The 69321-nt window shown below is 36.8% G+C and overlaps 9 protein-coding genes across 11 annotated transcripts; 6 read left to right on the forward strand and 3 right to left on the reverse strand.

The window, feature by feature from the left end:
- Nucleotides 1-2032: 2032 nt before the first annotated feature.
- Nucleotides 2033-3464, forward strand: LOC129235839 (holocytochrome c-type synthase). Its single transcript, XM_054869887.1, has 3 exons — nt 2033-2187; nt 2313-2927; nt 2991-3464. The coding sequence occupies exons 2-3, from the start codon at nt 2320-2322 to the stop codon at nt 3244-3246; spliced, it is 864 nt and encodes a 287-aa protein (XP_054725862.1). The 5' UTR covers nt 2033-2187; nt 2313-2319; the 3' UTR covers nt 3247-3464.
- A 247-nt stretch (nt 3465-3711) lies between these two features.
- LOC129235837 (MICOS complex subunit Mic60) lies at nt 3712-7219 on the reverse strand. 2 transcript variants are annotated; one of them, XM_054869883.1, is made up of 12 exons: nt 7015-7219; nt 6464-6597; nt 6195-6409; nt 6095-6132; nt 5834-6015; nt 5626-5774; nt 5393-5559; nt 4794-5322; nt 4700-4720; nt 4439-4597; nt 4086-4374; nt 3712-4022 (listed from the first exon to the last, which is right to left on the reverse strand). In XM_054869883.1, the coding sequence occupies exons 1-12, from the start codon at nt 7057-7059 to the stop codon at nt 3845-3847; spliced, it is 2106 nt and encodes a 701-aa protein (XP_054725858.1). In that variant the 5' UTR covers nt 7060-7219; the 3' UTR covers nt 3712-3844. The 2 variants fall into 2 exon arrangements, with proteins under 2 accessions (XP_054725858.1, XP_054725859.1); XM_054869884.1 differs by lacking the exon at nt 4700-4720.
- Nucleotides 7220-7284: 65 nt separating this feature from the next.
- Nucleotides 7285-8174, forward strand: LOC129235840 (39S ribosomal protein L35, mitochondrial). Its single transcript, XM_054869888.1, has 2 exons — nt 7285-7445; nt 7502-8174. The coding sequence occupies exons 1-2, from the start codon at nt 7421-7423 to the stop codon at nt 8011-8013; spliced, it is 537 nt and encodes a 178-aa protein (XP_054725863.1). The 5' UTR covers nt 7285-7420; the 3' UTR covers nt 8014-8174.
- A 340-nt stretch (nt 8175-8514) lies between these two features.
- On the reverse strand, nt 8515-10290 carry LOC129235838 (fumarylacetoacetate hydrolase domain-containing protein 2). 2 transcript variants are annotated; one of them, XM_054869885.1, is made up of 3 exons: nt 10064-10290; nt 9539-9935; nt 8515-9166 (listed from the first exon to the last, which is right to left on the reverse strand). In XM_054869885.1, the coding sequence occupies exons 1-3, from the start codon at nt 10159-10161 to the stop codon at nt 8675-8677; spliced, it is 987 nt and encodes a 328-aa protein (XP_054725860.1). In that variant the 5' UTR covers nt 10162-10290; the 3' UTR covers nt 8515-8674. The 2 variants fall into 2 exon arrangements, with proteins under 2 accessions (XP_054725860.1, XP_054725861.1); XM_054869886.1 differs by having other exon boundaries at nt 10032-10178.
- A 1269-nt stretch (nt 10291-11559) lies between these two features.
- Nucleotides 11560-13988, forward strand: LOC129235841 (isocitrate dehydrogenase [NAD] subunit beta, mitochondrial). Its single transcript, XM_054869889.1, has 7 exons — nt 11560-11741; nt 11920-11964; nt 12024-12122; nt 12195-12311; nt 12374-12829; nt 12913-13038; nt 13098-13988. The coding sequence occupies exons 1-7, from the start codon at nt 11700-11702 to the stop codon at nt 13326-13328; spliced, it is 1116 nt and encodes a 371-aa protein (XP_054725864.1). The 5' UTR covers nt 11560-11699; the 3' UTR covers nt 13329-13988.
- A 91-nt stretch (nt 13989-14079) lies between these two features.
- LOC129235842 (testicular haploid expressed gene protein-like) lies at nt 14080-17321 on the forward strand. The gene is made up of 5 exons (XM_054869890.1): nt 14080-14669; nt 14733-14870; nt 14947-15106; nt 16397-16625; nt 16812-17321. The coding sequence occupies exons 1-5, from the start codon at nt 14368-14370 to the stop codon at nt 17084-17086; spliced, it is 1104 nt and encodes a 367-aa protein (XP_054725865.1). The 5' UTR covers nt 14080-14367; the 3' UTR covers nt 17087-17321.
- Nucleotides 17322-19042: 1721 nt separating this feature from the next.
- On the forward strand, nt 19043-20478 carry LOC129235844 (testicular haploid expressed gene protein-like). Its single transcript, XM_054869892.1, has 5 exons — nt 19043-19407; nt 19486-19620; nt 19675-19774; nt 19834-20059; nt 20126-20478. Exons 1-5 carry the CDS (start codon nt 19121-19123, stop codon nt 20380-20382), a joined length of 1005 nt encoding a protein of 334 aa, XP_054725867.1. The 5' UTR covers nt 19043-19120; the 3' UTR covers nt 20383-20478.
- On the reverse strand, nt 20471-23212 carry LOC129235843 (kanadaptin). Its single transcript, XM_054869891.1, has 5 exons — nt 23123-23212; nt 21861-23038; nt 21629-21765; nt 21342-21524; nt 20471-21267 (listed from the first exon to the last, which is right to left on the reverse strand). Exons 2-5 carry the CDS (start codon nt 22909-22911, stop codon nt 20566-20568), a joined length of 2073 nt encoding a protein of 690 aa, XP_054725866.1. The 5' UTR covers nt 22912-23038; nt 23123-23212; the 3' UTR covers nt 20471-20565.
- Nucleotides 23213-30147: 6935 nt separating this feature from the next.
- LOC129252362 (high-affinity choline transporter 1) lies at nt 30148-42918 on the forward strand. The gene is made up of 9 exons (XM_054890922.1): nt 30148-30287; nt 36071-36424; nt 36515-36622; nt 36714-36869; nt 36935-37363; nt 38211-38532; nt 38602-38874; nt 38965-39076; nt 42137-42918. The coding sequence occupies exons 2-9, from the start codon at nt 36259-36261 to the stop codon at nt 42449-42451; spliced, it is 1881 nt and encodes a 626-aa protein (XP_054746897.1). The 5' UTR covers nt 30148-30287; nt 36071-36258; the 3' UTR covers nt 42452-42918.
- The last annotated feature ends 26403 nt before the right edge of the window (nt 42919-69321 follow it).

Consider the following 69321-nt stretch of genomic DNA (forward strand, 5'->3'; position numbering starts at 1 on the left):
TGTAATAAACTATAGTAAATGGTACAAAGGGGTTTATTTACTTCCGTCAAATATATATTACAATTAAATCCAATAAACACTAAATTCAAGCTCGTCATACCAGTTCTTGTTTTTGTCGTATACAAGCATTATGATTGAGCTCAAAATATCACGTGATTAAATAGCATAGCATGCACAAAGCAATGGGATACTCAACACAGTGAAAACTTGTTTTGAATCACGTGGCGTATGTGTAACATTATTTGTAGAAGTAAATATGTGCACGCAACACATACATATGTATGATATGTATGTATGTCAATGAAGAAAAATAAAAAGTTATGTATGAGACATAGAGTGTCTCATGATGCCCCACCTAAGCACATAAAAGGTGTGTATGAAAACAAGTGAATAAAAATAATCCTACACACGGATACTCTCCACACCGCCATATTTACTGTTTCTGCGAATTACATTGCTTTTTAGTTGTTACTTGTAACAGTTTGTTACTGTCTGTTGTATCTTTTGTTGTTGTCATTCATATTCTGCTTACAAACAATATTTACGTCATCAGTAGCCGCCATCTTGTTTTTCAGATTAGCGCTTTATTTATCTATACTCATACACGCACACACTGTAATAATTTACAGTACAAATATTAAGTAAAAAAAATTTTTAAGCTTTTTAAACTACACAGTTGCTACTCCCGGCTATGCCTACAAAGTGTTTTTCATTTAGCATCATAATCGGAAATAGCGAATTTTTGGTCTGACTAAAATTATCCTTATATGTCAAAGTAACGTGAATTCAATTATTCTTCTATAAATTTTATATTAATATTATAATTAGTATAAAAATTTGTTAAAATTAAATAATTTTACCGTGAAACCCACGAATAGAATGAGAATTTAGAGTTTTCAATCACAACGACCAGAATCGTTATAATCAAAATGCTTTTAACAAAGTGTCATTTAAAGATAAGGAAAATATTGGAATATCAAATCGTAAAAAATATTTACCCATTTTAAGTTATTTGTTTATATTTTTTGACATTATAGTTCCTTAAAGAAGAGTTATACGCATTATTTAAGGGGTTAGGGTCAGAATTTTGAAGAAATTGGATTTTTTTGCATTTTCTTAAAGTGTAATATCTTAAAAATATTCTGTGAATATTTGAAGAGAATCCGACAAATACTTTTCGAGTTATTCAACAATTAACAAAGGGCGCTCGGGCACTTTGGAGCGCTACGTAGGCAACAGCAAATCGATATTTTGGAATCTACTATAACGGCTGAAGAACTATTACATGGCCCAGGAATAGATGACACAGTGTAAGTAATTAAATAATTCGTATAACTCTACATAAATCAATAGCAAAACTTTAAATGCATTTTTCTTTCGAAACATGGTGTATTAATGCTCTGTTTTTATTTTTGTAAAATAAAGCTGCCAAACTAACGACTTAACCCAAAACGAACAGTACGGATCATAAATTTAACTAGACCTCTGTCAGGATCACATCGTTACATTGTTGCATTTGCATGCGGATCCCGATTCTTGGCCATTGGAACACTGATATCATGTTCAAGATAGAACTAAATCGAGAGATCTTGCACGTAAATATTTTCAGGAACATTTCTTTATGTTCTGATAGGTGTATTAAAGTTTTTCAGTGTGACATCCAGGCGGGAGGTGTTAAAATAAACAGAATTATATAATATTTTTAGCGATATGTGGTGCGTAGCAGAACGCTTGTCTTTATGTGTATCAAGTTGTGACTAATTTTAAATCAGTGCGAAATGCTTTAAAAAAAGTTTATCCTATTTATAGTAAAGTTTTATGCTTCTATAGTTCTCTATTTTAATTATAATTGGGGAAATGTTTTTCGAATTATCCAATTTTTCGAAGATTATAGAGTTGCTCTTTGCATTTAGATTCTTTGCAAAAAGTATTAAAATAAACTTAACATATTTCATATTTGTGGCAACGTTAGAGATATCTCATCCCCCAATTGCAGATGTCAAATTGAGCTGTCAAATGCTTACACCATAACCTTCAAGTTTTAAATAGCATTGTTGGTACAAACACAACTACCCCTCGTGGGGAAATAATTTATATTAACAAATTACATAAATTGCGGGCTGAATAGTTGGGTCGTGTTTGATAAATTACATAGCATTCATTCATAAATTACAAATTTCTACAAGTGTAAGTGTTGACAACTTTTATAACCAGTCTGCAACTGCATTTAATTATGCAATAATAGCAACCCACATTCAGAGGGGTTGTAAAATCGTGTGACCTACATTGTATTTATCTCCACGTTATTGTAGAATAAAAATGGGTAATACTATCCCCAGCGTGAATATGGAAGCGGCATCCCAAATGCCAAGAGATCATGTGCACCTAGCAGCCACTAGCGCCGTGCCTCCACCAGAATGTCCAATGCATCAGAAAGGTGGGGCTGCTGTAGCAACATCAGCACCATCACCACCACAACAACAACAAATGACAACTACTAACACTGCCTCAGCGTCTGAATGTCCTGTTCAACATGATAAAAATGACATCAATCCACTTAATATGATGCCACCAGCCAACCAACAGCCAGCACCAGATCAACCATTTCCCCTATCTACGGAACGTCAAACATCAAGCATACCAAAAGTGACAGAAGATGGCAGTCAGCAGTTCTGGCAATATCCAAGTCAACAAATGTTCTGGAACGCAATGTTACGCAAAGGTTGGCGGTGGAAGAACGAAGATGTTTCACAGAAAGATATGGGTGACATTATTTTCATACATAATGCTAACAATGAGCAGGCATGGAAGGAGGTACTTAAGTGGGAGGCACTACATGCAAAGGAATGTGGCAATCCACGCTTGAAGAGTTTTGGAGGTAAAGCTGCTGATTATAGTCCACGTGCGCGCATACGCAGCTGGTTAGGGTAGGCTCTTTGTGTTAAAAATCCCTATTTTCTGGTTATAACAGTAATTTTTCACATTGACAGCTATGAATTGCCTTTCGATCGTCATGACTGGATTGTGGATCGCTGTGGTAAAGATGTGCGGTATGTCATTGACTACTATGATGGCGGTATTGTAGACAAGGATTATAAGTTCGCAATTCTGGACGTACGTCCTGCAATGGACTCTGTCGACAATGTTTGGGATCGTATGCGAGTCGCTTATATGCGATGGAAGTTTGCGGCATTAGACACGCTGGGCAACCGAACTGAATCTGGCAGCGGCAAAGTAGATCACTAAACAGAGTTGCCAATTTTACTATTTGTAAATGAAAACTGGCAATAATTTAATTTATTTTACACATACCTATTACATTTACCTCCCTAATGTATATTGTAACTGATAGGCTAATAATAGACAATGTTTGAGTTAATGCTTCATTGAAGCATCAACGAATTGGCGATTACTTTCAAAATATTTATGAGTTTCAAAATAAAGATCGTATGAGCCCAATGAAATGCCCGTTATTGTTAATCAAAATTCAAGGGTAATAGAAATAACAAAACTGTTTGAAATCGTGGGAATGATCATTATTCATCTTTTTATCTTTTTTAGTCTTGTAAATATTTCTTTTTTATTTCTTTATCAACATTGCAACAATTCTTTCAATTCTTTACAATCGGAATGCGCAACTAAATAAACAGAGATAAATTAATACAATTTGCAAATAAAACTATGGGGAGAGATAAAACAAATATAAAAGCGTTGATTTGATTAGCCGATTTAGTAGAATATAAATTATTTATTTATTTTTTGGGTTCCATAATAGCCGTCTTTCAAATTTTCAATGTCCTCATTTAACTGTTTTTTATAATTTAAGTTTTTCGTTTATTGTAATTTACAAATATAAGAGGCCGCTAGCAGCAGCGTGGGCCATTAGCGTATTGGCAGCTTGTTTGGTTTCTAGCGTCAGGCGCGTCTCATTTAACCAATCGCATGCAACACGACGTGCTCCACCTTGCAGTAAGTTCATGTACTTTAAGGCTTGCAGCAAATCCCCACGATCAACGAAGTACCTAGGTGAGAAGGTAAAGTATTTTATGTGTAATGCCCAGTTCAAACGTATTAATTTTACTTGCCTTGCCCTGTTCAAAATATCGTAGGTATCCAATTTACTGTAATCAAATGGTTTATTTTGTAATTCATCCTGTGAAATGGGATCATCAGGCTTGAGTATAAACAGGGACTGTAAGTAGGAAAGGAAATAAATTGGGAGACTAGCACCACCTTCGGGAACGAGCGCCAATTTTCGTGCGACGCGTTCTACATTAATGAAGCGTTCGCGCAAAGCATCCTCAGTGAACACGCCACGTTCACTAGCGGCTGATGGCAAGTTCTGAAGCACAACAGAAACAAGCTCGTCGCCCTCTAAAAGAGTAGAGAAACTACTTTTTAGAATCTGTTAGCTCTTAAGATCAAATACGATACTTACCACTAACTTTAGAGATAGCCTTAATTTCGCTCTTTAGAGGACGCAGCTTATTTCGCCAATGTACACCTGGTTCGCCAGTGCTAACTGTAGCCCATAAGGCCTGACACGCAGCCCAAAGCGCTTGAGCTTGGTGAGCCGAGCGTTCGGACTCAGCGCGCGCTGTAAAGGAAAATGCAATTTCGTTTAACTCCTTGACATAGAAATATAGGACATTTCACAGAAAAATAAGATAGAGATCAAATTTATAGGGTACTCTTATACCTTTAAGTTCATCATTAATTTCTGATAGGTAGCATTTATAAAGAAATATTTATTATAAACTTGCACACAGTGTAAGCACCAGCACCGTACTTACCCTGCAATGCAGCATCCATGCCACGCATTTTACCAACCATCGCTGCCAATTGTAGTTTATAATTAGCTTTCTCCGTTGCCAATTTGTCTTCCAGTTCACGAGTGAAGCTACGTTTCATTTCACTTTCCTTCATGGCTAATGCATCATTCAAGTGATCAACATGCGCTTCTGCCTGTTTCTTTAATTGCTGCCGCAACTGCTTTTCGGAATCAGCGCGAATTTGGAATATTTTTTTCTGATTCTCAAGCGCTAACTTGCGCTTCTCTGCTTCCAAATGATAATCCAGTTGGGCTTTAACTGCTTCCGAATCGTTATCCGCACGGAACGCGTCAATGGCACGCTTTAGTCTCAACTCACCATCTGTTTGCAATCGCTGGAGTTCTTTCTGGTATGCTAAAACATGTGAGTAAGCGTGCATGATGAATAAATCCAAATCTTCCTTTGAAAGATTAAGTTTCTGGTCGGACAAATTTAGACCGGGGAAGATAGATTCAATTTCTTCAATGAAATAATTACGAGCTTTCTCAACCTATGAAGAAATTTCATTGATCATATGGGTAAAAGATGCGCTATTGTTATTAATAACTATTTCCACATACATTTCTCCAGTACTTTTCGGACACAGTAGCAAGATCCTTATGTTCATATAGTTCGTTTTTGACATGGTTGATGTGTTCCATCAAGGATTTTATTTTTTTGCGAATGGTCACTATCTGATCATGATTGTCCGAAGTAGCAGCTTTACTTAGCGCAATCTCACATTTTTCTAAACACAATACAAGATGAGTTAGCACAATATACATACATATTTCTAATGCTGATGTATGCTTACCAATTTTATCAATAGCTTCACGTGCCGATTTTTCAGCTGTGGCAACGGAAGTATCACGAGCACTGGTCTTATTTCTCAAGGAAGTCCACATTGTGGTGTCAACATTTTCAATGGCATCATCCACTACTTTACGCACGTCATTGTTAAAGCTGAGACATGAAGCAAAATAAATTAGCTGATTGACTCAAAATAATGCAAATAAAAGTACCTCTTCAGAATGCCAATTGCTTTGTTATACTCCTTAACAGCCAATGCAGCAGCAACCTCAACGGCACTTTCCAAATCTGTCACATCTCGTGGCAAAGGTTGTGGCTGTTTTTCTATTTTCACAGGCTCACTGGGTTTGGCAGTAACAGGCTTTGCAGCAGAAGGCGCTTCCTTGACAGCAACCTTGAAATATTAAGCAATTACGTTACTAATTGATCAACTAGCAAAACCAGCCTTGTATATATTTATATAGATAGCTTACAGATTTCGCCGGTGTTTTCGGTTGAGCAACTTCCTCCTCTGCAAAGTGTGAAAAAAAATTTTTAATATACCATTTCACTAGTCAATTGCTAAAAACTTACGCTTTACAGCTGGCTTTTCTGATCCGCTGAACCAACCAGTTACAGTAGAAGTGGCACTTTCAACTGTTTTTGAGACGTTATCGTATTGCTTTCTCACCCCATCAAACTGCTTGTTGATGTCTGCAATGGGGTCTTTGGAATCTAAAGCAACTTTGAGGACATAATCTGCACCAGGAACATTTTGTTCGACTTGTTTTCGAAATTTCGGGTCGTATCTAAATAAGACTAAATTAATAGACAATAAAATATTTATAATTCAACTGGCTTACTTCGCATAACCAATTACTCCGCCAACAGCAGCCACAGGTGATAGAAATAACAAGATCTTGCCGAATCCGGCTTCTCGTACATTTGGTGGTATACCCTTACTATAATTTTTGCGGCTGTATTGGCTCAACGTGATCTAATATTGTCATTAACATTTTACATCATTTATCTTTTATAGGTAAACTTATAGAAATTAAATTTAAAAGTACCCCATCTACTGTAAACAATGTGGTATAGTAATTGAGTATGAAATGTTTTAGAATTTAGAAGTATGAATATTTGTGATGCTACAATAAAATTGCGATACTATGTGATATAACAAAAATTTGACTTTTTGTTAAATTACACTAGATTTCTGGTGGATTTTAAGCTAAAATGATTGAATATTGCATTAGTAGATGACATAACAATCAGATTGCCCATACGTGTGGCGGGGCGTACGGATCGCTGAGCATTTGCTGTGCGTTTTTTAAGTGTCAGTGGTCGTAATACCTCCCGCACCGATGTCACGATGGCATGGCAGCCAAATTTTACCTTCTTGCACGTCACTCACCTGTATGGTATCTCTGCATGACCTTTTCAATGCTAAACGATACATTTTTGTTTAAATTTTGGAACACTCAATATCGTGGGTACAATTCCAATTCGTTTACGAACCGGCGCTCAACGTCCTCCTGCAATCAAGACAAAACCGAAAACTTTTTTCTGTAGTGCTCCAAACAGAATCACTATTTTGCATAGAGAATAAATGACAGATAACGAAAGTCGGATAAAAGAAAGCCCAACTAAAATGTGACACTGTGTGACATTTGGAAAGTCGTTAAAGCAGTGTTCAAATGTCAAAATCATATGTGTTTTTTGCATTATTTAAGCTTTTTGGTTATTCTTCATTCACGTTATGGAATCTAAATGAATAAAATTGTTGGCATTTGAGAGGATAAAAGTAAATAAGTGAAAACATGTTACGCGCAGTTCTTTCTAGTGGTAAATACAATAATTTATTTCTAATGAGCGCATCTCATTGACAATTTGTTTTTTAGCGATACGCACAGCTACGCGATTTACCAATACGTGCCCAGTAGTCGTACCAACCCTGCGAACGCTTTCTTATAAAATGTCCAATCCTTTACCATCCTCAAGTTCAACGCTGCTATCAAAATTCTCACCGGTTTCAGGACAACAAATAAATACCAGCGACGTCACAGCTCTCACTTTATTTCAACAACAACCATCGCGTTCTTTAACGAAGTTCTCACTTAATAAAGGGAAACGTAAATCTGTAAAGGCTGTCCTTAAACGTTTCAAACGACTAGATTGGGGCATATGGATACGTACTCACACAGGTCGCAATAAAAAGATGTTCAAAAAGTCGAAAGAGCTACGAAGAAGACTGCGACAACATATTTTCACAAATTCAACGCAAAGTTATTTGTTGGACAAAATGGTCACTAGTTTTTGGCGTCGCCCGAAACATTACATAGATGATCCATACGCACCATACCATAAGCGGGACGAATTCTTTGCAACAAAAAGCAAAACATTTAAAGTATGAAAAGAGAAAAAGATACCGAGTACCGTGTGTTGCCCAACCCATTTATGAGGTATTGATGTAACCGATTAGTTTATTTACAGTGTTTTCATTAAAATTGGCTTGAATATGTTATTGTAGACATTTTTGACCGAATGTAAAATAATCTAATTATTTAAATCAGAGCAATATTTGTGTATTTTATTGGAGCAGCATAAACATTCCCAATACGTACGAGAAATGTTGCTGGAGTGATATAAGTCCGGGTCGTTCCGATAACGTAGAACCGACTGTCGTGGGAACGGTTGTTATTGTAACAGCATTTATTTGTGCATGCTTTTATATGGTTAGGGTCAATACTACCTGGACGACTAGGAAGTATTGGATTGTAACGGGAAGACTTTATTCTCTTAAACCAAATTTGTTTTCCGCATTTTTTGAATGGTGTACGGGGTAACCAAAATACTAAACATGTGTATGATTGCATAAGTTATAGTCACATAGATACACGCGTGTGCATACCAATTACATTGCGAATACATTTTCTTTATTTTTTAAAGTACTACAATTTCAATAATGTTCAAGTTCTACAAAAATTTAACAATCACAACGTTACCATTTAAATGCAAGACCATTTTAAACTTAATTTGTATATAAGGATACCTTTTTACATATTTAAAGCTCTTTAAGAATCTGCGACGACGTTATTAACCATTTTACCCAAGCATTGTATTTCGGTCTCAATGACATCACCCACTTTTAAATATTCTGGTGGATTTCGATACATGCCGACACCTTTCGGTGTGCCTGTTAAAATTAGATCGCCAGGCTTCAGGGTGATACTTTGTGATAATCTGTGTATGACGTCGTCAATTTTGTAAATCATATCACCAGTGAAGTTGTTCTGTTTTTCGACTCCGTTGATAAGAGTGCGCATCTTTAGATCATAAACATCCTTAATAAGACTTTTATGCACAATTGCTGGCCCCAAAGGAAGAAAGGAATCCATTGATTTGCCGATCAAAAATTGGCCTCCGTTACGCGACTTTTGCCAATCTCTAGCAGATATATCCTGAGCTATGGTGTAGCCAAATACATAGTCCATAGCTTTTTCTTTCGGCACTTTTTTTGCTTCTTTTCCAATAACGACTCCTAGCTCTACTTCCCAATCAATTTTCTAAAAAAAAGAGAAAACATTTTATGAAGAAGTTTACGTGCATACAGATATGTACATATGTATGTAATTCAATCACGGTGCATTATGTCCAACAGAAAATATGAGAATTAGTTGAATGTGACTTTATGAAGTAGGTACATTGTAAGTATTTTTTTTTGTTTTTATTAACATAACTTCTTTTACATATTCTAATATAAAATTTATCTGAAAGATCGTATAATTAAATAAATACATACATACATATCGCATGCATAATTGCAAATGTGAAACCTGCTTCTGATAAGAGTTTTATCAATTGTTGCCTTATCGCTTACGGGTATATGTTTAAATACGTCATCCATAATATATTTGTATATACATATATATACTCACCGTAGTAATTTTATGCGCGATCACATCTCCAGTAGGTCCTGTAATTGCTGTGTTAAACTTGCTGAAAAACATGGGCTCCGATGGAGCGGGCTTATTTTGCTCTGCGCAGTGATCTTTGTAATTCAATCCGATGCATATTATCTTCTCAGGATTCGACAATGGCGGTAGAATAATGTGTGAATCTGTCATTTCCTCACTCTGAAGACCACTTAATTTGCGTTGAATCTCTTCTAATGAAATGTTCTGGGAAATGAATGAAACCATGTCATTCGAAATGCAAGCTCCACCAGATAATTCAACTAGCTTGGTACCATCTTCAGACACTACACCGAGTCGTCTACGATTATCATTTTTACGCAAAAACTGTACAAAACGCATTTTTGGAGTAGAACTTCGGCTAGAAGATTAAGATTAAACAAAATAGTGAAATCAAACAACGGACAGTACGTGTTAGTATCGAGAACAAATGATTTGCTACGTAGCGAGAACACACTTATATAGTCCAAAACCCGCTCTCCAGCTCACCTCGAGCATATAAAACGAACGGAGTGAAGTGGAGAACTGCCACTAAAATTCAAATTTGCACAATTTCTACGCAAAAGTAATCCGATTTTTAAAGCCATCTGAAAATATGATTTTCTACTTAATTCAGAAATCAGGCCTTGCAATTTTTAAACCATGAATTTAATTGCAAATTTTGAGATAAATTTAGTTCCTCAACTGTTTTGTTAATAAAAAAGGTCAATTATGTCATTTGATGGGAAGTGGGAAAAACGATAATAACTGAATGAAAATTAGCAGAGAATGTTGATTATATTTGAGAAGATCTAGGGACGAAAGCGAATGTGAATTGTCAAAAATCATATAAATTGACGGAAATTATTCACCGCACTCAACCCTAGGGGGGGGGGGGCGAACTCATAGACCGCGTTCACACAGGCCTTGAAGGGACTTTTAGCTTGTGAAAGAAGGGAAGACGAGGAAAGGAGAGTAGCTTGGAGTTTTCATTCTTCTCAATGTGGTTGTCGACTGTAGACTAAAAACTAAAGTAAGTGCAAGCAAAGTAGGTGCTCTGTGCGAACAACACGGACAACAATCAAGGCGAATCGAGTAATTTAGATGACGCCATTAAAAGCAATTACTTTATTTTTATTCGATTTTGACAAGTCCGACATACATTTTCTTACCACAGCATCATCCACATAAAACATGTAATTTCCCTTCCGTTTGTTTGTTTTGTACTATAAGGTGCCTGACTTCACAGTTGTCAATATTGCAAAAAAATAAAGTGATAATTTTCGAAAGACGCCACCTTCTGCATTCAATCCGGACAAATTTTTCTCAGCAAAAATCAGAAAAAAAGAGTTGTTTAGTATATGACTGCATTTTTGTTAACATAATTGCAGAATACAAAAAAATATTTGAAATTTACATATATGTATATAAGAATGGGAGAATTAGATTTAAGTTAGTATATTTTTGTTCGAATTATTTTGTTAATTGAAGATATTTAAAAAAGATAAAATTACGTAAAAAATTTTTACATGCAACCGTAATAATTAGCTGTCATTGAAACCTTCAAGTTTTTGCAAATTAAGCGTTCACGTAAAAAATCACAAGCAGTTCTTTTAGGAGAAGAACACTTCAAAATTCTTAGGAATTTCGTAGCTGAATAATTTAAACGTCGTGGTTATACTGCCGGACGTTTGTTCGTTGAACATATAAATGTGTGTGCTCTTTTTGGTGTAAGGTGCTCACGGTAGGTGCTAAATGACAGGGTTAACTGTAACGTCAGAGATTTGACAGAGAGAGACGATTGAAATAGAAACAAAATGTGTTAACAAGGCTAATTCTGTTTTCCTCTTTGTTTATTTTCTGTACAGACGTCAGAGAACGTAAATTGAGCCTTCTTTATCAATTTACGTTCTTTGCAGACGTCACAGTTCTGGGAGGACATAATCTTGTTTGCATTCTATTATTCTTCTTATCATTATTGTCTGGCAGCACTGGACGTTTGTTTTACTATCAGCTGTCAAGTGGTGTATTTCCTTTGGAAGGGCCAAATCGATTTACTGATCGTTTGATTTTTTAATATTGAGGCTGAGCGGAATTCCCGAATTTTACAAGGTTTTCGGAACTAGTGACGGTTACAAACAAAAACATGGCTATGCTGACAAGAATCTTTGGGCGCACTTTGATGCAGGTGGGTCTTCTTTAGCCCATTTAAGAACTCTGCTATTCGCAAATTCTTACATAAACACTCGTAATGCGAAATTTTTGCATTCAATTTGAGGTTATAATCCTTAAGGAGATAATACTGCAAACAGATTTATTGTTGTCGCACTTTATAAAATAAATTGAAAAAAATATTGCTTTTTCAGGCTACTGCCGCTCGCTCCATACACACTACTTCAGCGGTCAATCAGGTAATTAAGCCATTTTGTGTATTCGCTAAAATGTTTGGTTTCAATTGGATATCTTTCAGGATTCAGGCGCTCTTGGAGGAAACCGTGTGACATGCACTCTCATTCCAGGCGACGGTGTTGGACCCGAGTTGGTATATGCGCTGCAGGAAGTGTTCAAGGTTTTGAAGCAATAACATATTTTTATGTACATGTATTTTAATTCAACAAATTTACTTGACTACTTTATTTAGGCCACAAACGCACCAGTAGACTTTGAAAACTATTTTTTGTCTGAGGTCAACCCGATTTTGAGTGCCAAATTGGAAGATGTAGTTGCTTCAATTCAGAAGAATAAAGTTTGTATAAAGGTGGGGACATGATTGAAATTTTGTTGATATTAAAAATATTAACAACTCCTGTCTGATTTCAGGGAATTTTGGCCACGCCTGATTATAGCGTTGCTGGAGAACTTGAAACGCTAAATATGAAATTGCGTAGACATCTCGATTTGTATGCGAACGTCGTGCACGTTCGTAGTTTGCCCAATGTGAAAACTCGCCATAAGAACATCGACACGGTTATCATCCGTGAGCAAACTGAAGGCGAATATTCGGCACTCGAGCATGAGTCTGTGACAGGTATCGTGGAATGCTTGAAAATCATTACATCCAAAAAGTCGATGCGTATCGCCAAGTTTGCTTTCGACTATGCTACCAAAAACAACCGCAAGAAGGTTACCGCTGTACACAAGGCCAACATCATGAAGTTAGGAGATGGTCTATTCCTTAAATCGTGCGAGCAAATGGCCAATCTTTATCCACGCATCCAGTTTGAAAAAATGATCGTAGACAATACTACTATGCAAATGGTTCAAAGGCCAAATCAGGTAAAGATATTAAGCTTTGGCGTGGTAAATTATATACGTGCACATATACGAGTATCTATGTAATTAATATGCTAATTTTCAAGTTCGACGTTATGGTCACTCCTAACTTGTACGGCAATATTCTTGACAATATTGGCTCTGGCTTGGTTGGTGGTGCCGGTGTGGTGGCTGGTGCATCATACTCAGCTGAAACTGTAGTCTTTGAACCCGTAAGAAACATTAAATTTAAGTTTAAAATTTAGTTTAATTTAAATATCGTTTATTCAAGGGTGCACGTCACACTTTCGCCGAAGCTGTTGGCAAAAATGTTGCAAACCCTACTGCTATGCTGCTCTGTGGTGCAAAAATGTTGCGCCACGTTAACTTGCCAACATACAGTGAAATGATAACTAACGCTGTCAACAAAGTTTTAAATGACGGCAAAGTACGAACCAAGGATTTGGGTGGCCAGTCAACTACTCAAGATTTCACACGAGCTGTCATATTCAACATCCACTAGATTTCGTCTCAACTGTCGGCAACCATTAAAACCAAGTAAAAAAGGTGAAATACGATCAGTCTCTAAAAATATACAACAACGGCTGTAAAAATAAATTGTCAACCCAAACGTTAATGTGTAGAATTGACTAACAACTATCATCGAGTCCTGATAAATTTTACGCACCTAATGTAGTTTTTATTTTTTTTATTATCCATTAAGTATTAATTTGGCCAATATGTACTTCACAAAATTTTATGTTAGACATTTTATGTAAAGCTGTGTTATCAAAATAACTATTATGGTGGAAGCCCACAACATATTCAGATATAAGTTTTGTATGAAAAGCACTGAAAACGTGCAAAGCGTTGAATTGTGGTCGGATTTTAAGCTTCTTCTGATAAACATGTACTAGTTCAAATTTTTAAGATCCCTTATATAACATATTCAGTTGTTGCACTTTAGCGCTTGGGATTTTTCCCTTCATATAATCTAAATTGTACTTTTCACACTGCATGCTACCCAAAATATCTTAACAACTAAATTCATAGCACAGTTCAATTAATTATGTTCGCCATGCCATATAAATGTGTATGTTTGTAGCGAACATCGCTTCTGTACTCTTAATTGACGAAAATATAAACTTTAATACAAAATAAAATCAATTCTACAAACACATAATTTTAAGAGATTTATTCAATACCCATTAAATAAGCCACGCTGATTAGCTGCTTACTTTAAAATTATTATTTGTTTCTCCTAAAGTGCCAAGGATGAGTAGATAAAGTTGTCATTGAGCGATAATGAATTGTAATTCAAAATTTTAGGTATATAATAATTGATCGAGAAAGTTTTGGTTGAAAGGGCAAAAAATATAAAAAAATAGTCGATACGTTTTTACGAGAGAAGCGATTATCTTGATTTCCTTCATACACGTCTGAGTGTTAATTTGCAGATAAGAAGACCGCGTCAATTATTCCGGATATTCTGGCGCGTTAAAATCACTTATAGGCGGAGTTCTGCCAAACATTCATTTAATAATACCCGGGCACACTTGAAAATGCTGATGCAAAGACTGCCAGCTTACAGACCACAATGCTGTATTACGCCATTGGCGGTGGCCGCGGAGCAAATGTGTTTCTTTCCTGAGCTTCGGCAACAATATTCCAAACTGCTTCAACGTTACCATTGCATGGTAACTAATAATAGACGTATATGGGCATTGGCGGAGCCAAAACATCAAACTGGAAAGTATCGGGCGCCTTGTTTTTGTCCAGAGATTGGAAATCGTAAAGTAGAAATTGTGCGTGAAGATACCCCATCACGCACGCGTACTGAGCAATTGTCTTTTCCGGCGGTGACGTAAGTACATATTTAAAACTTTAATTTCGAATGCACGCAATTAACCCGGACGTTACCTCATAGGCGCCTTATGGATCTAAAAGCGAGTGACTACTTCAAAGGTTTTAGCAATCAGCGTAAATCCATCGTCAATAGAATGCTACGCAAGAGTATGCTATCCTTGTATAGTCGCTTATCGAACAAGCAGTCACAACCAAAGAAGTTCGTACATCACCTCAGTGTGATCGTTTTTAAATACGCTTCCAATTTAAATATTATAGCAACAATTTTTTCACAGAGAGGAATCTAAAAAACTAACTGTAGCCGAAAACATAGAAAGGCAAGAACGCATGAAAAGGCTAGCAAAACCCAAGCCGGATAGGAGCAAACCAGAAGAGAAGAAGGATAGGTCGAAAAAAGAAAAGGGGAAACCAGTGAAACAACAAATACAAACGAAGGTACCTAATTTAGATACGTTGTTCTTGTTTTAGCAGCATAAGCATTCCCCATACATGTACGGTGAATGCTGCTGGAGTGACAGTCGTCGGCCGGATATAAATCTGGGTCGTACCGGTAACGTAGGATCGACTGACGTGGGAACATTATTGTGGTAGCTGCATAAGACGACCTCGATATATTTTTTTGGAAACTGCTGATAGTTTGGCCAGGTATACATGCTGTAAAGTCGACTTCCTTGGGAAACAATTAAGATATGTATTGGGGGACACTGTATCCGAATGGGTTGGTACGTCACTATCATTCGGAAGACGTATGTAGGTTCGAATGTCTGTGAACACCAAAATGAAAAAAATAGTTTTTTCTAATAGAGGCGCCACCCGGCAGGCAATGGCAAACCTCCGACTGCATTGCTGCCATGAGAAAACTCTTCATAAAAAATATATCTGCCGTTCGGAGTCGGCTTAAAACTGTAGGCCCCTCCATTTGAGAAACAACATCAAGATGCACGTCACAAATAGGAGGAGGAGCTCGGCCAAATTCCCAAAAAGGGTGTAAGCGCGAATTCTATATATACATATATATAAGGCCCCAATGCCATTCCCAAGTCATCGAGCAAACTGCGGACGAAAAATTGTTTGCGTAGATTTTATGCTATTACAAAAGCAACAACAATAGGTCTGTTCATGGAGCAAATAATTTGTAACAATTGTTCCAAATTATCACGTTTTGGTGTTAACGTGCCCAAAAAACTTGCAAAGTAGGGGGAAGTGAGAGAGCAAAATGACATTTCATATTGAGGGGAAGTTGCAGGTTTTTACTGGATACATTTTTACTTGTAAGAATTTGCAAATAAGAAAAATAGCTGATCGCAAAATAAAAATAAACAGGAATTGAAATTTGCGAATTGCAATGGCTAATGGAATATTCTGATAGCGATGATGAAATGGAACAAATTATTGTGGACAAAATGCAATCATGTGATTGCAAAGCATTACTTTGCATTTTATTTGCATAATTTTTTTTTTTATTTAATTGAGGTAGCGTAAGTGAACAAATTTTTAATTTTTGTGTTTTTTCTGCCAACAATTTAATCAGCTGTTTTGTTACTGGTTTTGCGTTCATGTACATTTTTTGATATTTTTCTTTGTGAGAGAGAATTCTCGGAAATTAAGTTACTAGCAAGCTACTGGATAACTTTTGCACGAACAGACCTAGCCTAATCTGATACTCGTATATTATTTTATAAAATTTGATATTTTTTAACGTCTTGAACGATTTCAAACGTATAGGGGTTTGGATTTATGGGAAAGGATAAGGGATCACCTTCGCGGCGTTATAAAAAATTGGCTACGCCAAAGCAATACGAATACGATGAACCCAAAGAATGGACACTCACAAACAATCTGAAATTTTACACACCTTCGGAGAGGATTTTAAACATTTCAAAGCCGCGTATTTATGAAGCCTTTGACGCGGAAGGGGCATTTCGAGTTAAGGAAAGTGCGCTTAGCTACCAAGGTTAGTAAATATTTAGAAAGAAAATATTCTATAAAAAAAATAATTCTAATAAAATGAGGTGAGCCTAAACCAAAGTAAAATAAAACAGATTATGGAAGTAACGTATTAGAATAATTAATTAAAATAAAATAAAGCAGAAGGAAACATGAAAAATTGTTAATGACTGTCTCCATTTGTCATTTCTAGCCTCTGAACGCATTAAAGAACTGGCTTTGCCACCAATTTATCATCAATATAAGGCAGAAGTTAAGGAGGATCCATTTAAGATAAATCCAAATGCACTTAAAGCAAAAACATCACAAAGAATAATTGAGTTAGCGGAGCCAAAGGAGTTCTTTGACAAACACACCCGTCCTAATGCCTACCGGGTATCACCAAGAGCGCTCCGAGCTAGAATGACGCCCCGCCTGAGGGAATTGGCTAAACCAAAAGAATACGCAGTTGGCTTTTATCGGAGTTAATTTGTTTTTAAATGAAAGTGTGAATCTATGTTTGCCAAGTGTTTGAGATAAATTTTAAGTTTACACTTTTATTAAATAAAAACAGTTAAATGCGAGCTCATATTCCAAATAGTGCATCTTGGCCGAAGGTCACTACATTTATCTCATCGAATAATTGCGATTTGAAATGCAGTGACCGATTGCCAAATGTAAGTATGGAATTTGACCGCCGTATAAAACAAATTAGGACACTGTTGCAAAATATCTTCTTCTTCTTGATTGAGGTGATAACCGCTTTAAGCGATTTTGGCCGAGTTTAACAAAGCGCGCCAGTCGTTTCTTTCCCCAGATAACCGGCGCCAGTTGAACACACGCCAAGTGAAGCCAAGTCCTTCTCCACCTGATCTTTTCAACGCGAAGGAGGTCTTCCTCTTCCTCTGCTACCACCAGCTAGTACCGCATCGAATACTTTCAGAGCCGGAGCGTTTGTTTCCATTCGCACGACATGACCCATCCAACGAAGCCGCTGGATCTCTATTCATAAAACTCATTGTTACATCGCCTACGATACTCGCCGTCGTAGCTACCGGTCGTCTTCGCCTAGCTCATCTAAAGCCAGAGAAAATTGCTGTTTCGACGGATTGGGTCCAGAAAGAAAGAGGTGTTAGATGAGTAGGTTTGATGGGGTATGTGAAAAGGTGGTTAGTGTCGTGCGGTGTGCCTTCATATGCTGAGCATATGTTTAGTATGTCGGGGTCGATTCTGGATAGGTAGTAGTTTAACCTGCTACAGTATCTATAACATAATTGTGCCAAGGTTACGCGGGATTCTCGGTGAAGTTGGAGCTTTTCATCTGCAATGGGTGGTGGTTGGACTCCGATGACGGCATTCGGGGGTCGGGAGCTTAAGAAGGCGGTAGCAGTCTCCCGATGAATGTCGTTAATTGTCTGTCTGTACACTTCCGATCCAGTAATTGTCGGTTTGTTTCGTCCTGGATCTCGTCCGAGTAGTTACAGAGGTGCCTCCTGACATGTCTGGGAGGTGGCTCCTGCTCAAACAGGTGTCTGCATGGGCCGGACCTGCGGTAACACCCTAACAGGAACTGCTTGCTGAGCAGTTTATTATGCTCCTTCACAGGAAGCATATGGGCCTCGTTATGTATATGTTGTTTTGGGGCATAGTAGACATCCTTTCGCAGTCTTAATGGCAGTGTTTTGACAAGTCTGTAGCTTCGTCCACTGCGAATCACTGGTTCCAGGCCACCAGACAGATGCAGCATAGTTTAAACGCGGGTTGTTGTATAGGTAGCCCTGCCTGTGTAGGCATATCATCGGTCGTCTTCGTCTAGCTCATCTAGGGGTAGGCCCAGGAAACATGCTGTTTCGACAGGTTGGGTCCAGAGGGAGAGGGGGGTTAGATGAGTCGGTTTGAGTTTAAACGCGGGTCTTTCGGGTTAGCTGAAGTTCTTCATCTGCAATATGTGGTGGTTGGACTTTGATGACGGCTTTCAGAGGTGGGAGTTTAGGAAGGTGGTAAGTGTCTCCCGATCAATGTCGTTTGGTGTCATTTAGGTAACACACAAAATTTTGGGGTTGTTTACTGTCGGTATTGGTGTGTCGTAGACTTTGACCTTTAGCTGTAGTTTGATCTCATTCGACTAGGTGGTAAGAAGGATCGCCATGGATTTACTGCTGGCTTGTTATGTTGTTGTTGTTGTTGTAGCAGGAAAAACATTCCCCATACATGTACGGGAAGTGCTGCTGGAGTGACAGTCCTTGGCCGGATATATAGTAAATCCGGGTCGTTCCGGTAACGTAGAACCGACTGTCGGGGGAACGCGACATGTTATCGTTAATGCTGGTTCCCTGCGTTTTTAAGGTCCAACCAGATGAAACTCATTTCACTTGAATAACTTTTCACTTGTTTCCTTTCGTTTGATAATCCATATTTTTAAATTTTGTTTTCAAATTGAAATTGTTGTATGTGTACATAAATACTGAAATTCAAAACAAAATTATTGGTGCACATAAAAATTAATATAAAAAAAACATAAAAATGAATAATGCTGCAAGAAGTTCAAAATGCTGTCCAAAATTTGATAACCTGCCGAAAAATATGAGCTGTTTCCTGCCTGACATAAGCAAAAGTTGGCAACGGTTGATGGAACGCCATAAATATATATTTACGAAACGTAAGCGATTACTGAAAATAGCTCAGGGAACTAGACCCATCAGAAGGAAATTCGTACCTCAATGCCCATGTAAATATAAAAAACCAATTGAATTTGTGCGTGAAACTCCAATGCGAACGCGCACCGAACAACTCGCCCTACCAGCGGTTCGGTAAGTGATAAAATATCTATAATAACTTATTATATTTTGAATGCATACTAAAAAATAGTTCTATGAGCGCTTTTACAGAAAGTTACTTCTGTTCAAAAACAGAATAAAGGAGTTATTTGAACCTTTACGAGTAGTGGGTATAAATCGCTTGATACGCCTCAGCTTATTCTCAGTTTATAGCCGTTTGAATAATATACAACCGCCGGAGAAACAGTATGATTTATAAATAAATGCTCTTAAGACCAAACTGAATAAAAATTATTATAGAATTCCAATACACAAATGGGATGATGCTGAGTGGAAAAAACATACGAAATATCTTAAGAAATTGGCGAAACCTAAAAAAGAACCTAAACAACCGAAATTGGTAAAATGCATTTAATTTGTTTTTAAAATATTTTATTATGTACGTATTTCCTTTCAAAGCCAGTCAAAAAGATGAAACTTCAGAATATGAAAAGATTTCATACGCTGGCTTTTCCGAAAACGCATGAAGAACCAACGAAGGGGCCCTGGACGCTTACACCGGGAATGAAGTCGTATGAGCCATCGGAACGCATAAGGAAAATATCACAACCGAGAATGTATGACGAGTCAGCGCTTATTCAAAACTTTCCCATACCGGTTAGTCCTGCTGCTTTAGCGTACAAAGGTAGATATAATTTACTTTTTAATTGTAAATTTTAAATCAAATATAAATAAAAAAAATGAATTTTAGCTACGACCCGTACAAAGGAGTTGGCCACAGCGCGCGTGAAAGGTGTCGGAGAATCAGATCTGAAGGAGAATCCATTTTCTATATCGCCAAATGCGCTTAAAGCACGCACCACCAATCGCATTAAAGAGTTAGCAGAACCAAAGGAATATGAGAATGCTCATATACGTGAAAATCCCTGCGCAATCTCCCCGGCTGCACTGAAAGCTAAAGCATCACCGAGAATTATTGAACTTGCGCAACCAAAGGGGAAAAGTTAAAATATTGTCCAGTTTCTTATAAAATTATTTGGAAATGTAAATCTGTTGTGACACGCATGTGAAGTGTTGAAATATAAATGCAAAGAAAGATTTTTATATGGTGTCTTTTTTGTAAAGTTAATGGAATAACAGAAACTAATATACATATGGTATGTATACATAAATGCAAAAGACAAACATAATTTAGTATCCATATTTCGCATTCAATTCTGTGTAACCATCACCACTTTGGTTAGATGGTGGTACCCACTTGGCATACTTCTCACTGGACTCGTGTTCCTCGAGTTCGTTCATATCCGCATCTTGTCGTTTTTGGCGTTGTCGTTGACGCTGTCTACGTTTTTTTCTTGCAGACTCCATTTCAGTATCTCCATTGATAGACGTGCATTCTGTTGGCAGCTTTGTATCTTGGGGTTCTTCTAACATATCTTGCACATTGCTCTCTAAGATTTCTTGCGGCACTACAGCTGGGCCATATATCTTTTTTGTACTGTTCGGTGAATTAGAAGTTGCTTCTAATGGTTCTTCATTCGTAGTTTCTGACTTAATTTGATCTTCCGCTACAGAAATAGGAGACTCTTGCGCAACATTACTTTTAGTAACTTTTGCATGATGTAAGGTGATTTCGTCCTCTTCTTCTAATTCTTCTTCATCGGAGGCTAAATTTGTGTGTTTTTCGATTTCCGCAATTTTATCGGTTTTAACAATCTTTGCTATTTTAAATTTGCTAAACTGATTACGCTTTCCAATTATTGGCAGCTGTCTCTTCGTATTGGGGCTTATCTTTGCTGATGCAATTGACTCAAATTTGAAATCGATCGGTTTAGCGATCTTTATCAATCGTTGAACCTTTTGTTTTTCCGCATTTAGTCGTTGTTGTTCCAACTACGAGAAATCGGAAAAATTATATATTGTATAAAATATTTCAAAAACATAATAGGACGAATGAGACAATATACCCTTAATTTGCGGATTTCCGTCTTATCCAGTTGAGTAGCATCTGCTAGGTTTTCCATAAAGTGGTCTAAATCGTCACTATTATTCGATTCAAAAGCCTTAAGACGGCGTTGTGTGTCTTGATATCGTAATATATCGTCTTCTATTTCTTTCAGTTGTCCAACGATTTCAGAATCTTTTTTTAGCTGAAAAGGTAAATGAAAAAAAAAAACATACATGATGACGGTAAGATGTAATCAGATATGGATGAAGTAGAGGTAGATACATTTATGGTTACATTAATTCTTACCAAATCTTCGTATGTTAGAGCACAATTGGTTGAAGGATTTGACTTTCGTTGTTTTTTTCGTTCAACGTCGCCCGTTCGGTCAAGAAAGTCGTCTTCTTCAGAATCGGATTGAGATTTTACTTTCCGTCTCAAAGGCTCTGCAAATTGCAAAAAATAGAGTATTCAATTTTGCTAAAATTGCAAATATATTTTTTTACAATTAAAACAACCGTAAGCTTTTTAACATGTTTACCTTGATTTGCTTGGCGTAAAACGCCGTGCCGATCGAGGATTCGACACGCTTCCAGTGCGCATTGCACAACACATTCTTTTTTTCGCCCTTTGTGCACAACTTCAGCTACTATAGGTCGGCCAAATGCATCGCTTAATGGCAATTCTACTCGGCACACAAACGATCCAGCAGACATTTCGTCGCACTTGTACTCTAATTCCATACCTTCACGTTCAAAATAACCTCGTAATGTTTTTTTAGGATCATCGAGAAATAGTTCTTCATTGTTTGTGCTCGCAAATGGATTGTGGGTTAAATCAGTTTCCTCATCTGCATCCTCTCCCATACCCCAGTTAATCCCCTCATTGCGCTCGCGTTCTTCGGCTTCTGCCGCTTTGCGAATTGCTTCAGCTTCAGCTGCAATTAGTTTTTCCTTATGTTGTTCACGCAACTCAGTCACTGTTAAATCTGACTCAGGCTCCGCATCTTCCTCTGGACCTTGAAGAATATAGGAACGGGTGCTAGCGCCCAAACGCAACATATGACCAACACGTATTCGTATGAAGACGTGAGGTGGTATACGTTGTTTGTTCAAAAATGTTCCATGGGTGCTATTTAAGTCGTATATATACCAACCCTCTGGCGGTTCATCTTTAAGCTTATTAGAAACATTTTCACCACCGGATTGTGTACTATTTTTTGGCCTATATTGCAAAATTGCATGAAAGCGAGAAATTGTTGGGTGTGCTAGTTCGAGATCATTTGCAGGAGGAGGTAGCCGGCCGAACTTCCAAAAAGCTTTTGCTTGTAAATTCTTTATTTCATCTATGATTTGGCCTGATTTTAATATCTCAAATTTGTAGTTGATGGATGTTGGAGGTGGCTGTGACCATGGCGGTACTTTATAAGGACAGGCTGGCTTTGCTGTGCAGTCGTTGTCAGTTGTTGAAGTTGTATCCTTTTTTGATTGTTGTTTGTCTTCTTCTTTAGGTTCATTTGTTATGGGATCAGAATCTTTGTTTGTTTTGCTCGTTGCTGTGGTGGGCAACAGCGGAATTTTAAATTCGTCCATAATTCTTCTTTTCAAGGATACTTAGAAGAAGTATTTTATGTCTTTGGAATGACCACAACACACTAAGATCCCTCTTTTTACGCAGAAAATGTTTGGAAATGCAGAAGTTGTAATGTTTTGTAAACGTCTGATGAATGAAAAGCAAAGCAAATGAAAAAATCCAAGGCGAATCCATATGAGGTGACTTTGCTAGAGCATCACTAACATTTACCTGTGTTCGGTTTCATTGAATTGTCGAAATTTCAATGATAATGTAAACAAAGAAATATGACACCAATACAGAAATAAAGCATTTAAACAAGCAAATCGCAAGAAAAAACTAATCAACTACTATTACAAACTCACCTTGTGTGGATTCGCCTTGCAAAATTCATTGTAACAGCTGATCATAAGATTTTAGAAAGATGCTGCCAGATCAGAAGGAAAACATCAACAGTTTTTTTGTACTTATATAGGCTGGCTGCAATGCGGCCAAGTTGCGAAAATTTTGACATCATAAAAGTTGATTAGCCTGTTTTCTATTCAATATGAGCTTAAAAGCTCAAAGTGCTGACAAACATTTCAAAATTTATGTTGAGGATAAAACTGCATTTACATGAAAAGATTTTCATAGTAAATCAACATCAATATATTGTACTACATTTGGTTAGATATCTACCTCAGTTTTTATTTATTTGGTTTCAGAAAAGATTAACATTTTTAGGTATAAGTACCATTATGGTTGTAATATACATATTTCCCGAGGTTCCTAGCAGGAACAAACGGCCTTTTATTTCAAATCCCAAAAATAAAGGCAGATATTTTTTATTAGGATCACACCAGAAACACACCAGAAGGTTTGCCATTGCCTGCCGAGGGGCGACCGCTATTAAAACAAACTTTCTTCATTTTGGTGTTTCACGGAGATTCGAACTAACGTACTCCGAATATCGAAGGGTAGCCACGCACCAACTCATTCGATTACGGCGGCCGCCAATACATATACATACATATACTAAGCATAAGCCAGATTTGCACATATTTTAAGTGTTATTAGTTGCTTATGGGGAGTTTAGATACAGCGTGTTTTTTTTTAGAGGTTAGGTTTTCAAATTGGCACTACTTTTTTCGTAGCTGGTCTTTTTGACAGCTGCCACTTGATTTATGCTCAGTTTGGTTTGCCATTTCATAATGAATAGACTTACACCTGAACAACGTTTGCAAATCGTGCAAATTTATTACGAAAATAATGGTTCGGTTCGCGCGACGCATCGCGCGCTGCGTCCAATATTCGGTCGACATAATCGTCCATCAGAGTCACTAATTCGATTAACCATGGATCGGTTTCGCACCACGTTTGCTCTAGTGGATAATACGCATCCTCAGAGACGTCGTACAGTGCGCACCGAAGACGCTATTGCTGCTGTGGAGCAGAGTATCGAAGAAGACCCGAATGAGTCCATCCGCCATCGCGCGCAGCCATTGGAGATGTGCCCATCCACTTTATGGAAGATTTTGCGGAAGGATCTTGGTTTGCGGGCTTACAAAATCCAACTCGTGCAAGAATTGAAGCCGAACGACCATCAAGCGCGTCGCACGTTCGGTGAATGGTCCCAAAACGAGATGGCCACCGATCCCGATTTTCACAAGAAAATTTTGTTCAGCGATGAAGCTCACTTTTGGTTGAATGGGTATGTCAATAAGCAAAATTGTCGCATTTGGAGTGAACATAATCCACAAGCCATTGCTGAGACGCCGTTACATCCTCAAAAAGTCACTGTTTGGTGTGCTCTATGGGCAGAGGGAATCATTGGTCCATATTTCTTTAAAAATGAAGCCGGCCATAATGTTACAGCCAATGGAGAGCGCTATAGAGCCATGATTAATGACTTTTTCGGACGACCTTTGGTTCCAACAAGACGGCGCTACATGCCATACAGTCAACGCAACAATCGATTTATTGAAGGAAACTTTTGGTGAGCGCATTATCTCGCGCCGTGGACCTGTGGCGTGGCCTCCAAGATCGTGCGATATAACACCGCTGGACTATTTCTTGTGGGGCTATGTGCAGTCGCTTGTCTACGCAGATAAGCCCGAGACGATTGACGTCTTGGAAGAGAATATTTGGCGCGTTATTGCTGACATACGGCCCCAATTGCTGCAAAAAGTGGTCGAAAATTGGGCCTCTCGGCTGGAATTTATTCGAGCCAGCCGCGGCGGCCACTTGCCCGAAATCATTTTTAAAACATAATGGCAAACCCTTATCTTTATAATAAAGCTAAATTCTTGGCCATAACAATAAATTTTATACGTTTTATTTCATCTTGAAAACCTAACCTCTAAAAAAACCACCCTTTACTTTCATAAAAGCTGCTTTGGATTCACCAACCACCTAGCGAATAAATGAGAAAAATTCCTTTGAATCCAACGTTCCTTATAATTTGGCAAACTTTTAAAATCATTCCGCCTGAAAGTATGCAAAATTGTTTGAATCAGTGGTCCTGCTGCTCATTACACGTCGCTCAAACAGTTGTGTAAGTTATGTTAAGCCGAGCAGATATACACAAAGTCGCCAGATCATCGAAAAATTATGGTTGCGAGCAAAGAAGTACTGAATCGAAAGCGAATTTGACACAATCTGCTTATGGGCTGACGTAACAACAGACGTGTTTACAAAAAAAAACTGATCAACAAAATCTTCGCTCATGTTACTTCGTTGCTGTCTGAGCAAAGGCTTATTGGACGAGTGTGTGAGAACGTGTGAAAAGAGCGGGTAGAAATCGGGAGCCTGAGCAGAATTTTTATGTTCACCATAGCTAATGACAAAACCTGCTAGATGCTTGATTTCTTCATCAGCTTCAAATAACAGAATAGATCTTCTTGACAGCTAAAACTCAAACAGCTGCAATTACTCTTAGGCTACTTCGGTGTCGAAAGACTTAATAAAGACCCTAGGTGATTCAAGCGTGATGCAGGTCTTTGACAACAACTATTGATTTTTTTTTTTTTTCTTCTAATAATTGGTACTGCAGACTTTAGCGAACTCAGTCATGGAACGATTCTTAGTTGAACAATGCATTAGGATGATCCAACTTTTTATGAAAATGGATACGTTGACAATTAAAAATCCATATGGTATTCCAGAAAAAACTATACACTCGCAGCGAGTCACTGTTGTGGTGGTGGTATTTGGGCTGGCAGAGCCCTTGGACTGTACTTCTTCGAAAATGACACCGGTAACGCTGTTCCGCTGAACGGTGAATGTTGACGTGGTATGATAACCAATTTTTTAGATGGCATGGACTTTGATATTACTATGTGGCTTCGACAGGACGGTGACACTTGCTATATAGAGCATGGAAGAACGGTTCTATTGCGAATGAAGTTCCCAAGGCGAATTATTTCACGAACCAACGAGGTCACATGGTTGACGAGATCTTGCGAATTGGTACCATTAGGCTTTTTTCTCTAGGACTACGTGAAAAGTCTTGTCTATGCCAATAAGCCCGAAAGGATTTCAGAGATGAGGAACGAAATCATACGGATTATAAATGATATGCAGCCCGAACTATGCCAAAAAATTAAGGGAAATTTTGATATACATACATAAATATTTGACGGATATTGTGTTTCATACATAAACACTGAGATGAAATAACGGGTGATCAGATTGGAGGTACTTTTTTGACTACTGTCAAACTAAATACATAATTTTTTTCAGTATTCATTGACATTTCATCAAGGAAAGACTTTTACAAATCGTAAAATTGTATTACGAGGCTCTGTGAAAAGTGTTCAGCGCGCGCTCAGGCCAACTTACGGTGTACATAACCGTCCTACCGAATGCACTATTCGGCCACTATCGGCAAAATTGAGAATAAATTTGCATTACTGGATGATACTCGACCGAGTAGACCACGCACAGCCTGAAATGAAGAGGATGTATTGCGGGTGCAAATGAGAATTTCGCCGAAGATTCGGAATAATCGATTCGGCGCCAATCTCAACAACTTGGCCACTCTCATGGCACTACTTGCCTCTATCGTGTGGCACCACTTGGGCGATTTTACGCAAAAATCTTCGTTTAAAAGCGCATAAAATACAGCTAGTCCAAGATTTGAAGTCGACTAATTTTCCAAAGCGTCATAGATTCAGTCAGTTGGCTCTTGAAAAACTCGCCGAAGATCCGTATTTCGGGACCCGAATTTTATTCGGCGATGAAGCTCATTTTTGGCTTAATGGCTACGTCAATAAGCAAAATTGCCGTATTTGGGCTGATGGTCTCGGGTTGCCATTCAAGAAGAGCCATTCTATTCATTGAAAACAACCAATGGGTTGGAGGAATCATCGGCCCATATTTTTTCAAAGACGAGGCTGGCGCCAAACTAACAGTGAATGGCGAACGCTATTGCACCTTGATAAACAATTTTTTGATGCCGGAAATTGAAGCCCGTGATCTCCATAACAATAAGACGGCGCCACTTGGCATACAGCTCGTGAAACAATGGATTTACTGCGGGGTCCGTCTTCGTTTCGGCGAGTAATTTATCTCTCGTTTCGGGCCAGTGGATTGGCCACAAAGATTGTGGAGGTATGTAAAGTCAACCATCTTCGATTGAGGCATTGGAAGCCAACATTATTAAACTTATTTACGAGATACCGACCGAAGTCGTCCCGCGATTCATTCAAAATTTGTATTTACGGATGGTCGAATTACGGCGTCGTTGCATTCTATATTTAAAAGGAACTATCTTTAAAAAATAAATTTTATTAATGGTTCTACAAAAAAATAACAAATATTGCAAAATTAATTTGAATTTTCGTTGTTTTATTTCAATATAAAATCCAATACCTCCAAACTGATCACCCTTTATTTAAAGTTCACAATATTTTTTACAAATAAAAAAAAAATGTTTAAACAAATAAATAAAGAATATACGGCAATGGCCTTAAAAGTCGTCTGCTGGAATATCGGATAAACTCTTAGCGTTTCACGTAAATTCATTTACAATTAATTCTCTGCACTTTAAAGCACGAGTTTTCTACGAAACTAGATTTTCCCAACATTTCATCATTTTTCGAAGCAAATAGTTTGTAAAAATTGCCATAAATTATCACGTTTTGGTGTTCATGTACCCAAAAAACTTGCAAAGTAGGGGAAAGTGAGAGAGCAAAATGACATTTCATTTTGAGGGGAAGTTGCAAGTTTTTACCGGATACATTTTTACTTATAAGAATTTGAAAGTGAGAAAAATAGCTGATCGCAAAGTAAAAATAAACACGACTTTAAATTTGCAAATTGCAATGGCTAACGGAGTGTTCTTCATCTGACAGCGATGATGATTTGCTGCTTTATTTATTTGAGGTAGTTCAAGTGAACATTTTTTTAATTTTTGTGATTTTTCTGCCAACAATTTAATGAGCTGTTCGTAAAATTTGTAAATTGTAACTGATTTTGCATTCATGTACATTTTTTTATATTCTCCTCTTTGAGAGAGATTTCTCGGAAATTAAGCTCCTGGCAAGTTATTGGGTAATCTTTACATGAACAGACTTATTCACTACACCATAATGTGTCAAATTTGTTTTTTGGAAATTTGCAACACGGAATTGTGAAAGTATTTGGTCAAGACAAATAAAATGTTCAAAAGTTCTCTTTTTCATTTAGGTTGCTGAGGGTATAATTATTTTTTTCTCTTTCCTTGGTCACTCCACTCGGAACCATAGGTCCTCGACAAGTCTTGCGTTGGTTTTGTTAATCTATTCGCCTGCCGCTACCAGTCCTAAGTAGTGGGAATGCCCAGCTGTCGTTGCTTAGGAACAACGCCTTCTAACTGTTTAGAGCGCCATCTGCGTTTTATAGTTTTTTGTCAGAAGGATCGCACAGATGCTTGAGGACTTCGCAAAATTTGGTGTGTCTGCGCTATTACCGCGATTGCCCGCTTCCTCTTGCTGGCGCCACTGATGCAATGTGTAACTGTGTCTTTTTCTTTCTCTTTTTGTTTTTTGCGTGTTTTACCAGCCACAATACAAGTAATGCGCTTAAGGATTGGAAGGATAACGTTTGTATTATTATATATACCACTATTAACTATTATTATTATAAATACCTTTTAAGTTCAAAAAACTGCATCTGGCTTTAAATATTATGCATATTTCGTACCTAACAATTTTATCAGTGGGTAAGTTTTTCCTATGTTGAAATATAAATGTTTATATATTCTTTCTGCACTTTGTTCTATATTCGCTTTTACATTGTGCTTGTGGCCATACATGTATATGCAAGTGCCTATGTAATAAGTAATAGTAAAAGAGTAACGTGATGGATTTTGTTTTCAACACAGTTCCCCTCCACAGTAACAATTTCCACTTGTACATCCATTATAAGTTCCACATGGATGTACTTCCCCGTCAATTCCAATTGCTCAAAATGTCGTACCACTTCCAAAATGAATCATGAACTCTGTCACCAATACACGCACCAAGGATGTACGGTTTATTTGAAATGCCATCACAGGAACTATTCCAGGCGTAAGCAATCAGTTACAAAATTGCCACCGACACGTTAGCACGAACTTGGGCGCCGTGATGACTGCTACAAAATAAAAATACATAAATTTCCAAAACAAATATTCATTCAACTATTCAAAATAATAATTTTGTAAAATAAATTGCAAAAGTTCCATAAAAAATTTGTTAAAATCGTTGCAATAAAACGCCACTACATCAATTAGACGACTTGAGCAATTGAAGTATACATTCAGGCGCACTTTCCTTTTCACGCACACCCACTCACCTGCCAGTGCTTGTGGCCAGCCAAGGTGGACACCGAAAAGATTGCCACATATTCTGAGGCGTGCGGCTGTATATTGAATCGTCTGTGCTAGTGCAGTTTTTATATGTCAACGATGTTTTTCGTTTGCGATCGTTTATTCGGTTGGCAATGAATACGCGCCTTAGCACTTAAGTGGAAGTTGAACCGCAAGTTTCGTGCAAGAACAACCTTAAACTGTAACCGAACGTTATATAACGCGGACGAAAATTGAAAAGAACTTATACTCGACTTAAAGACAACGAACGAATGCCTACCGTTTTGATGCGAGCGTTTCGTGAATCGAGAACTGTTCGAGCACATGTGCGGGCTACATTTTAAAACGCGAAATAGTCCGTCTCAAAAGACGTCCCTGCGCTGGGGCGATAGCTGCGGTTTTCAGTAAAAGAAATATTTGTGAGCATTTTTTGTTAACAAAAAACAAAAAAAAAAAAAAAATCACGCTTCAAGCGTATCAAAGCACTAATTATATAAGTAGTAAAAGCATTCCAAAAAATAAAAAAAGTTTCGAAATTAAAAGTAAGCAGTCATCAAACTATAAATTTGAAGCGTTTCAACTAGAAAGGTGTGATATAGTTTTACAAATATTTATTAAAAATGTGTGTTGCATAATTTTTGATTAGAACGCAAATTCATTCGAATCAGTTGTTATCTGTAGAAGTCGCTTGAATCATTAATCAAAAAGCAAACAACATGCACGAAAGAACTTCCTACTCTTTTGCATAGCTTTTCTTGTTTTTTTGAATTTGTTTGCCTTTGTTTGCAATAGAGAAATGCAAATGCTCATTTTCTCTCTATTATTGGCGCTCACGCACTTCGACTCATTTCGATTACCACTTTCCAATTGTATCTAGCTGCCTAGAAGTATGCTTCGATAAAATGGAATTGTGTTGTGCGCTTATTTAGTTGTGTTTGTGAGCGCCTTTCGCTACGAGTTCCAATAAAAACATTTGTGAATGAATTTATTTGCTTATTTGAGTCTGCGTATTCTCTTTATTCTCTCACTCTATCTTTCTTTCTTTCTCTTTTGTGTACTTGTAACTCAATTTTCGCATACATTTTATGGACGACACTTTTCCAAAAGCGATTGTCGGCAAGAACGGAGTCACTAGATATTGAAAAACACATAATTATTGTAACAAATTATACTCATGCTTTACTTCTTTGCTAGAAATTTATTCACTCAAGCGGTGATTAATAAAATATTTTGTGCACATTAATTTCCATAGAGAACACATAAATATCCATTGTGCTGACCCTTAATTAAAATATAGCTTTAACCTTAAGTTGTTCGGAAAATTAAGCAACCTTGGACCCTATCGATTGAGTTTGGTAGACTCGTCGGGAAGAATTTATGAATCTCTTTTACGATTTTTCTCAATTTGATTACTGTCAATGGGCAGCAAACTGAGATGCCCCCCAAGTTCTTCTTCATTTGGTAATGTATCCATGTCCTTCAGAGGGCATCTGGACCATCTAGGCGCCATAGGGCGTCACGTTTTTTCGGATGAAAGGCAACTAGGAACTCTTACATGCCTTCAAAATTGATTCAAAAATGTCTTTCAGTCATCCACAAGCATCGCTGCCATCTAAATGAGCCTTAAGCCTCAAATACAGCCTGACTATCTGTTATAATTTCTATTTATTATGGATCTATTTTTACGTTTTTGAAAATATTCGTATGAAAGGTTTAATTTATGAAACTTCCGGTTGGATATTTTCTCAGCGGACACCGTAGCTGAATGGGTTAGTGTGTGACTACCATTCGGAAGTGCACAGGTTCCAAATCCCGGGAACGAAACACGAGTGATAGAAATAGTTTCTTTCAAATAGCATCCGCTCCTCGGCAGACAATGGCAAACCTCCGAGTGTAATTATGCTTTTTCATGGCTCCTTATAAAAACTAACAAGCAAACTGCAAACTGTAGGTCCCTCCATTTATGGAACAATATCAAGACACATACCACAAATATTACAAGGAGCTTGTCCAAGCATCCAGAAAGGATTTAAGCGCTAATTATATAAATATGTGATCTTGGCACACTTTTCTAGATACTAGGTACTGTTTGAATCTATGAAGATCCTTTTTCCGAATCTACGGTCCTTCGCCATTTTTGGTCTGTTTTTATCATCCTGCCCTCTCAAAAATATCTTACAGAAAGATAATTTTAAAAGCATAATATCTGAAACTGATCTAGGCACAATGAGCTATGGAACCACCTTAGTCGAATGTGGATATTCGTAGAATATCGGTAGAAATTCAGAGTTTATGGGTTCAATCTCATATTTGGCAATAATTTTTTCCCCAAAACACCAGCTTCATGGTGGGCAAAGGCAAACATTCTAGTACATTTCTCCAAATGAGAGAGTCTAATACAACCATCTGTCATGCAGAGGTGTCAACTGTAGAGTATTCCATTTATGATATAACTTAATATCAAGACGACCACTTTCTTAAAGAAATATCCAAGTGAGTGAGCAGTGTCCATAGAGTATGGGTAGGCTACGCGTAATATACACGTATTTTGTAATTTTTATTAATTTTTCAGACAACAAGTAGATGGAGGAAATCAAAAACAAACAAAAAAGATCGCCGTGGAAATCTGTAATGCACTTTCTTTATGTATAGAAAACATCTACAGATAACTAGATAACTTATTTGAGATGCCTTAAAGACATTTTAAAAATTATCAAACAAAGTGTGACCGCACTCCTGTCTCGGTTTCCTCGTCGCGTGTGAACTCTCATGAACACATTTAATAACATTAACCTTGAAATCCACCAGGGAATATTTCTTGGCGAGCTGCTTTGGACTGAGTAGACAATTGAGTAGTAAAATCTTCTCTCGACGAACGAGGTCCACAATTTATAAGTGCCTCATCATATCCGTTATAAAGTAAGACATGGAAGCTTGGATGAGAATAACATTCGTTGAGTTGGCCCTTCGTGCACTCAAGCGAAATACTGTGGAAGATGGAAAATTAAATGAGCTTCGCAGGGACAAATGTAGCATGGTGCAGTGAATAAAGATGTAGTGGCTCCATTAGGACATGTCGTAAGATTACTTAAGCCATAAGAGCGTTCGGTGTTTTAGCTGCTGGTTATATCGCAAGAAGTTAAAGATGTTATTTACTTTGGAAAAATCCAGATGTGTCTAATTGACGTCCGTGAGCGCTAGAAGAAGCATCTTTGCAATTACTGTGTCAATCAAAATGAAGAAGAAGAAAAGCAAAGATTCATGCCACGCTCTATCAAATTTGAGAATGAATCAAGACAATAAGTGGGACCTTGTTTGTAAATATATCATCTTTGCTTTGTAATATGGACAGAAATATTTCAGCTCATAAACAGAAAGCCATGGATTCAACTCTCTTTATCAACGTGACACAAAAAAAAAAAATAATAAAATAAAATATACTGAAAATTCTCTAAGCGCATTGCTGTAAAAATATTGGCTTAAAAGTCAGTGCCTTTGGTGGGTTGTATAAAAATGTACTTGTGGGACCATCTTAATAGCAAATAGCGAATAGCAAATTTTGATAAAAAAAAACTCGGTGTAAGCCTGTCAATTACTGCAAATATCTCTTAATTGTAGCTGGAGCTGTTGTAATAACTATATAAAATTTCATGAAACCTGGTTCTCCAAAGGGTCGGAAGTTGTCTGTTGTTCTACTGCTGATTCAATTTGTTACAACCCATTTCTCAGCCGCCGTAGTCGAATGGCTTGGCATGAGACTACCATTCATTGTTCTTTGGGTTCAAAACCTATTTTGAACACGGCAACACTAAAATGATAGAAATGTTTTCTTTAATAGCAGTCGCCATCGGCAGAAAATGGCAAACCTCCGAGTGTATTTCTGCCATGAAAAAGCTCCTCATAAAAAAACATTTGTCATTTAGAGACGAAATAAAACTGTAGGCCCCTCGATTTATGGAATAAAATCAAGACACGCACACCCTAAATTGGGGGAGGAACTCGGCCAAACAACCACCGAAGGATTTAAAAAAAACCGTCTCATTTACAGTGGCAGTGTGAAAGTCTAGCGCCGTAAGTTTGTAGAGCAAAAATCGCGGTGTACCTATACAACTCTCTTCATCTGAATTAATGAGTTAACAATCTCAGAGAACAGTCAGTAAGTGCGCGATCAGAGCTAGACTCTGATCAGGTACTTTGGATAGACCGAATCGAGAATTTATTCATTCATGCGAAATGAACGACTTCGAATAGTTAGGTAGCACGATAGAAAGAATGCAGAAGTGGTGACATCCGCGAACTGCTATATTACTCTCAGTGAATTTGACAGAATTAGCTGATTTGGTGGCATAATAATATAATATTTGTATTCAGTTTATTGTTGTATTGCTTTTCGTTTTTATTGCTATTCACTAGCGAATTTCTCCTACAACTCTATTCTCTTTCTTGTTTATACATTGTTACGACACGACTGGAATTGCTCTCGCGGTTATCGCAATCTTATAATTTATTGTTCTTCGTTAGGTAGAGCAGACGCGTACGTAGAGATCACTTGCTATAGTGAAATATAATCGAGTGGGTTTAAGCCATTTTTCGTAAGCTAACATATATGTATATGTCTTCCTTTAATTGCTAGTGGAGCATAGAGCGTTATGGAGGTACCGGTCGAGTGGAGTTGGCCGTCTGCCATCGGCCCCGTTCTCGGTTGGTGGATAAGAGAACGTTCGGCAGATATGCATGCTAGGTGGAGAATAAAGTACCACTCCCGGACCAAAACGGGCAACACCTGCATGGAGGATAGGCGTTCTACCCACCTACTTATTCGAATCTAAATTGCTAACGAATGGTTCCTATGCCAGGTACATATTTAGTTACTAGAATCAAAACGCCGCTTTTCCCCAAAACATAACTGTGCGTGTTCTGAGACTTTTTATTGTACAGTGATTTCCAGTCCAAAAGTAACCTTTTATGGAGAAAAATAAGATATATTATCATTCTGAATCACCCGGAAGATTTATAACTTTTGCAAATGGAGTCATACTTGTGAGACTACGGCAGAGACAGCTCCAGTATACAAATACATAAATAATGTAGCGCGCAAAGGTCTAAATAAAGATTTCCACCACTCAAAATATTTTTTTTATTTAGTAAAAAAGTTGTTAAACAAAATTGGATGATCAATTTTGCGCTACCTTTTACAAGGACTTCTTAATGTGTATAAGGAAATTTCTAAGAGAAGAAGCCGTCGATTGTGGAATGTGGTTTGTCCAAAGAACGACTAGCAATGGACAAATCTGGGTTACCTTCAACACTTTCAGCTACAACAGCAATATTTTCGACTGTTCTTGGGCGACGTGCACGGGTTTTATTCTTCACATCACTAACTTGTCCCAACAGCTCGAATTTTTTCACCAATTTCTGTATTGCGGTCCGACAAGGAGTTTTACGAACCGCCTCTTCTAAATTTTTACCATTTTTATAGTGAATTTTAATAATTTCACTGCCTTGTTTAAGCGTGTATCGTTCCATTTTTATTAATGGCGTAGTTTCTACTTGTCATATATCAAAAAATCTCAGCTTCAAAAGTGACATCTACTGAAATAGCGGGCTATTCAAATAACACCTGTTATTGGAAAACCCTTTACACACATACATAACTATGTACAGTTCGGTTCACTTGATTAAAGGCAATCATAATTGGATTGCGTCTCAAAACGTTGAAACTTTAGTAAGGCCACCATATTCACCAGATCTTAAGGAAACCATGTGGATGGCTTGTTCGTGGGGTTTATGAGAATGGCCAACAATCTGAAGACAAATGTGCTTTGATTCGAATCATTAAAACGGTCTGGTCTGAAATTTCATTAGGCTATCTGGGGAATTTGAACAAATCCATTTATCAACGTGTTTACGAAGTAATTTATAAACAAGGTGGCAGCACAAACTATTAAGCTTTAAATAAGAAAAGTAAAAAAAAAAAATCCTGTATTTATTACTATTTTTCCTTATGTGGGTAGTGTCTCTATTCAAGTGAACCAATAAATCAAGCGCAGTATTACAGCTGATGAAGTTTTACTGCTGCGAAGTACCGTTAGATGGAATAATATTTTCATGCATGTTTATTTTAGAGTAAAGGACGATCTTCACTGGAGGTATCGGAAAACCTTGGACCTTTAATAACCAGTTTCTTCCATAAAAACTATTACCTCTAATCAAGTGAACCGGACTGTATGCGAAAACTTGATAAAGTGTATATAAACAAAATTTATAAATACATATAAATTTATGCATCACCACATTCAATGTACACATTGTTACATATTTCTTTGTTTAAATAATAATCTAATACCAATTTATCATTTTATTTAAATTAGTGCTCCGATTGGCCATGTTGCACTTACTGACAACAACATAAGATCAAACTGCAACTAAGCAAGGATAAGGTCATCACTCAGTCGTAAGCATTAGCTGTCTAACCTGCAACTAAAATAAGACAAAGTTTCGATTAAAATACTAATTTGGAGATAATACACGTTTCAAGGCAGCGCAACTAACTACAAACATGATTAATATCGCTGGGGTTGTGAGCATTGTGCTCTTCTATTTGTTGATTCTAATCGTGGGCATTTGGGCGGGACGTAAGAAAGCGGCCGGCAATGATTCTGAGGAGGAGGTGATGCTAGCAGGACGCTCCATTGGTCTTTTTGTTGGCATATTCACAATGACCGGTGAGTATACGTAGAGTGAGAGGCGACCCAGCGTTGGAGGTCAATTTGACATTGAAATTATTATATGTTTACATTTTATATTCTTCACAGCAACTTGGGTCGGGGGTGGCTATATAAATGGTACAGCAGAGGCCATCTACACATCGGGCTTGGTGTGGTGTCAGGCGCCATTTGGTTATGCCTTAAGTTTGGTTTTCGGTAAGTTTAATCGTTGTGACGCATTGTAGAGTGCTCTTTTTATATGTGTGTATGTGTGCTTTGGTAAACTATTTAAACCATTTATTTGCAGGTGGTATTTTCTTTGCAAATCCCATGCGTAAACAGGGTTACATCACCATGCTGGATCCGTTGCAGGACTCTTTTGGCGAACGCATGGGTGGTTTACTTTTCTTGCCAGCACTCTGTGGTGAGGTATTCTGGGCTGCTGGAATTTTAGCTGCTTTGGGTATGACTTTACCACATTTTGAATAATTTCAAATCGGCTTAACTAAAGTGTGCAATTTTTTGTAGGCGCTACATTGTCCGTCATCATTGATATGGACCATCGCACTTCGGTGATACTTTCTTCTTGTATTGCCATTTTCTACACACTTTTCGGCGGCTTGTACTCCGTTGCCTACACCGATGTAATACAATTGTTTTGCATCTTTATTGGCCTATGGATGTGTATACCCTTTGCATGGGCCAACGATCATGTGAAAAGTTTGTCATCGATGGAGGTTGACTGGATTGGTCATGTAGACCCAACGAAGCAGTGGTTTTACATAGACTATGGATTGTTACTGATCTTTGGCGGTATACCTTGGCAGGTGTATTTTCAACGCGTGCTATCGAGTAAGACAGCTGGCCGCGCTCAATTGCTGTCATATGTTGCAGCCGCAGGTTGCATCTTAATGGCGATCCCACCGGTACTCATTGGCGCTATTGCCAAAGCCACAGGTAAATTTAGTACGCTTATTTGAGTAGTAATTTGAGTACAGTTAGAGAATTTTTAAAATGGAGAAGTTGCAGTTGCGGCCCGTTTCTCTATCAAAACATGCAAAAGACATTCGCACTAAAAGCTGTCAACTGGACAGTTATTTGACGGATGACGCAGTAAATCCAAAAATCTGCGGTTACAGCAGCTCAAATCCTTACCTGTGGCAGGTGCTGCCTCCTGGTGGCGAATCGATGATTCAAATTCTCGTATGAGTGGTCGGTCAAATAAACCCTATCGTTTTGTGTGTTTACGAATTGCTTAAATTGAAAAATTTTCTCGTCAGAAAACACAATATTCGGAAATTGACCGCTTTCGGTCATGCGAAGTAGCTCCTTCGCTCTCTCAAGTCTGACTTGTTGCTGCTTTGGTGTGAGATCATGCACCTTTTGGATCTTATAAGGCTTGAATTTGAGATCATTTTTCAGTATGCGATGGATGCTATGTTGGCTTTTGATGTCCACCTCCATGACAGTTCCCGATGCTACCAGAAACACTGTAACGAGTAATGGTGCGATAAACAAAAACTCTATTTACTTTAAGGTGCTCGAGCTCACGAACAATCGCTGGTTGTGATTTTACAGCCAAATATAATGCAATCACGCAATTACGTTTGAAATCCATTACTGATTTTCTTTTTTCGCGTTTGCTCTAGACAAAATGTTTCCGGCAGGGTATTAATTATGGTATAATATTTAATATAATGATTAGTATTGTAATAGAAGTAGCTTTAAATCTATTTACCTTTTTCTGAGTATGTAAATGCAATGTCAATAGTAATTATGTCTCACCTCTTTCTTTCTCGTTTAGCATGGAATGAAACCGAATACGTTGGCCCCTATCCACTGACCGTCGAGCAGACAAGCATGATTCTACCCATGGTATTGCAGTATCTTACCCCCGACTTTGTATCCTTTTTTGGTCTTGGCGCCGTATCAGCTGCTGTCATGTCCTCGGCGGACTCATCGGTGCTCTCGGCCGCCTCCATGTTTGCACGCAATGTTTACAAGTTGATTTTCCGTCAGAAAGCTTCCGAAATGGAAATTATTTGGGTGATGCGTGTTGCAATTATAATCGTGGGCATACTTTCAACTATAATGGCGCTTACAATTCCCTCCATCTATGGTCTTTGGTAAGAGGCGGACAGAAAAGTCAAAACGTATTAATTTAGCACACTTTCTATCGCCTACATTAATTATAGGTCAATGTGTTCGGATTTGGTGTATGTAATATTGTTCCCGCAACTTTTGATGGTCGTACATTTTAAGAAGCACTGTAATACCTATGGCAGTCTCGCTGCCTACATAGTAGCGCTCTTTATTCGTTTGTCGGGCGGCGAAGCATTGCTTGGTTTGCCGCCACTCATACATTTCCCCGGCTACGATGCGGAGACACAAACACAGTTATTCCCCTTCCGCACCACGGCCATGCTAATGAGTCTGATTACACTGATAGGAGTTTCCTGGTGGACAAAGTAAGCGTAAAGATCCAAGTGAATCAAATACATACATACACACGTATGCATGCATAAATTTTAGCATTTACATGGTGTTTGTATTTTCAGAATGATGTTTGAATCGGGCAAACTTCCGCCGGGTTACGATTATTTCCGTTGTGTAGTAAATATTCCTGAAGATGTACAAAGGGTGGGAGAGCCGTCAGAAGCTGGAGAGCAGGTAAGTTTTTGAATGATTTCGTTGAATTTGTTTCACTCTAACAGAGAGGTTACAAAAAAATTTCTTACTAAAAAAAAATATTTAAAAGAGAGAGGGAAAATCACAAGTTCATCAATTGAGTAAAAAACTTAAAAAAAAAAATGAAAAAAAATCTTTACTTGATTGTCATTGCCAAGAGCTCATGTACCAAAACTCCCAAACGAAATTTACTATGACAAAACGTAATTACATCAAATTTAAATCTTATGGAATCAAACAGATTTTGCTGATGGGAAGTTTCATTCGCGAGTTTTCGTACATGAGTTGATTCTTGTTTTTTGTTTTTTTTTTGGACGTTCTCTGATGTTATTCAGGTTACGGGTATCTAAACCCCTTTATACATATCGCACTTGTTACGTTAAAGCGTAACAACTCAAAATCTGAACATTTTTAGTAGAGACGAAAAACTGTTTCCGTAAATATTAATAATATAGGTATTACAAGGGAAAAAATATGTAATTGCACGAAAATATTATTAAAAACAATATAACGGTTGTTTCATTCTTATTTGTTTAGTAGTTGCGCTAAAATAACAAATTTTTGAGTGGTTACTCTTTTCCTTTTCTTTTTGAGTTGTTACGCTTTAACGTAACAAGTGCGATATGTATATAATTCGCGCTATTTCAATGAAACACGCACCGATTTGACGGAAGTCAAATATTGCGAATGTCTACTGGCAGTAGAAAAGACTCATGTCGATTGAATTGTGTAAATTTTTGTATTTTTGTATTGTGTAAATTGATCGACAAAAATTTACTCTACTGTGATTGGTTATCTGAATTGGAAACAGCTGTGTCAGTTTGTTCACGTTTTTACGGAATTTGATTTACTTTTTATGACTTTGGAATAAAATTGGTTTAGTGCTGAGAGTGCAGATGAAAGTGGTAGTTTAATGGAGTTGGCGAAATGTATGTAGAAGGAAATTAAGAGATGCATCTAATCCAATTTCAATTTCCTTTCCTGGTGGATCTATGCAAGCTTCATATTTTAAAAATCTCACTACGATTTCTTTCAGAGATGTTAGAACATTCGAAACGTTTGACCATCCACCAGCTGCATGAACTTCGGCCCGATTTTGAGACAACTTCTCCTTGGTCTTGTTCTTCAAATCCGTCCAAACCTACGTTCAAAATGCCATACTGTTTCATTTATTAAATCTCAATTAGAATATTTTACCTTAAACTACTTTTTCCATGTTCTCACTTGTGGTCGCAAGCTCTGTTTAGCTCTGTTGCCATGGATTACCACCTTGTTTTTGCTTGCGCCTTAGCACAGCTTCCTTTCTCTAAATCTTTATGAAATATGGCATGAATGCATGAATTGTATTATATATACCATACGTTTGGTGAAAAGTGGTAGATATTGGAAAAGCACCGCCGATATAAACTGAAATTTCCAGATTACTTTTCTCTAGAGCCACAAAAGCTAAGATAATGAAATTTGATACAGTTACACAAATTGCTTATACCTGTTTTATGGTTTTCGTAGGAAAAGAGAGCGTAGCACCTCTCATAAAAACTGAAATCTTCATATAGCTTTTCTCTGGGTACGCGAACTCTGAAGACTTTCACCCTAATTTAAGAGTGTTTTCCCCGCGGTCAAGGCTATGGATTACCTTGGAATAAGGCCAGATGGCTATGGAGTTAGGATTGACCTCGTAAGGACAAACGGACAATGAATTCTCAACCTCAAAAACATATACAATATTTTTTTTAATATTTTCGGTAAATATTCTGTGTTTGAAGATGAACTGACTTTCAATTTTACACCGCAAATACAAATGGATAATGAATTCGGAACCATCAACCTCACAACCGTTATATCAATTTTTTGAAAATTTTCTGGTGAATTTTCTAGATAGGACCTTCAAAACAAGTTTGTTTTTAATTTTTTAGGCAGTTAGAGGCTGATTTCACCTCTTAAAGGAAACTAGAAATTTTCGTACTTTCCGGGATGTATTATCGTTGATTAAAACTACAAAAAAAATGCCATTCCGAGTTTGAATACAGGGTTGGCCATATTAAACTGACCCATTGAGTAACCCTATAACTTTTTACTGTAATTTGAAATCTAAGGTTTACGTCAACAAGCCAAAGACACTAGGCGCACTTAAGGCCAATATCCGACGGGAAATAGCCGCCATATCGGCCGAGACGCTGGCCAAAACTATGGAAAACGCCGAAAAACGGGCACATTACGCTATACGAGCTAAGGGCGACCACTTGCGCGATATCATATTCAAAAAGTGATGTAAACGAATCTCCTTGAACTAAATTAAATGTTTTTCACAATGAAACACAAAAAAATGTTTCTTTTTCCATATTTTTTTAATAATCACATGGGTCAGTTTAATATGGCCAACCCTGTATATAGAATTTTTTATTTTTAAAGTTTTTCTGAATTTTGGGCTTTGATATAATAAAAAAAGCTGAAATTTGGGCCTAGACAATCTCTTCCAAAATCATTTACGAGCATTTTAAGAAAAAAGTTATTAAAATCGGTCAATAATTGCCTTCCCTAGGATTTCTGAACAACATTTGTCGAAAAATCCCCTTAAAAATTCACTAACTTTGTCACATTGTATAGTTCAATTGAAGTTGGATAAAATCTACTACCCTCAGTGAGCATTGATGTGAAATGATGAAATTTTCGAACACGGGCTATTTTTTATTGTAAAAATACATTTTTAATGTATAAACGAGTTTTTCAGTTGAGGTTAGGACGCAGTCAAAGCTAGTGAATCGATAATAGAAAATCGCTCATTTTCAATTTTAAATATACACCGGCAAGTTTTTATGAGAAACAAGATTTTCAATTCAGCATATAGAAAAATATCTGGAAACTGTATAAATATTTATTCTCGAAGCTTTCAAATTAGTATTTGATAGTTGGTATTTTAATTAAAAAATCAAATTACTAAATTTGTTCATATCTGCAACTTTATACAATTCTTCTTCATGCTCTCTTCTTATCCACACATTTGAAATTGTAAATGTTTTATTAAAATATCTAAATTTTTAGCTTTCTGTTATGGCTGGCCCATTGGCACGTTCCTATGGTGCCGCCACCATGGCTGGCAAAGATGAGCGTAACGGACGTATTAATCCAGCGCTCGAGTCCGACGATGATCTACCCGTTGCCGAGGCGAAACGCATGAATCAGCAGACAGCGCAGGCGCAAGTGCAGAAAATGTTGAGCAAGGCAGCGGGCAAAGGTGGCAGCGGTAGTGAGAGTAGCAGCATCGGCGGCGGAGGGGGTGGCGTAGGTGTCGGAAGCAATTTAAGCGGACAAGGTGTGGCTGTGCCAACTGCTGAGCATGATAATACTGCCTTCTAAGTAAATATTTAATCATGACACATACATACGCATACACACACATACACACATAATAACACACATGCATACGTATATAAGGTACGTACGGACATACAGAGAAAATACTTGTGCAAAATTATAAATTCAAAATTGTATACCAAAATAAAGAGCATTGCCAGGTTAGCATTGTAAGAAAAATGTTTGACAAAGGAGTTGAAGATTTAATAACTTCTCAACTGATTTTAAGGTTCCAAAAAAAAAACTATGCAAAAATTTATTGGCAAAATCTCTACGGGTAACCAACTACTACGAGCACTATACAAAAGGTACACACACACACGCTTGCACAGACATATTTCAAGTAAATATACAAACGAAAATAGACTTAGAGGAGTGCTCGCCAAGCAGTTGGATAAGTACGTAAAAGTGATGGTATTTAAATTAAGCTTATGAATTAAACATATCAACGCATGAAAGAAAATGCAAATAAACAAAGCAAAACTTTACTAATTATATATATTATGTACGGTTATAAACTATTTTCGTGTAGTGTTGCCAGTGTTGTAAACTTTTTTTGTTCGATGTGTTTTTCAGCTACTGAGTATGTAAAACCATGTTTGTTGTAATAACTTTAAAAGTAATCTAATGTTGAACATTTCACTTAAAATTAAAATTAAACTACAGAATAGTCTAAACAAAGAAAACTAAACTAATTTGGAATTTAGCGCTTGCTTGCAACAGATCTTTATGTTGTTACAACAAGTAAATCTGCACATAACACTCACATACTTACATACATATACATACATAAATAGTATTCGCACTTGTTATTGTTGGCTTAAATTGTGACTAACAAATACTAGATACATACTATACTTATATGTATATGTATTGTACATATACTACTATTCCACGTGTCCTAAGTAGTTGTATTTTATTGAATACAATGATGTAGAGGGGAATGTTAAGGGTATTTTAGGAGCTCAGGTGCTAAACATGGGTAGATGCATACGTATACATGCATATCGCGCGTTTGCTGGAAGAACGCAATATTACAACAAAAAAAATATAGCTTTAGTTAAATATGTGTAAGTGATCCTGGTTATTCATGGTGAAAAAATTTTTAGAGGTGTACTACCTAGCAGACCGCTATTTGGCTCTGAGCGAATTTGACAGATATGCCGACGTCATTCGTTTTGTGTTTCACTAAGCTAAAGCTAAGTTTTGTAAAAGTTTAGTGCAGTTTACTTTTGTGTTTCACAAAATTTAGCTTTAGCTTAGCGAAACACAAAACGAATGACGTAGAATCCAAAGTTCCCCTAAACATTTTTTTCACCATACCTAACGAGCAAACCTGGTATCTATCATTCTGGATGGTTACTTACTTTCTGTTATGTAAAAAATTCAAAACTTAATGAAATAATTGGGAAAAGAATATGCCTTTTTTGCTTAGTTGTGGTATGGTATAAAATTGGAGACCTCAAAGCCGTTTCTCTTGATTTTTCTGTTTTTTAGTTATGCCGATTTTCCATCAAACAAGCGATATGTAAATAATGCGTTACTAAATATACGGCATTTATTGTTTTTGTTGCTCTAGTTAAATTATACAAAGTAGGAATTTAAAAGTTATCTTGGTATTGTCTATGGTAAAACAAAGTAATTTCATTTAATGAAGTTAAAAAAGTGCTTAGTATACTTTACAAAAAACGCACTAAATTTCAAACATTATTATTTTATGCTTAGAACAGTGTGAATTATAGATGTTTGTGTAATTTTTAAAAACGAAAATAAATGCATATATATACATATATATTAGAAATTAATGGCCATTAAACAATAAAGACAAACATATCAGTGCATACAAATGAGCACACACACGCATTTGCTTGGGAAATGCATACCTAATACGAATGTAAGACATACATATGGATACCCTCGTATATCCTAGATAATACAAATGTGCACTAAACTTATCTGTGGTGTAACAAAAACTCTTACCTAAACATATCAAATGCATTTCCATGGAATGAGTTTAACAAATAAGTACCTACCAGTATGTTAACAAGTTAGAGAATGTAGATGAATTAAAAAAAAAGATTTTTTTCTTTGAAACTACAAAACCGTATATGTTTATTTGAATTTGAGAGATAAATATCATTATGAATTTTGAGAAAAAAAAACAATATTATTTACTCTTCTCTCCGTAATGGATAAAGCGCAAAACCCTGACCATCCAGCTTTGTTAATTCTGCGAAGTATGCGAGTAAAACATTTTTCGATACGGCAGAGTTCAACTTTATGGGGTTATACACAGTTTAAATTCGTATTATGTTATCTTTTAACTGGAAAACTCCTCTCAAAAAAGTCGTTTTGCGGTGACCACTACATATATCTCTGAACTGGATCCTCTGAACTTAAAAAACCAAACAGATTTCGTTAAGTAATGTTAAATCTAGTAATTAATCGAAAGAATAAGCAAAATAATTTTTTTTGACAAAATGGCGGTTTCTCAAAAATTAAATTGCTTATAAAAAAAAATTTATCAGTGAGAAAAAATCTTTGATTAATTACTAAAAAATATATTTAAGAAGCTCGTGTTAAAACTTGAGACTAATCGGTTGAGCCGTTGTCGAGTTATGTTGGTCACCGACTTTGAAAGCACCATTTTGAGGAAAACGCGTTTAAAATTTGAAAATCACTTTCAAGCACTCTGAAATGCCTTTTCAAAATTGCGTGTAACCTCGAAAATATTCACCGGACCTATATTAAATTTTCTGTGTGTATTCTTAAATATATGTACATTAAGAAAAGGAAAAAAAAAAAAAACCAATTTTTTTGAAAATTCTAACTGTATATAACCCCTTAAGTACATACATACATATATGTTTGCATAAATATGTACTCGTAGGCAAGTCAATTCCTGCCAAATAATCCATCTTTCAAAACTGAACTGTTACTCCACTTAAATCACAAAAAAAAAAAGAAGCGACAGTAAAAGTTGGTTACCGCTGGCTATCGAAGAGTAATGCGGCTAATGTGTGCTGAACACTCAAGCAGTTCAATACAATGTATAGCTGCTCCCAGTGAAACTGATAAACACACATATGAACCAATTATATATAAAAATAGCTTTTCAAAAGTCCCCGAATTAATGAGAAACTCTCCAGCGAGGAAAAATTTGATTAAAACCACATTTTACAAATATCTTGGCTGATTTAAATATCCCACAAAAAGCGAATATAAACGCAAACTTCAGCTCAGTGCTTACTCTCTTCAACAAACAACTAGAAGTTGAGCAGCGGTACTTCACGAATGATAGATTACAAGACTGTGACATCGCTGAGAATATTTCTGATAGTGGCGGAACAAGTGAGCAGGCAAGAAAGGGAAAGGCGGTGTACGATAAATTCGCTCATAACAATAAAAATGAAAAACAATACAACAATAAAATTAATACAAATATCATATTATTGCATCAGCAAATCAACTGATTCTGTCCAGTTCACTGAGAGCGAGATGTCGTCATAATGTGGATTCTCTCCATCGCAGCGGAACTTAATGGCAGATTAGCGCCTGGTCTAAGCCAAACATCTGAAAATGATGTAGATCGGCACTATAACTGATCACTTGCGCATTAGCTACAGGATGAGATTTTATGAAAATATCGATAACTATCTATAACATTGCCCGGTACCAACATCGAATATGTCTGCTTGGCGGAGTTCAGCGATTTTTTTTGCTTTATTTTATTCAGAAAACACACATAATGGTTTAAATTTAAGCAAAAAAAAAAAAAAAAACAACGGATAATTTTCTCTCCACGACTCAATATAATGGAAATGTCGCTACTGAGAAAATTAAATAGGCCACTGTGATGGATTTTTTGAATTTTAATGAAATTAAAGCTAAATTACGCGAGGTAATTTGACGAAGGATTTTAGATTCTCAAGTCTAAATACATCTTCAGTCATAGGTGTAGGCTGTATTTGTATATGTATGTCCATAAAAGCGCTTCAGGTACTCGGGTATCGGCAGTGCGAGGAGTTCGATACTCGCTTGAAATTCATTCATTGCTTAACATAAATATAATATAAGGCCTCTTTTTTTCGCCAAGACTTAGCAAGAATAGATGAAGCAAATGAACATACATATGTTGGAAACGTGGGAAGAGAGCTACCTTAAATTACATGTGCTGGTAAGGTAGTGCAGTCTAATGAGCTATAGTCATATTCGCTAGCAGAGAATCTTACTCGATAACTTTTTTGTTGCTTTCGTATGCAAATTTTTCGGCAAGTTATTCGAGCATAGAGAGAGCGAGCGGGGAAATGGCAAATAGAGGAGGCCTATTATTTGTTCTCTGTAACTACAGTGAGGACTTTAAGCATAAAATTTGGATAAGAATTTATGGCACGAATATTTTATTTCGAGATTACCTAACTCACTCCGCACAACGAAGTTACACATTTCAGTTAACCCCAAACGAATTTCGTATTATTTATACAGCAAAAAGTTCAAAGCAAATGAGATAGTTGGTATGTAATTGTATTGAAGTGAGACTACAAACTCAACTCTGTCATGTGTCCTTCCATTATATCCTATGAAATACAAACCATTTGAGAAACGCTTTTTGGTACGAAAACGTCAGTAAATCAAAAAATTCTAAGAATGGAATTAAGCAAAAAATTAAATAGTATAAACGAATAAAAAAAAATCAATAATAGTAATAGAAAAAAGAAATCGAAGTAGAAAGTAAAAAAAAGGCCTACATGCAAATGTAAGTGAAAATCTACACATAAACACACAATTTACCTAACTGTCTATTAGACGAATGCATATCATTACGCTGAAAAGTTTGAAGAAATACAAATTCATAGAAAATGTTAGCCGAGACAAATATATTTGACCTACAAATTGAAAACGAATACATATCATTTTGATGTAAATTGTTAGATTAAATTTAAATATACAATATATAAGATACTATTTAGTGAATTAAAATTGATATTAATGAATTAAAAGAGTCATAATGCTTACTAATATACATACATACATACATTGGCTCATTAAGTATTCCTTGTCATCAAATGAACCAAATCAAATCCGCTGAAAAAACCAAAGTTTTTAGGGATGAAGTAGGCTGTGCCCTGCAAAACTAAGGAAAAAACAAATTGAAATATGCACGAATGGGCTGTACTTGTTGAAAATAAAAATAAAATTCAAAAAATATCATTAAATATTTCTTAAACTATTTTAAGTTGAATTTATTTTACACACCAGGTTTGTTCATGTAAACATTATCCAGTAACTCGCCAGTAACTTAATTTTCGAGAATTCCCTCTCAAAGAGAAAAATACCAAAAAAAGTATATGAACGCAAAACCAATTACAATTTGCAAGTTTTACGAACAGCTGATAATATTGTTGGCAGAAAAATCACAAAAATTCAAAAAAATGTAAATAAAATTATAGATAAAATTATTAAATAAAAAAAAATAAAGAAAATAAAGTGATTGGGCAGCACATGATTTTATTTGGTCCACTATAATTTGTTCCATATCATCATCGTTGTCAGATGAAGAACAGTGCATTAGCAATTATATTATTGTGGCAATCATAGCTTTCTTCATATTTCCCCCGCTTTCGTCTGCGCATGTATGTACATACATATATACATGTATTGCCTAATTAATTAATAACCAAGAAGTACAAGCATAAAACACAAGAGATACCTTCAATGCTTTCGATTTGTTTTCGGAAACTGCAGCAACAGTGGCTGGAGGCTGTGGTTCAGAAGTACACATCTACCTCTATATCATCTGCCGATTCCTATTTAATATAATACTTCATATAAGCTTTACAAATTTGATCTAAAATATATTTACTTACATTCCTCATTTTAATCACCATTTGCGATCAGCTGTTTATATCACTTGCAAATTCTTACAAGTACCAATTTATCCAGTAAAACCTGCAACTTCCCCTCAATATGAAATGTCATTTTGCTCTCTCCCTTTCCCCTAGTTTGCAAGTTTTTTGAATACATGGACACCAAAACATGAAAACTTGTAACAATTGGTACAAATTATTTGCTTCATGAATATATTTAATCTCAAATTTTGAGACTGTTCAAATACATATTTTTGTGTTAAAAAATGCTCACTTAATTCAATGGCATAGAATTTGTGCAAATGTATGGTGTCGATTCAGCAGCCAAGTGGTAGTTTTTAAAATGCCGCTCTGAATTTATGGGCGTGGCACAATGCTCTTGTAGGCCATTGGTCGAAAATGTCAATAAAATCAGGAAATCGTGCAGTCTGACCGACATCCATTGTTCAGGAATTGAAGCTTAGCCAGAAAAAGATATCCAAGTCGGCTAATCTCAACTATGTTAGGAAATAAAGCAAAAGAGCTCTCAGAACTTTTTATTTCGCCTAATGTACAAATATAAAAATAAATAAATAATTGCCGCGCACACTTCTGTTAGTTGTTTGCCCGAGCTCCTAGCCCTATTTGTGGAGACCTACAGTTTGAAGGTGACTTCGTACGGCGAATGGTTTCTTATGAGAAGCTTCATGACGAAAATGCACTCGGAGGTTTGCCATTGCCATTCGAGGGCCAATCTCCGATGCACAGAGTTTTGAACCTGCGCACTTCCGAGTGATACTGACGCACCACCAATCCATTCGGCTAAGGCGGCCGTACCCATAAAAAGATTCATATTCCAAACTTAAAATTATTATTTTTTATTTCTTAAAAAAGCTATTCAAAAACAAAATTGGATGATTAATTTTGCGCCACCTTGTATTAATTTAGGCGATGACATTCGATTGCCGAAAATTATAAAAAAAAATATATTTGTCATTAAATTATTTTAACAAGCTATATGAGGATAGAATTGTGTACATATATATATATTATATTTAGCATGTACCGTTATGTGCTTGTAGACAAATATATTTCGTTAGTATCTACATACAACTACAGCTCACAAAAATAAAGACTTAAAAAATCCATAGCTTCATTAAAAAGTCTTAATTAAAAAAAACGTAGACTCTATACATATCAGATAATGACCAAAAAAACCTAATTTTAAAAATAAATTACATAAAAAATGTATTGATCGATAAATTGATAACTGATCAAAAATGACATTGGTCCCAAATTACACGACAATTTCCCCGCTAACGCATGTTACATGTGATTCTAAGGAGAAGGGGAAATGGTTAGAGTACTGGTCTGGCACTCCCCAAGTAGCACTAAAGCGCCGTTTTGCTAGAAGAAATACATACTCACATATCAATTACATATCTATTATAATTTAACAGTAGTTACAAAATAAGAGGCTATTGAATGTTATTTATTGTTATTTATTTACATACATGCATAAACCAAAAGCAACATATACATACATATATAAATATGTATAAAAATAGAGAAAGCATATACTTATTGTATATTTATACTTATATGTATATGGGTATATATATACTTACATAACTTTAAGTGTTAAAAAATAAGATATCAAACTATAAGCGAACCCCCGCACTATACCTATGCTTGTCGGGAAGCAACAACTACGTCTCGCACATAACCTATACATTTATACATGCATATGTATGCATGTAAAAATAATAGTGTCTGTATATACTTACATATAATATAATATATACACACACATTTAAGGCAGCATGGATTTCATAGACCTAATTAAATATTAAATTACGTATAAAAGACATTGAACAAGGTTAGGAGGATGTGATGTTGACTGTTGTTTTTGAAATATATGTAGGTAAATGAAAAAAAAAACACATATTAAAGTTCTAAAATAAAATCACAAAGCAAAATTGAAAAAGATGCAATATATTTAATTGAAATGTACTCTCAATTAAAGTTTTTCGGTGTTAAATTTTGAATTTATTGGCATTTTTCCACCTACTTATTACAAATATAACCCCGAGAAAAATACTTTGTTGAAAATTATTGTATTAAAATCTTAAAATAGTAAAAAAAAAATATTTCGAAAATCTGAATGTGGTTTTTTTACCTAATACTTTGCTATAATATCCAATGAATTCAATAACAATTTGTTTAGCAAGAAGTTCAATTAATTGAGGCTCTCAGTGCGTAGTGTGGATCAGTAGTTGGCTAAAGCCAGAAAAATATTTCTTAGCAAAGATGTTACACTCATTTATACATTCTTTAAACTAGCTACATATATACATACATACAATAGGCGTCTTCGTTTCGACAAGCGTTAGCAAGGGACGAATAGATGAAGCAACTGGTATAAATAAACATCTCTGGGCAGCGCTGGAACAGAACTTTCTAAAATTACATTTGTTTGGTAGCACTTAATGAGTATTAGTAAGACGGGGTTCATACAAGGCAACATTACTTACTTCAACTCGTTACTTGTGATGGTCGTGCACTCTCAACATCGTTTTTATCAATGCCGTTGTTGACTTTAGACTTACAACAGACAATTCAATTGTGTGAACACGACGGGCAACACTAAAAGACAATCCGCAATGTTGAAGCCACGAAAGTCTGCCTCCCTGTGTGAACGGGGTCTAATGAAGTTCTATTGAAAGAAAGTTGGCAGCATTGAAAATAATGAGTTATACCAGTTTTATGATGAGAGGAATACCAGGTTGCACCTTCCGGATTCGTTGTGTCGTCAGGCTCCAGGAGCAAAGGAAGGGAAATTATCTGTTTGTGAAGAGGAAGGTAGGAAGAGTAGGCGAAAGCAATCGAAACTACCAATATACACATTAAATTATGCACACACAAGACAGTTTCTTGCCATGGCGTCATCCGTATAAAAACGCAAAAAAACTCATTTCGATTCATTTGTGCTTTCACAATTTAACACACGGCACTTCGATTTCATCAGTCAAAAATCTTTAAATCTCAATACTCGTATAAGCACTGAATATTTGAAAATATGTAAGCTTTTTTCTTTTTTTTGTACTGGAAAGGAGCTTGACGGCAGACTTGTCAAAATCACGAAAAATAAAGTAACTGTTTTGGGAAGACGCCACCTAGAAGCGAATCTTCCTCAAAAACTTTATTGTTGTTTTTGCATGTAAATTTTTGGTTGTTGTTGTGTTGTGAAAGCGCAACAAACTAATTTTATTTATTTTTCAAGCATTCCATTCTTCTACTTTCTTTGCCTTGACAGTTGTAATTAAAAAAAAAAAGGTTGTTGTTGCTAGAATGCCACCACTTTGAATAAATTTGCCTTGGCAGAACCCAAACATAGCGAACAGAGAAGTGGCGAATCGAAGGCGCCTAATATAAGACAAGGAAATGAATAGAAGCAAAGGACCATAAAGGCAAATAAAAATCCCCTTCCGTTTCTCTAACAAAACTTACATAAGAATTTTCACAAAAAAAATTCCAATTGGAAACAATTTGGTTTTCGTGGTTTGATTTGCCGTCTTTGATAGAGTTGCGTTGTTAGGTAGGAAGACAGTAATGCCAGACTCACACGTAGGACAAAACAAGAAGCTTTTGCAATGCAGCTACAAGTGTCGCTAAAGAATTTTATAATATTTTGAATGTACTTACATATCGCACCCTAAATACAAAAGGGTCACAACTCAAAATGTACTTCTGCTCAAATATGAACGAGACGTTATCAATAAAACGGTCCGCGGATGACATATGGCAAAAATAAATTTTTTGTTTTTTGGTAGGACTGTTATAAGCTTACATAGCAAATTCCAGCGTGATATGTCAAATAGTTTGTTTTCTGTGCTACTGTGAACAAGTCAAGCTCGAGTGTGGAAAATTTTGAGTTGTGCCCCTTTTGTATTTAGGGTGCGATATGTATATGTGCAGTCACTACTTTTTTTTGGCTCACTCGAATAGTTTTATTTCCCGAGTAATGGTACCTGTAGTTTTCTTTTTCTTTACTTTTAATTTTTTTCGTTTACTTCAAGAAGTCAAAAAACATGATTTTAAACTGACTGCTAAAACGAAAGCATAATGAAAATATTATATATACATTAGTAATTAAATTACAAAACTTACTTACATCTACCTAAACTAAAATATGTAGTTCAATAGTGCAGAAAAGCATTTCTTTGAAACTGAAATGAAAATTCAGGGAAATAAGAATTGGAGATCTCATTAAAATCCCGAAGAGCACGTTGCATAGGAGCATATTTTTTATAGAATTTATTTAATTAGAAAGGAAGAGCGTTACGAAGGATTCTGGGAGATGTACGAAAATTGATACTTTGAAGTAGATGTGGACACCTTAATAACATTAGGAATAAACGAGAGAGTAAGAATTGATCTTCCACTTTTTAAAGACTTTAACTAAGTTCATTAATATCAAAGTGATGTCTAAGATGGGATAGAATATGAAAATTATACTGATCTTAGTACAAATTTCAGAGACACCTTTCAGGCACGTTCGATCCTGTCAAATAAAAATGTATGGAATGTCCTCCAAATAAACGCGGCATATTTCAACCGAGAGCGAACGAATACAGTAAACAGCAATTTCAGTATGTAAGTTATGAAATAAATTCCCCTCTCACATTCATGCTGCTTCTATAGCTCGTCGAATCAATAACTAATACTTCAAAACTATAGGCATATGAGTTGGAGATATCCTCCGCACTCTCTAAGTGCTTAATACGCTGTGGTATGTTTACCAAACGGTACCATTTTAGCTGTGAGCGCATATTGCTTTTCCTTAAAGAGCTCGCTCGTTATGAATAAGCTGATTTGCTAATTTATCTACCACGGAGTGACCCAAATGAAATGCAGACTCTTCTATTGTGTAGAACTTTTATGAATACATATACAACATATGTATGTATGTACATTAGCAGTAATACGACACATGTTTACCAGTAGGTATCTAGTAATCAGTGCTTTATACATTTCATAGAGCTTCTCTTTCAAAGGCCTCTCTTTAGGATCATATTAGATTTTAAAACAGCAGATTTGAAATGATAAACACATACATACATATATGTATGCATACGAGTACATTTCTGTGGGCTCTGTTTTTAGCGATAGCACATCATCTTTTCCGTTTTTGAAAATAATCTCAAGTGTATCATTCTACTATGCAAACATTAGACTGAGGAGAACGAGACCTATTTGTACCAGGTTTCTATTTATAACTACTTGTCGGAGCATTTAACTTTGTTTTTTCCGGTTTCGCTTCTTGTTCCAGAGTAAGGCTAAAAATGAGAGATGTTAGTGTTAAAAAAATTAACTATGTTAGTGTTGATACTCGTACTTGATGCTTTCGCCGAGTAGCGAATGTTAATGTGAATGAATATGTTAATGTAACCTACAACTTTGCCTCCAGCCCAATTAGCGGAAAGAGAACATTTTCGATGTACAAACAAAATACATTCAGCTGCTACAAAAAGTCTTTATTTCAATGGTATAAAATAAAATAAATAAATAAAAAATATTAATAATAAAATATTTATAAATAACTTAAAAAAATATAATAAAATAAAATAGAAAAAATAAAAAAAAAATAAAGTGAAGTATTAGGAACACAACACAAATAAAGATTTATGATAATCATTTGTATATAAGCAATAAATATGTGTATAAATAAAAAAAAAATTAAAAACACACATTCATATATATATGTATATATAGAGGTGTGTGTAAAAAGTATTACTCAACATTGAGGTGAATGAAATAAATGCGCATGATTGAAAACTAAAAACCACCAATAGTTATTTAATCATTTAAGTTCTGTATGCTGTTAATCCATATATTTAATAATTAACTAAATGCAAGTCCTCATTTTAGTTCCTACAAACAATAAAATGAAGTTTTTTGGTATTAACGTCTCTACTTTCGGCGAATTTTTACCATTTACTTTCGATAAGTTTTATTAAAAAAAAAAAAAAACAAATAAACTAAATATAAAAAATAATAAAATAACAAAAATGCATACAGATGTAAATGAGAGTAGAAAAATATATTATTTAACTGTGTTGCGCCACAAAGGACGAAACATAAATACATATCAATGTTAAATATATAGACAAAAGAAAAATGCAAGGAAAAATATTATTTAAGTATACATATAGACATGTAACAAAATACAACAAAATGTATTTAATAAACGATAAAAAAAAACGTAAAGAATTTTTTATTTAAAAAGTTATATAAGCGGGATCTGCTAACTTTGAACTTTCATAACGGCCATCGTTCTCCTCCTTCAGATTCGATTCTTTATGAGGTTTGCACTTCGACCGCATGGTCTTTTGCGCCCTTCTCCTCCTTTAGAAATAAAAGCTAGCCTACGAATACTCAGGTCAGGTTTGTTATTATTACTTGAATTCTCCTTACCGCATAAGCGACTCCTTTTACTCTTCAATCGCCACTACTCCATCTCGCTCGAACAGCCATGTTTTATCATTCTTCATACGCTATTTCGAAAATCCCGTGGTCCCAGTACAATAGACATAGTTCTGGCTACTCCATGCGATTCAATTTGCCGCCATTCTCGTAGCTGTATTCATTGGTCATTGGACGATCGACACGCACGCGGAAAAGCTAGGTTTACCATTTAACCTCCATTGCAGAAACTCTAGGGACCTTTCAGAGAAGGAGACTGTTGAGCACTTTTTCAGTAAATGTCCTGATTTGGAAGCCAGACGATTTAGGTAACTGGGTGCTTCTTTCGTGGACATCTTGCGACAGTGTGCCAACCTAAGTCCCATCAATTTTCTCCATTACATCCACAGCTGTGCCTGGTTGTAGATATCTGTCTGTTGAAGGTCTCATAGTGGTATCAAAGCGTCGCTTGAGTGCTACTTGGGGTGTGCCAGTGTGATACTTCAACCATTTAACCTACCTACCTACCTAAGAGACTTTGGCTTTAATAAATATTCGGTTGGGGAATAAGTTCATAGCGTTTTTATATTTTCTGTTTTCTGTTTATTGTTTACTGTTTGGCAAAGGGTAAGCATTCATTCGATAGAACTCTTTCTGCTCTACAAAACTATGTTGATTGTATTTTTGAGTTATTTAATATTTTATTAGTTTTGAGGTTTAGAAATGGAATACCCGGGAGGCAAAAGCTGCCGAAGCAGCCCGGGACATTTGCGACATGAATGGAGAAGGCGTCATAGGCGAGGTGACACCTCCCGCAGCAGAAGGCCTTCTGAGTTCGATGAAGAACGTCTCAAATCACTTTTGAAGGAGAAAGGTCGCCAAACCAGTCGTGAATTGACGGAAAAAATGAACTGCGATCATAAAAAGATTCTCAATCACCTTCATTCAATGGGATTTACTGAAAATTGGGAACCTGGGTATCTCACGAGCTCAACGAGAAAAACGAAGAAAGTCGCCTTCGAATTGTTTCTCAGCATCTCACCCGCCATCGAGCAACCCGCGATCATAAACAGCGCTTTTTGTACCGAATCCTCACTGGAGTTGAGAAGTGGTGCCTATACATAAATATATGGTTGTCAAAAAAGTCTTGCGGTATTTTTATTGAATTTTCAATTGTTCATAAAATTGGTTATAATAATGCGATTTAAGTCAAATATGCGCCGTTTTGTTCGATGACGAGTTCCCAACGAGATGCCAACTTCATAATGCCCCTCTTATAGAAGCTCGCTTCCCTATTGTCAAAAAACTCGGAGAGCCAATTTTCACAGGACTCTCTTGAGGACAACTTCCGACTACCAAGCTCGTTCGCCATGGACAGAAATAGGTGGTAATCACTATCCCGGAGCTTCTGGCGCGTCACCAAAGATGTGTGTGGCCTGGCCTTGTCCTGATGGAAGACAATTCGGCCTCTGTTGATCAAAGATGGCCTCTTCTGCATGAGTGCTGCATTCAAGCGGTCCAGTTGTTGGCAGTACAAGTCCGAAATGAGCGTTTGGCCATAGGGGAGCAGCTCATAGTGGATGATTCTCTGCCAATCCCACCAAACACACAGAAGAACCTTCCTGGTCGTCAATCCAGGCTTGGTCACCGTCTGGGCAGCTTCACCGCTTTTCGACCACGACCGTTTGCGTTTCATCGCCAGTCACCATCCGCTTCAAAAACGGGTCGATTTTGTTGCGATTCAGAAGCGATTCGCATGCATCCATACGGGCAAAAATGTTTTTTTGCGTCAAGTCGTGTGGCACCCATACATCGAGCTTCTTTTTGAATCCAACCTTCTTCAAATGGTTTATAACGGTTTGATGACTCATGCCCAGCTCTTGGCCGATGCTACCGCTGCTACTATGCCGGTCTCTTTCGATCAATTCAGCGATTTTATCGCAATTTTCGACGACAGGTCTTCCGGACCGTGGCGCATCTTCGATCACCTCTGCACCAGATCGAAAACGTTGAATCCATCGTTGTGCGGTGGAAATGGAAACTGTATTGGGTCCATAAACTGCACAAATTTTATTGGCAGCATGAGATGCATTTTTGCCTTTATCGTAGTAGTACTGTAAAATATGCCGTATTTTCTCTTTATTTTTCTCCATGTTTGCGACGCTATAACTCACGAACGACTAAAAGCAAACAACAATTAATCAAACACGTGTTAGCACGTGAAAAGAGCTTTCCAAAAAGCTCTAGCGTGACCGATGCGACGAATACAACTAGAACTACGCGCTTGCAAAGACAAGCTTGCGGAATTACTGCAAAACTTTTTTGACAACCTTATATGAAGCAAAGAAAGGAGAGAGTCAAGCCTGATCTTCATCCAAAGAAGATCATAATATGTGTTTGATGGGACTGGGAAATGCTCGAAAATAATGCCACGGTCAACGCGAAGCTATACATTACCCAGCTACACCGGCTGAGTGACGCTATTCGACTGAAAAGACCTGATCAACATGTTGAACACATACTCCTTCACGACAACGCCAGGCGCCACGTTGCACAAGTGGTCAAAGCCGTACTCCAATGGCTCGAATGTGAGATCCTTTAGCATCCGCCGTATTCTCCGGACCTTACATCCCCCGACTACCATCTTTTCCGTTCCCTGTCAAACCACATGAAGGGCGTCGATAATTTCGATAACAGAGAGGTCCTTAAAAACTGGCACAGCAGCTTCTTTGACACCAGACCAGGCGATTTTTGGCGGAACGGCATAAACAATTTTTTCGAGAGATGGGAAGAGAGCAACGGCGAATATATACATAATTCATTATCTTATTGATATATTTATTGTTTTTGTTTAAATAAAAGTCTTCGGTGAAAACGCTACGAACTTATTCCCCAAGCTAATATTACTAATAATTGGATATAATTTTTTTTCAGTTCATTTATATATACATTCATTTTGGTATCGTATAATATTTGCAGCAATAAAGCGTGTCGAAAAATTGTGTTGCAACTTTAAATTATTATACTTATATAGTACTTATATACGAGTACAAACACATTGGCTATGGTAATTGCAAAATTTCGTTTTAGCTAATTATTTAGCCACTCAGTTGGGAGGAGCACCTCGCGTTATTTACTTGCACTTCGGCATATTTTTAAGGCATAATGAAACATATTTTTTGTCTGTAGGCCTAACGAGACTAGTAACCCAGTGGCATGGCATAAATACATGCACTGCTACATACAACTTGTATGTTCTCATGCTCTACGTGGGATCAATTATCTTCTTGCAGAGCAGTGACTTTTTATTTTGTATCTTCCTGCAATCTAATTTGGTGATGGGAAATTTGCGCTCACGGTGCGAGTCTCCATGCCATTGTCTAAAAATTGTCAACGGCCATATACTATTAAGGCATCAGTGCAAAGCACGTAAATATATAAATATTTAGGTAATTTTCCTAACAATAGCGACTGAGACTGATGTAGTTGTTATAATTTAATTGTTGCCAACAATTTATTGCACAACTGACTTATGCAATAATTGATATAATATTTGAGCTCGACTTGTGGTGTAAATAAATAAAAGAATACAAGTCATTTCTTTTAAAATTAGTTAAAAAGGAAAATTATTGCCATTTAAGTTGTCTTTTTGAAAAACTAAAAATTGAAAGAGTTTGTTATTTGATGTTTTACACTGGCAAATTTACATATTTTCTTCTCTCCATATTTGTACACTTTTTACAAAATAACTTAAGTGGACTTCCCGCTGAGTCTTAGCCTTGGCATATGAAGTTATTGTAATTAAATTTGCATAAAAGTGCAAAATATTCATACGGAAGATTACAAATTATCACACAAATACAGTGCTGAACAAAAGTATTGGCACAGCAAGATACTTTCACTTTAACGTTATTTTTTGTCCACTTATGAAGTGATTTTTAATCACAAAAAAACTCGGTAGACAGAAGGACACATTATTTATTACACTCCCTTTAACTCATTTTACAAGGTAGACGTCCAAAATTAATAAGATTGAGCTAAAATATACACGACAACAAAGCTCTTGTTCTGATAACTTTCAGTTTATTTATTCAAAATAGTCCCCTTTGAATCCCCCGGAATCCGGAATGTCCTTCAAGATGTCGGTACAAGGCTTTTGGATGGTCTCTACGGACGCAAAACGTTTTCCCTTCATGGACAAGTGCAATTTTCCGAATAGGTAGAAGCCACAGGGCAATCAGGCAAATACAGTGATCGATTGATGGGTAAAATACAATTTCTAGTCAAAAAAACCGGTCTAATACTGGATCGATGAGATGGTGCATTATTATGCAATAAGCGCGAGCTTCCTCCTTCGCGGTATTCAGGGCGAATCCGACGAATGCGATGCAATAAATGCTTCAAAACACCAAGATAGAAAATTGCATTGACGGTTTGGCCATTGGCACGAACTCCTTGTGGATAATTCCTTTTGGAATCGTAGAAAAAATGAGCATTGACTTGATTTTTGAATTCTCCAAACGCGACTTTTTGGGTGGTGGCTCGTCTTGGGCCTTGCATTCGGCACTTTGACGCTTCGTTTCAGGTTCATGTTGGAAACACCACGTTTCATCACCAGTTACAATGTTGTAAAGGAAGTTCCCGTCTTTTCTCGCTTCTTTAATGAGGTCTTTCGAATATTGAATTCTGAGCAATTTTTGGTCCTCAGTTAACTTGTGCGGAATGAAACGTGCACAGGCCTTTCGTAAGCACAAATGATCAGTTAAAATGCGATAAATCGATGTTTTGAGGATATTCAACTCCGTTTCCATAAATTTCAACAATGATTTCGGTTCATTTTTGATAAATTTACGAATAATTTCGATGGAGCTTTCGGTGATTACTGATTTTGGGCGGCCCGTATATTCATATCCTCACAACCATCTCTGAAACGTGTAAACCACTCATGAATTCTGGCACGAGATAGACAATCATCGCCATAAACTTTTTTCAAATTTTTGAATATTTGATATTAGCTCTTTGTTCGAATCTCATTTTAGTACCGATGTCACAAGCATACTGATACTTTAGACGCAATAACTTCACTTCCACTGAACCGAATGTCACCAAGCTTTCACTGGAAGTCAGATAGGGATGTAACCGCCAACGCACTAACTCATAAAAAAGATGGCGCCGTCAAAAACATTTTGATGACGTTAGTCTTGTTTATTGTGGACTTCACCTTGTATTATCTGTTATATTCAATTAAAACTAATTATAAAAGAAAAAGTACTTATTATAACGAAACAAAAGTATTGGCACAGTTAAGTTTTATCGAACTATTTCGTATAAATTGTATTGATCTCGCAACTTTTTTTCAAAAGTCTCGTTATATCTGCACAAGCAATTACATCAAACTACTAACAGAATAGTGGCTTCAATTATTGCGAACTGTGCTTTATTTTTTTGTAACATGAGTAGCAAAAAAAAGTGAATCACTGCGGGCTGAAGGCAAATCATACGCCGAGAATGGTGAAATCAAAGACGGAGCATAGATCAACGCTTCAAGAGCGCTTCATCTTTGCAAAGCGTGAAACGTACGGGTAGGCCCATGGTTGTAAATGACCACGAATGCTGCCAAATGGTCAGAAAGTTAAAAAAAACCCAAGAATATCCCCTACACAAATCGCATCGGAAGTTAAGAAAAGACATGGGAAAGGATATTCATCTAATAACGGTCCGAGGAGTATTGTATGAGGAAAACTACAATTCTCGCATGGCTAGACGTAAACCTCTCATTTCAAAAGTGAACCAAAAGAAGTGTTTAGGCTAGGCAAAGGAGTATCTAGACAAGGCCTAGTGACTTTTGGGACAATGTACTCTTATCGGATAAAAGCAAATTCGACACCTTTCAATCTGATGGCCGGCAAACTGTGTGGAGAAAACCTAACACCGAACTATAAAAGTCGAACCTTGCTGCGGCTGTAAAACATGTTGGCGGAGGAGCCATTGTTTGGGCTGTATGCCCGCTGCAGGTGTCGGTGAGCTGGAATTCATTAAGGACATTGTGGCGAAGAGATGTTATATGGAAATCCCGAACAGAAACGTCAAAAAAGTGCCGAAAAGCTGAAATTGCTAAACTAATTTACATTTCCACGCGATAATGATCCGAAACATACTGGGCCTGATGTGCGCATATGGCTTGCTCACCACATTACACATACATTACCACCTCCGCCTCAGTCGCCTGATCTAAACCCAATTGAACATTTGTGGAAAGAGCTAGCAGAAGCGTGCTATATCAACAAATTTTGAACTTGAAATATTTCCCAAAAGTATGGAAAATTGCTCAAGTTATCGCAACACCAAAACCATGCAAAGATCCTACGCAAGTAACTTGGTGCAGCAGTCTACTACCAGTATTATCAAAAAATTTTTGAAAAGTTACTTTTTGACAGAATCGATCCCATTATACAAAAGGACAAAAGAATACCTTGCCACTAATTCGGATTCCACCATCGTACAAGTTCACAGAGTTACAAACAAAATTTTTAAAGACACCGATAAAAAACGAACGTGTGAAGCAGTATATCTTGACGTAGCCAAAGCTTTTGACACAGTATGGCACGCAGGACTTCTACAAAAACTCTTGACTAATTTACCAACAGACTACTACAATTTTATGTGAAATTCGAAGACAAGTATTCTGATGTATTAACAATGGAAGCAGGTGTACTGCAAGGTAGTGTTCTTGGACCGCTTCTTTACCTTCTTTATACAGCTGATATCTCTACACTGGCAACTAAGAAGTTTCTAATAGGAACATTTGCAGACGACACTGTCTTGCTAGCATGAGACAAAGATCCAAGAAGGCTGCTTATAAACTTCAGGAATTACTTGACAACACCTCACAATGGTTCAGGAAATGGGGAATTAAAATAAGCGAAGATAAAACCGCCCACCTCACGTACACTAACAAGAGAAAAAAACAATACAATCCAATATTTATAAAGAATAAACAAATCCACCACGACACAAGGGCAAACTACTTGGGTATGATTATAGGCAATAAACTTAACTGGATGTTACACATTGGACAAAAACGACGCGAAATCAAGATTAGATTTAAACAACTTCATTGGCTTTTGGGAAAAAATTCAACGCTCTCACTAGAAAATAAGATACTAATATACAAAGCAATTATAACACCAATATGGAAATATGGCTCAGAGCTTTGGGGAACTGCGAGCAGTACAAATTTAAAAATTATACAACAAACGAAAAATAAGATAATATATCATCGTATAATATCAAAAGCAGAATGGTATATACTAAATGATAATATCCATTGAGAATTTAAAGTAAAAACAGTCCATGAAGAAATACGCAACAACAGCTTAAGACACACAAATCGACTACTAGAACATTCTAACAGGGAAATTCGGCAACTTCCATTAAAAGAGGAAACTGAGACGAGGAGACTTAAGCGCAAACGACCAACTGACCTGAAGATTTAAATGGTGTCACAATTTTTTATAAATAAATATATATATTGGTATTGGCTTCTAAATACTGTTGAAACCCAAAAAGAAAGAAAAATTTTAAATATTTTAAGTTGATATAGAAACAATAAAGGGTAAAAAAATATCAACAAAAGCAGAGCAGAAGGGGACACTGGTGGAGGTATGACAGAATATCGGGACAGAAACCACTCAGAAATTGGTTTCATTGACGCTGAAATGGTTGGCAACAGTCGTTCAGCAAAAGGGTTTAGCTACAAAATATGAATGTGATTATATTTTACTATTTTGTTATTGCTTTTTTTTTATCTTTTAATGAAGTGTGCCAATACTTTTGTTTCGTTATAATAAGTATTTTTTTTGTCTTTTATAATTAGAGTTAATTGAATATAACAGATAATACAATGAATTAGAGGGAATATAATTGATAATGTGCCCTTCTGTCTAGCGAGTTTTTTGTGATTAAAAATCACTTCATAGGTGGAAAAAAATAATGTTAAAGTAGAAGTTTCTTGCTGTGCCAATACTTTTGCTCATCTCTGTACATACATTTTAAAGTTTGTACTCAAAATACGATGAAATTTTTCAAGATTAGAAGAAATGAACATTAATAGCAAAACCATTTCTAAACACAATGGATGAACTCGATTCACGATTTGACCACACTTGGACTATGGACATAATCAGAATTTCAATTAGGATGTATAGAAAAAGATTCGTAATGCACTTGCAGCTAAAACAACATTAAGGGGGCCAAGTGGTCTAGAAATTACATAAAATCCATTTTTTGTTTTTTTTTTTATTCGATATTTCGAAAGTATGAGAATATTCTTAAGAATATACTGTGAAATTTTCATGCGGAAATTCCCAATATTATAGCTTCTACAGCCCATTAACTAGGTAGAGAGCGGTTCGCGCACTTCTGTACCTCAAACTTTAAACTTATGGTATTTATCTCGAAAACACTTTTTTCGGCCTAGTGTTGTCAAAAAAAAAAAAAAAAAAAAAAAAAAAAACATTCAACCTGAATTTTTAATATGTTGTTCACAACATCAATGGCTATTGCCCGTACTAGAATTATATTATACCTATTACCTATTTCAATTATTTCGAATTTTTTTTACTAAAAAACTGAAAAACCCGATTTTTAGAGTGTTAAATTGAAAATCGCGGCATTTTGTCATTTTTTTTTTATTCTAGTATGGGATATAGCTACAGTCATACTGATTAATAATTTTTTTTTGGTTTTTGTGTTTCAGATAAACAGAAAAGCCAAAATGGACAACACCGTCCAGATTCAATTTTTCGGGAGGGTCAACTTCAGCGCCATTTTTAAAATTAAAAAAAAATTTTTTAATTTTTTTTTGTAAAAAGATTCCTGAAAATACCCTAAATTTTCGAGATCTAGACCACCGGCACCCCTTAAGAAGCGGTACAACCTTAACAATAATTTAGTATAGCTTTTTTTGTGGTGTGCTCGGCAAGATCGATGTTATGCGGAAATCCAGACTCTAAAAACAATTATGGCGAATATCATCCAAGCCAGTCGAGAAGTGAAGCAAATCTTTGGAACTTGGATTGGCCGGAAGTGCAACAACCCGAAGATCACTCTGTCAACTATTTTAATGAAAACGTGTTCCATAAAATTGAGAGTATTTGCTATTTTCATATAATTTTATTTTTTTATCTTTATTTATTTTTGAAAAAATTCAAGTAATTGGATTATAAGCACATTTAAAACAAAAAATTGATACATTAGACAAACGGCATGGAGTCTGGTGCATCGCTTGGGAACTTCTTCTATAGCTTTCTTTTAATTTTCTGTAACGTTTTTCCTGTAAACGCTCAGTGTGCATAATCCTTTGAAGAAAAATTGGTTACTTAAAGATGGTTGGTTTTCCATTTGTACAATTTCATTTTCTTTCAGCGGCCGCTGTAGTCGAAAGGGTTGGTGGGTGACTACCATTCGACACCTCGGGCATGAAACACCAATTGATAGAAAACGTTTGTTTGTAACGGCGGTCGCACCTCCGCAGGCAATGGCAAACCTCCGGCAGGCAATGGCAAACAACATCAACGCGCGTACCACAAAGAGGAGGAAGAGCTTCTCAAACAGTTTCTTTATTTTTATTATTTTGTTATTCAATTGAGTTTCCACCTTGTTTGAACGGAGCCAACTTTTCACTTTTCTCCACGTATTGAAAGTTCATTCGATCGAGGACGTAGTACATACATAGTTACAAGGTAGAGCTAGCGTTATGTGAAGAGGAAGTTTTCTTTTTCTGCTTCTTGCAAAGCAACGCATATGAACAAGTATTGTTTTCGAAGATCCTCGCCACTCTTTCCTTCTATTCCAGTGTAGTACCCTTCCCAAAATTTAGTTTCTCCCATAAAATGTAAAAAGTGGCCAGAAATTTCTAATGATATCATGAATGTTCGATCAATATATTTTATATTAGCCCAGAAATTTTCAACATTGTTCTATTGTTGTTGGGATTTTTAATATTCCCGAAATAATGTTCTTTTAAGCGAGTATCGGATGATGAGTAATTAAAGGGTAAACGTGTCGCCAGCACCAACATTTTATTATTGCTTATTTACGGATACTAATATTTTCTCAAAGCATTTCGTTAGCATTTTTCTATTTATTTTAAGTAAGTAGTAAAAATGTAAAGCTAAAATAATAGGGTGTAAAAAACATATACAACTTTTTACCACAATGTGATTATGCTAAATCTTATCGATGGTTGACATATTAAGGCCCAAAGGGGCCCCAATCTTACGGCATCCATATTTTTGGGCCCAACAACTGACTTTGGACGACCTTCCTGGAGCTCATAGGTGAGCGAACAGCGACCACGAGTAAGTTTATTGTGACATTTTTTTACGGTGCTGAAGGATGGGGACTGCTCGCCGTATAATGATTTTTTTATCTTTTAATGATTTTAGTTCATCGGTGCATTCTTGTCTTGTTAATCTGGGTTGTAAGTTGTGAAAAATATCGCACGAAAATGTTCATGTTTTATTTCTATTTTTTGCCGGGAAGAACTTTTAAGTCGGAATTCACAGAGAGAACGTTGGTTCGAATCTCGGTGAAACACCAAAATAAAGAAAAACATTTTTCTAATAGCGGTCGCCCCTCGGCAGGCAATGGCAAGCTTCCGAGTGTATTTCTGCCATGAAAAAGCTTCTCATAAAAATATCTGCCGTTCGGAGTCGGCTTGAAACTGTAGGTCCCTCCATTTGTGGAACAACATCAAGACGCACACCACAAACAGGAGGAGGAGCTCGGCCAAACACCCAAAAACGAAACATTTTTTTAACTCATCCGCCGGAATCCTGTTCAATTCGACTGTCACAGTTTTTTGGGTTGCCTCGATGGAGTCGAAACGCCTCCCATTCAGCTTTCTTTTCAGGCGCGGGAATAAGAACAAGTCCGGAGAGGACAGGTCTGGGCTGTAGGGAGGGTGGGGAAGCAACCATCATCATCACCAGCCGATTCGGTTGATCGCTTGGCAGACGTTCCGCGCGGGAAGACTCATTACTTTTCAATCAAACCCTGTATAAATAACATTCATATGGCTCACACATTAAACTTCGCATCTTCTTGGTTGGCGCGATAATCGCTTACGCGGTTTTGGCTGAATTTGCCAGTCTTTTCTTTCTCGTGAAAACCGCCGCCAGTCCTTCTACACCAGACCTTTCCAAAGCAGAGGAGGTCTTCCTCTTCTACTGCTACCACCAGCTGGTATCGTATCGAATACTCTCAGAGCGTTCGTGTTCATTTGGACGACATGACCTTGTCAGCAGAGCCGCTATATCTTTATTTGCTGCACTACGTCTGGGAGAGTGAAAACTTCCCGACGTCTTGGAAGCAAGACATTGTGATTAAGCTGTCAAAAAAAGGCGACCTTGGGGGAATGCGAAAATTGGAGAGGCATCGCAAAGTAATTACGCTATGAACAAGCAGGCTTCCGCCCCCACCAGAGTTGCGTAGATCAAGCGAATATTCTGAAACAGGGCTGCCCACTGTCGCCACTTCTTTTCGCAGTCTCACTTGACGAAGTGATGCAGTTTGTTGAAAAAAGGAGCCAAGACATCACTTGGACGCTATCCCGCCAACTACACGACCTCGACTATGCTGACGATATTTGCCTGCTTTCATACAGGCATTCCGACGTGCAGGCCAAAATAGACTTTCTAGTCACTTGCACGAAACGTTGGTCTGGAAATAAATAGCAAGATAACGGTAGCAATGCGAATCAATAATACAAATCCCAACAATATTGTAATCGAGGGAGAAGCGGTTCAGTATGTTGAGAGTTTCTGTTATCTCGGTAGAATAATTTCAACTAATGGTGGAGCTGACGAAGACGCAGAAAACAGTCTGCGTAAAGCTAGGTCAGTAGGCGGTTACAGCCAATTTCGAAAAATAGACAAATCTCGCAGAAAACTAAAACAAGAGTATTCAACTCATGTTTAAAATCCACACTATTATATGGTAGTGAAACGTGGCTGGTGTCGAGAAGCATTACGCAGAAACTACAAAGCTTCACAAACAAATGTCTTCGGATAATACGGACTTGTGGCAGTTCACCGAGCAAGATCCAATCCAAAAGGTGATGAGTGGTCGTAAATGGCAATGGAACGGGCACACTCTCAGAAAGGATAGGAAAAGCATTAGCAGAACAGTATTGGAATGGAATCCACAAGGACACAGACGACCCGGTCGTCCACGAAACAACGAATATACGGAGGCGTTCTAACCTTCGTGCACTAGAAACAGTTAACTAAACGTGAGATGACGTAAAGAGAACAGCAGTTAACAGAATAAGATTTAAGATTTATTTGTTGAAGCCCTATGTTCCTATGTTCGCTAACGTGCAATGGCCCGAAAATCTTCCTCAGAATCTTTTTTTTAAACAGACTAGGGAGCGCTTCAACGCGTCAACGCCCAAGCTTCTTCGCCATACAATAGGATGATAATGGTGATAAACTTAGGAAGACATCGCGGCATTTAGGAAACTTCTTTTCATGCTGTCGAATGCGTCTTTTAAATCATGGTGTGGAGGCCTTATGTATTGTGAATATCTCAAACACATCAAATATGAAATATTTTCCAATGCAAACGTCAATGCTTGACAACACTAGAAGTGTTCAAGGCCCCCGTATGCTATTTCGAATTTCGAAATGAGGAAAGTACTGGCCACTGTCAGATATACCACCACTTGTCGGACCCGTGCACACTGTTCTCGATGCCAGTGGACAATCGGATGCTTTTCGTTAGCTTCAGTAGGAAGAATGTTGATTTGATCTCAGATAGAAATCAATGGTTAAACCCAGAGAATCTATTAACGGGTTATCAACACACCGACGGATCCAAAACCAGTGATGGTAGCGGATATGGATGGTACCTAGACGAAGACACTAAGTGCTCTTATGTCACAAGACAGTTGGCCACGGTGCCTGAACATTGTGGTATTACAGGGAACGAGTTTGCTCATAAACTGGCTAATGAAGGCAAGTATGCCACTAGGCCCTGAAGTCTTTCTAGGTGTCAATTCTGCATCGATTCAACTATGGATTGACGCCTTCATGAGGTCTACCCATAAAGGACGTTGGTCTGGGTTGAACTCCCAACAGCCAAGTGCTTTGTGAAAGAACCAAACAGGAAAATAGCGACCATTCTCCTAAAACTCAGCAGAAAAGCAGAAAGGACCCGAGAGTACTGGTGGGTGTAATCACAGGGCTCAACGTCTGTGGTCAGCATATGGCTGCCATGGGGTTCGTCGACATCCCGATATGCCTATCCTGTCTTGAGGATGGAGATACTGCAGAACGTTTCCTCTGTAGCTGTCCGGCGTTTTCCAGAATCAGACTTAGGATATAGGGTTGCGATATACTGAGTATGGATAAAGTTCATACTCTTCCTCTTCCGGATCTCTTAAGATTCACCAATAAATCCAATAAATAAAGAGATTTGTGGAATAGTGACCTCAATATAATTTATCAGTCTTACCGCCCACTTTTTTATTTCCTATCTCTATTCTTTCTACTGAATTCTATCCGGTTGTAGTACAATGGTCTCCTGACTTGTCCAACCCCCCACAAATCTAATCTGATCTAATCTAAATGCTATTTCGACACTGATAGTTTTTTCCACCTAATATCTTGGCGGTCGAATAGTTTATCTCCACTTGAGCAACGTTATGTTCAACGTGAGTGCTGTGTTACAAAAGCTGGGTGTTTATTGAATATAAATTTTGCTCGAGACACATTTTCTCCCTTAATTAAAATTTACTTCGGTGGTTGGGAAAACACCCTCATTAGAAATGGTTATATATTTATTCTAGAAAATATTATCAATTGCTAGCTACAACTTTCTGATGGCATGTGGACCCAGCGTCAAAAATCTCTAGTTGTTTGGAATTATCCACGTAACAACCCAATTTTTGTGGAATGAATAGGAATGAAAAAGCTGCCAAGCGCCTGCGATGGGATCAGGTGGCAATCAGAAGTAGCAACATCTGGGATAAATAACAAGTGGGATAAAATTTCCCTTTCTTTATTGTTAGGTTGACGTATTATAATGCTACTTCTCCGGTGATCCGCAAGTGATCCACTTTTCATAATCAGTCACAGCATAAAAAAAACCTACCTGTTTTGTCATTGGAGTTTTTAGATGTCTGTTCACACATAAGAAAGGTCGAACGATGTGTGCAATAAATCTCTAAATTGTATTTTTTCTGCTGACTTGGATCTCTCTTAATCGTTCGGCAAGTCATTTGTATTCCATATCGAAACGAAAAAATTAAAACATTATTACAAAAAACTTATTTAAAGCTTCGACAACCATTCCTTGTGCTCCAGCTGAAGTATTTTTTGAGTGCAAAGGAAAAGAAGAAAACTGTCCGAAAATTTTGTTGTTTTGGTTAAAATGTTGGCATTACCAGCACACAAAAAAAGAATGGCACTGAAAAAAGCAAAAAAAGTTATGGGTCTATTTATAAATGCTCACGGTGGGAATTAATAGCGTGATGCCTTCACGAATGCACCCAAAGCT

The sequence above is a fragment of the Anastrepha obliqua genome, chromosome 1 (assembly GCF_027943255.1).
Source record: "Anastrepha obliqua isolate idAnaObli1 chromosome 1, idAnaObli1_1.0, whole genome shotgun sequence".
Classification (NCBI taxonomy): domain Eukaryota; kingdom Metazoa; phylum Arthropoda; class Insecta; order Diptera; family Tephritidae; genus Anastrepha; species Anastrepha obliqua.

Excerpts from the sequence above, each read along its gene's own strand:
- LOC129252362 (XM_054890922.1), top strand. The coding sequence starts at position 36,259 with ATGATTAATATCGCTGGGGTTGTGAGCATTGTGCTCTTCTATTTGTTG. Across the intron at positions 36,623-36,713 it reads TGCCTTAAGTTTGGTTTTCG|GTGGTATTTTCTTTGCAAAT; the intron begins GTAAGTTTAATC and ends ATTTATTTGCAG. Across the intron at positions 38,533-38,601 it reads CCCTCCATCTATGGTCTTTG|GTCAATGTGTTCGGATTTGG; the intron begins GTAAGAGGCGGA and ends CATTAATTATAG.
- LOC129235840 (XM_054869888.1), top strand. The coding sequence starts at position 7,421 with ATGTTACGCGCAGTTCTTTCTAGTG. Across the intron at positions 7,446-7,501 it reads ACGCGCAGTTCTTTCTAGTG|CGATACGCACAGCTACGCGA; the intron begins GTAAATACAATA and ends TTTGTTTTTTAG.
- LOC129235842 (XM_054869890.1), top strand. The coding sequence starts at position 14,368 with ATGCTGATGCAAAGACTGCCAGCTTACAGACCACAATGCTGTATTACG. Across the intron at positions 14,871-14,946 it reads AAGCAGTCACAACCAAAGAA|AGAGGAATCTAAAAAACTAA; the intron begins GTTCGTACATCA and ends ATTTTTTCACAG. Across the intron at positions 16,626-16,811 it reads AAGTGCGCTTAGCTACCAAG|CCTCTGAACGCATTAAAGAA; the intron begins GTTAGTAAATAT and ends TGTCATTTCTAG.
- LOC129235837 (XM_054869883.1), bottom strand. The coding sequence starts at position 7,059 with ATGTATCGTTTAGCATTGAAAAGGTCATGCAGAGATACCATACAG. Across the intron at positions 6,598-7,014 it reads CATGCAGAGATACCATACAG|ATCACGTTGAGCCAATACAG; the intron begins GTGAGTGACGTG and ends TGACAATATTAG. Across the intron at positions 6,016-6,094 it reads CGAAAACACCGGCGAAATCT|GTTGCTGTCAAGGAAGCGCC; the intron begins GTAAGCTATCTA and ends TAATATTTCAAG.
- LOC129235839 (XM_054869887.1), top strand. The coding sequence starts at position 2,320 with ATGGGTAATACTATCCCCAGCGTGAATATGGAAGCGGCATCCCAAATG. Across the intron at positions 2,928-2,990 it reads CGCATACGCAGCTGGTTAGG|CTATGAATTGCCTTTCGATC; the intron begins GTAGGCTCTTTG and ends TCACATTGACAG.
- LOC129235841 (XM_054869889.1), top strand. The coding sequence starts at position 11,700 with ATGGCTATGCTGACAAGAATCTTTGGGCGCACTTTGATGCAG. Across the intron at positions 11,965-12,023 it reads CTACTTCAGCGGTCAATCAG|GATTCAGGCGCTCTTGGAGG; the intron begins GTAATTAAGCCA and ends GATATCTTTCAG. Across the intron at positions 12,123-12,194 it reads CGCTGCAGGAAGTGTTCAAG|GCCACAAACGCACCAGTAGA; the intron begins GTTTTGAAGCAA and ends TACTTTATTTAG.
- LOC129235844 (XM_054869892.1), top strand. The coding sequence starts at position 19,121 with ATGAATAATGCTGCAAGAAGTTCAAAATGCTGTCCAAAATTTGATAAC. Across the intron at positions 19,408-19,485 it reads CTCGCCCTACCAGCGGTTCG|AAAGTTACTTCTGTTCAAAA; the intron begins GTAAGTGATAAA and ends GCGCTTTTACAG. Across the intron at positions 19,621-19,674 it reads ATACAACCGCCGGAGAAACA|AATTCCAATACACAAATGGG; the intron begins GTATGATTTATA and ends AAATTATTATAG.
- LOC129235843 (XM_054869891.1), bottom strand. The coding sequence starts at position 22,911 with ATGGACGAATTTAAAATTCCGCTGTTGCCCACCACAGCAACGAGCAAA. Across the intron at positions 21,766-21,860 it reads TTTACGCCAAGCAAATCAAG|AGCCTTTGAGACGGAAAGTA; the intron begins GTAAACATGTTA and ends TGCAATTTGCAG. Across the intron at positions 21,525-21,628 it reads CTCTAACATACGAAGATTTG|CTAAAAAAAGATTCTGAAAT; the intron begins GTAAGAATTAAT and ends TTACCTTTTCAG.
- LOC129235838 (XM_054869885.1), bottom strand. The coding sequence starts at position 10,161 with ATGGCTTTAAAAATCGGATTACTTTTGCGTAGAAATTGTGCAAATTTG. Across the intron at positions 9,936-10,063 it reads GTTCGTTTTATATGCTCGAG|CCGAAGTTCTACTCCAAAAA; the intron begins GTGAGCTGGAGA and ends TTAATCTTCTAG. Across the intron at positions 9,167-9,538 it reads TCGCGCATAAAATTACTACG|AAAATTGATTGGGAAGTAGA; the intron begins GTGAGTATATAT and ends TCTTTTTTTTAG.